The sequence below is a fragment of the Gymnogyps californianus genome, chromosome 2 (assembly GCF_018139145.2).
Source record: "Gymnogyps californianus isolate 813 chromosome 2, ASM1813914v2, whole genome shotgun sequence".
Lineage (NCBI taxonomy): Eukaryota > Metazoa > Chordata > Aves > Accipitriformes > Cathartidae > Gymnogyps > Gymnogyps californianus.
Window position 1 is genome coordinate 117,589,386 of NC_059472.1, and position 68,300 is coordinate 117,657,685.

Genomic DNA, 68,300 nt, shown 5'->3' on the forward strand with positions numbered 1-68,300 from the left:
TTATGTGAGCGTTGCTTGTGCCCAAAGGTCTGAGTGATTAGCGCTAACATGACTGGTATTTTAATTCAGCAGTGCGTTTGGTTATAGTCTCTGTGCACAGATATTTATGCTTCGTGTCATTAATAACCAGAAATTGTGTCTAATAAGGTTACGCTTATATGTACATTATACGGAAAATGGCATTTAAAAAACAAGCTATGCCTTGTCTTAAAGGTCAAAGTTGTGATCAGATTACCTTCTGCATATTAAGAAATGCAAAAAATTAATGTAAAAATGTATGAGATGGATAGTAAAAGCATGTGTTTGAATAATAATGGGAGGCAGTATTAATGAAAACTGGGCCTCTGTGATGAACTACACAGTATCTGAATGGTAATATGATTCACAGAATTGACCATGACCGTGAGAGGGTGTAGGCAGTGTATGACTTTATTACAGACTTTGCAAATGCTAGCATGAGTATTTGTTTAAACTTCAGCAAGCCCATTCTGACGTGCTGCAGGCACAAGTCAACACCTAAGGCCATGGCCCAGCAGCATACCCAGCACGTGGCATCATCATGGTCGCTCACAGGAACCCCACTGAGTTTTCAGCTCTACTGCACCCTTCCAGCTTACCACGGTGCCACAGAAGAGGCACGGTGCCATTGCTGCACTGCTGTGCTGGAGGTCTCTGACTGGCTCACTGCTCCTCTTGCTCCAAAGACTTTTGACCAGCCAAAATGTCAGAGGTTTTCTGGGCCCAACCTGTGGGTCCCAGGCAGTCAAGTCGCAGTTGGTCACGAGCCCCAAGACTGTCCTTGGGGGCTGCTGGGATGCCCTAATGTTGCTTGGCCCGACTCTGGGCTGACGTTATGCTCCAGATTCTTGCTCCTGGTCACTGGTTCAACCTCCTGCTTTTTGGGTCTGCGTGCTGCTTCTGCCTCTGAACCTCTTAGCTTCACCCTGCTTCTCTGTTCTTGCTTGATCTCTGACTGCATCCTTCACTACTGGCTTCCTCGCCATACCATGCCCCTGACCGAACTCTTGGGACTCAAGTTTTTCAGATGGGAGACTTGGAAGATGGAAGGACTTGTTCCTTTAGTGCAGATAGCTTTTCTCTTCTCCACCTCATCATGACTCATGACTCATTTTGGATGTAAGTAATTCACAAAGTTAAAAGGAGCAAACAAAAAGTTTAGGTAGCCACTGCAACTAAAATGAGTGATTTCTCTAAAGTACATCAGAGAAGAATGGGACTGAATATAACCTGCATTCTCAGGGAAGACAGAGACTCACAGACATACAGGTATTCACAAGGCACATCTATGTTTGTTCTATAGAGCTGGGAATTTGCTTTAACAGCAGTGTGATTTATGATGTAATCACACTGTCTAATGATGCTATCAAATACTGGCCTGTGCAATGAGCAAAAGTGACTCACTGGCAAGTTAAATAGCAGAAAGGGAATGAAAATGCGCATTCACCAGCCGTCCCATTAATGCAGAGTGGCATAAAGCACCATTAACATCTCAGTGCATACAGGCTAAACAGACTTACCCAAATCAGGTTTATTACCTCAGTATGTGTGTGCTTTAGCCTGCAAACCAAATCCCGGTGCCAGCTCTTCCCCCACTTCCTGCTTCCCACTCTTCACAGCCGGGCTGTCCACAGCAGCACCCCACAGCCCTTGCGTACCTATCCATGATCACCAGTGGCATCCCGTTTCCAAGACAGCAAGAACAGTTATGCCAATAAGGCGGTTTCCAGGAAGTACCACCTATTTGTCTTTAAAGACCCACTTTTTAACTGTTTATAGTGAATTAGGAAATGATAGATGTTGTCAGTGTGGTAGAGTGCTATTAGCCTACCAGGGAAGATGTTAAAAGTGGCCATAAATAATTTGTTATGCAGTCCCTTAGCCTCTAGAACAATCTGCACCAAACATTTATTTCTTTACTGAAATGTCCTTTCTTCTCTGGCTGACTCTTTGTAACACAGCAAGAATCAGATCCTCTGCATGATCAATAAATAACAAGGAATTGATTCCCTTGTAACCACTCTGGCCATAATGCTGCAACCCCAGTGGTTTCAGCATCGTTTCTCCTGATTTATGCTAGGGAAGATGAGATCAGGATCTTTTTTTCTCTAGCAAGTAAGAGAAAGCTCTTCCAAAGGTAAAACAAAGTGCCCCTGGCTGTCCCTAGCAATTGCTAATAAGCCAGGGGACAAACTGGCCTGGCAGATGGACCTAAGCAGCCTGGGGCTGGCCATGAAATCCAGAGGAGAGAAGGCTGGTGGTGCTCCTGCAGCCAGCTATCTGTTATCCTCCCACCACAGGAGCTGGCTGACAATGAAATCTCCATCCACAGGCTGAAGAAGGACTAGTGACAGTATGAAATTACTCTGAGGTGCAGACAAACCAAGTGACTCCCCACAGCTGAGCTATAAATTAGTCTCTGCAGCCCGCCAGCGTAACCTGCCTGCTGATAGCTTATTTATAAGTCAGCTGTAGAGCAGGGTTAATATTTATCTACATGTCTCAGACGGGTGGCATTCTGAAGATGGAAAGTGTTACAGAAGTGCTAGAGTAAGTCATCATTAAGCCTTTACACTGGCATATTTACTCACCTCTAATGGCTTACAGAGGTGCAGAAATACAATTAAACTAGAAGATATCTATAGCTGCTTGCCTCCTGATAACACCTCATCTTCTCATGTATTGATTTAATGCCTGTGCTGGTGGTGTAACATATGTTTACCATGTTTTACAAGTACCAGTGTGCTGACCTGATTTCTGTGTACTGACCCTACCTGTTTCTTTGTTCCTTTGGTTGTTATTTATTTATTGTATCTGATAAAATACACAGAAGCTTGCCAGAGTCTCAAAGGCAGGGTGGCTTATCCATGGCTCAATGTTCAGAGTGTTTCTGTAAGTAAAATGTGCTGTGGGATTGGACTTTCTGGGCAGTAAAAGTATCCTTCATTACACTTCATCAAGAGATCATTAAAACCAACCTTTAGCCCTTTTGAGTTCTGTGGTTTAGAACAGAGATGGGCAAAGCGCAGTCATTTTCATTTGCTCTGGCTGGAGAGATCTTTTTCTTTCCTCATGATACAGCTGTTGCAATTTGCTTTTTTCTTTAAAGACAATAATAAGGTACCAATGTGCACCCTTGTTACTGTTTGCCATTAGCCCTTACAAGCATCCCTGCATTTTCGTTACAGGCGCTATCAAAGGAAAAGAAACAAGGAGCAGATATGTGTGTGTGTGTGTATGTATGTCAGCTCACTGCAAGGAAGACAATTTTGCTGCTGGCCTTTCACATGGGTAATATTGGAATAAAGAATTACATAAAAAGGAGCGTCTCCAGCACAGAACTCAATATGGTGAAGGGAAGGCGTTATTCTGAGCGATGCAGTAATTTAACTTATTACCCTCTGACAACCTAAGCTATAATTTTGCTTTGATTATATAAAACCTGGTCATCACACACTAATTCTACACATCTCCAAAACCATGATGCTGCACAGATATGTGTGCCACGCCATCAGCTTGGACTGCAAGAGAAAACCTGTCCTTCACCAAGGTGACGTTCCCTCTCCCTTTCTTCCCCTTGTCCTCCTGAAAGGATTCATAGCAAGCACGACCCAGAGCCAATTCCCAGCACATGACAGCAGGAAACAGGGACATTTACATTCTGCATAAACGTGCAGTCTTTCTAACATGGCCATTAGCACTCACAGTGATGTGCTACAACTGCTAAATATGGGCTTGCGATCACATTGCTAATTGGATGTAGCAGTTCAGCCTGCTCCTGGGTCTGCTCTTTATCTTAGCAAACTAGGATAAGCGGGGTTAGCAGCCCCTGGCACCCAGTCCCACGTACACAGCGAATTCACAAACTTTAACATTTAGGACTGTGAGAGCAGGAACCAGTTTGGAAGCGCTAGGTGCAAGAAACAGGTTCGCATTGCTGTGGATGAAAAGCACGAGGTGTTGTGAAAGCACTATTTTAGATGTCTATTTTAGGATGAGATGATCTGTGCTCTGTGACTATTTCCACTGTTATGGATGAAGCCTAGATGGGTATTAACCTGGTAGATGTCTACATTTGCTTAGATGAACCTCACCGCTGAAGCCAAATCTAAAGTCCACCATGTGTAATTTAAACCCATTACTCCTTGTCCTTCTCACCACACCACCACCCCCAACCAAATAGTCCCTTCCTGCTTATAGCTGCCCTTGAAGTATTCAAAGATCCTTCTTATGTCACTCCTCCATGCTCTTTTTGGCTAAACAACCACACATCCTTCCATTTCTCCTTCCATGTCTTATTTTCTCAACTTTCAAATCTGTGTCATTGGGGATCTCTTCAGCAGGCTGGCCTTCCCGAGGCAGTCCATCCTTGGGCATAACATACCTACACAACTTGCATTTAGCAGACCTCTGCCTCTGTAGGCTTCCTGCAGGGCTGCAGTCACCTTGGTACAACAGATGATCTGTTCCTACCTCGTAGCCACTGGTGGTTTTGGAGTACCCGAGCAAATCTCTCAATCTTGACTGCCAAAGGCCTCCTCTCTCTCTCTTCATGCTATTTAATATACTTCTATGAAGAACAGAATAGGAATAGACTATAACAGCAATTATATTCTATGAAGACTAAATCAGCTGCTATAAACTCCAGATGGAGTTCAGAAGCAATCTCCATGGAAATATGTCTTTTGACAATGAGAGTAGGTTCATCATCAAACCCCTAAAGATGCAGAATGTTCTGTTTTCTCAGCGTCTAACAAAAGTGATGAACTCCATCTTGAAAGTCCAAATCATATCTTTTCTGTTCTAAAATAGCCTGCAGCAAAGCAATAGAAAATAATTGATTTGGTAGGTCCAGTTTCATGCTATACTCAATTCTAACATTTTCTGAAGAGTCTTCAACTAGTAGTATCTTAAATTTATACTGATTACTTAAAAAGGAAGGAGCTGGGAACAATGGATGTCCTATCTGAGTGAAGTCAGGCAAACATCTAATTACTGGACTGTGGATTTTCAGATAGCTGTTGTTTGACCCATGAAGACATTGAAAAGTCATCTCCTCCTCTAACAAACTTCACTGGTAGAGGCAGGAGCCTTGTGTGAACCTTGGAAATAGCACATACAACACCTTTGTTAAACTAGTTTCCATGGTAACAATTTCATGTCATTGAACGTCATTAAAGACTATAAGAAATACGAACTATTCAGTTAGCTTGCCTTTAGGGTTTTATTGACCTCCCTTTCTGAGTAACTGTTCTGCTGGGAGAAAAGCCTCAGGGCAAAACAAGGGATGCAGGAGGTGTACTGCTTTGCTGTCGCGTTATTAGCAACCCTTTCCTTTGATTTTTCAGCTCAGGATTTCAGAACAAACTCTGTAAATATGAGTAGGCATGGAAACGTGGCACAGATATTTCTGTCTCTAACACAAAAATAAGGCAGCTAAAGATGACTGCAGTTAAGTGGCTTGTCCAGAGGGGAAAAAAAGGGAAGCATGAAGAACCTGAGTGAGAAATTACGTGCTGTGATGACTTGACTCCCCCATTTAGCATCCTTGCCAGAATGCTATTGTTCCGCTTCATGTTAAAGCTGGATAAAACCACTGTCAGGCTCCTTTGCCACCTGCCCCTCTGGCACAGCAGAAAAATTGAAAACCCTGGCAAATCTCCACATATGTGAGTAGCTTAACTCTTCTTGCAGGAAGCTCTAGCAGTAAAAGGGAGTGAGATGCAGTAGCAGGAACATTCAGCAGTTGCCTGGGATTTTCTCTGTGCAGAGAACTCTGGGGGGTTTTTTTAGCTTACATAATTAACATTTGTTTTCTTACCCAACGATTTTTCGTGTACTACAGTCTCCTCTCATGGGCAACGTTTGTCACTTCTCCTGCTAGGGCAGGATTGCAGCCCCAGAAATGGGAGCAAACCATGTCTTGACTCTGGCTCTGAAATCACACTGGCTTCTATGTAAGGCTTTTCCAGCAGCCTGAAGGTCTCCTATGGCATGTCAACTGTAGGGACTCTCACAGCGCTGAGGAAAGACCCTTGAAAACTACTGCAGAGAAAGGAAGTCAGTCAGAAGTACCCTGTGGCAACGCTGCTGTGGTTTTCCAGACACTGGGCCTGGTTGAAAGAATTCGTGAATGCCTTCTCTACGTGACAGCTGCAGCAAGCTGAGAAAGGTCCTTCAGAGGGGGAGGAGGACTGGGGTAAAAATCTCTGTTCTTTTTATGGGTCAGAACCAAGCCCACAGATCCAAATACTTTGCATTTTGATATGCAGATCTGATATTTGCAGATATGACTGCAGGCAGCCCCTGTTACTCCAGTGTGTTAGGCTGGGGTGTCAACTATATCCAGAAGGTGCAGACCGTAGATTTCAAAAGACAAATGGTTCACCAGCTGAGATATGCATTCAGGATGCTACCATCGTACGACAAATAGCTAATTGCCTGCTATCGCCAGCAGGATGCCTGCACAGAAATGAAAGGAAGGATAAGGGTTTCATTTTTTCCTGGTGGAAAGCTGTCTGAGCGGGGAATGAAATAATGCACTGTATTACTATAGGATTATAATACAATAAAGAGATATCCCTTTTGGACTCATCCCAAAATCAAGCATTGTTTTTCACACCAAAAGAAAAGGCTGAGAAACTGTGTTTCAAGTTAAATGAAAAAATTTGTAAAGCATTTCACAGAGGCCTTTGGCAGCTTCTGCTGCAGCCTGAGCTGGAGGAGGTGGAACACAGCTGGGAGGGAGCAAGAGGAAAGGTGACATTCCTGTTTCTTTAAAAAGTTCCAAAATTATTTATATCCAGGTACAGCATCACATTGTTTGTTCTGGATACTGAAGACTGACATGGTCATGATATTTCTTCCCCCTTCCCACAGAAGCCTAGCATTTGGGGGATACACCCTAGATGTGGGAGGACAAAGTTGGACTTCCTCGTCTCTGAGGTGAATGCTGTAGCTCCGAAATACATTTCTATAAAAATACACTAAAATACTTGAAATTACCCTGAGCCAGCAACTCCATAACCTGGTGGTGACAGGCTTAGTGGGTGAAGGGCAGGTGGGTTCTAGTTTCCAATTCACTGAGTAGTAAGATGTGGATTTTTCCACACCGCTGCCCAATCTAATGAAGGAATTGACACCACCAAGTGTTTTCTTCTGTTTTCTTTAGCTTTACAATGCTGCAGCAGAATGAAACACCAAAAATTCAAAGTAAAATGATCTGACATTTTCTAAATATTTGTTTCTGCCCGAATTATTCAATAAATTAAACATGAAACTTGAATAAGCATAGTGGCTCCTAAACTGTCTCTCACTGACAAAAAAATTATTTGCTACAAAAATTAGTTTAGGTACCCACTAGGATTGAATGAGGCATGAAAAGTTTGTTACATTAACATTCTGGATTTGGAATATCTCAAAAAAAAAAAGAAATTTAAAAAATAATTTAGCATTATATGTTGTGGGTTTTTTTAAATAAAATTCTGCCTGCTGGGCTGAACAGAAATCCAGGGGCTCTGAAATGAGGAAAACCTCAACCACAATCCCACTTCCAGCTTTTTTAGCTGAGCCCTGGGTATTTCCCCAATCCCAGGGCATGCAGTCCCCCAGGTTATTGAACTGTTTTGGCCAGTCCAAGGCTCCTTCCCTGGCTGTGTCTGCCTGATGGAGCTGCATGCAGCAGGGGTCCAGGGGGTCCAGGCTCTGAGACAGGCTCCTTTACAAGCTGCAATGCTGCTTGCCCAGAAGCTGGTTGGCTGAGCTGACAGAAACACAGGATGAAATAATACGCACAAAACTTTGGATTTCAATTATCAAAACATTTTTCATCTATCTTTTTTCCAATGACTTTTTAAAATTAATTCAGCCTTCTTGGCACATTTATTATCAGTGAGAAAACATCCTTACCTTTAAGCCTACCCATGATCTTTTCCCTCCCTTTTTTGCTTTCTCTGCTTCACTCTCTCTTTCAAACCTTAGCAGCCCTCCTATCTTTCTCCTTCTCTTGTGGTCAATCCCAAATCTGAACAGAAATGTGCCTCATTCCACTGGTACAACTAGGGACTCTACCATTTACATGGGCATGAACTACAGTGTCACTCAACATTGACACTCATTTCAGATGAAAAAGTGATGCAAAGGAGGAGGGGGCGGGCAGACCTTTCTGTGTTGCTATTTCAAATTATGTACATTATGTTGGATGCATTTTCTTTCTCTTTAAAAATTCAGTGTCCTTGCTTAGTCCCAAAAATAACTGTCCAAACCTCCTTTCTACTTTGAGGAAATTAAAAGCTGTGACTAAGGCTTGTCTCTATCAACATCTCAAATCATTCTTTAATGAAGAGAACAAGGATCTTGTCTCTTTGTTTTCACACAGGCTTCAGTTCAGAGCAGCTTGCTTGAGGATAGCATTTAATTGAACTCAGTGATGGAGCACGTGCAGGATACCTCTTGCCTAGCAACAACTGCCAGGTAGGGAAGCTTTGATAACTGCTGGGATTTAGAAACCAGAGAATGCTATTGTGCAGCAGTAGTGGCTTCTGAGCAGCCCAAAAGTGAGCCATCAGTGCAGGCTGGCTCCCCTAATACAACCTTAGACCAGGGAGGCTGGCTTGTAGGTCATGAGCCCTTGCATTTCGCTGGCTACCCAAGCACAGCTCTGCTCCCAGGCCCTAGCAGCAGGGTGGTCCCCATGCAGGGGGGCATTGCTGGCTGTGTGAAGGAAGATTGCTGCAAACAACAAGAAGTTGCCCCTGGATCTAATGGCATGCCCAACCCTGCTCTGTCCTGCAAGCTGCAGGGATACACGCAAGGATAAGGTAGTTATCCTTCACATGTGAGCCGCTGCCGGGGCTCCTTGGCTCTCTGAGGGATGTGGTACAGGTGTTGTGGCTTTCAGCTTTGCACAGATAGCTTGTAGGTCAGGCTGGCTACTTTACCCACGTGGCTTGCAGAGAAGTATGTGGAAGCTTGAAATTTCAGGTGGTAACCAGAACTGTACCTCTTTGGTAAACAAGCAACTGTTACCTGGCCAGGGTTCATTTTATGCTGTAATGTGTGTGTTGTGGTTTAACCCCAGCCGGCAACTAAGCACCATGCAGCCGCTCGCTCACTCCCCCCACCCAGTGGGATGGGGGAGAGAATAAAAAAAAAAACAAAAACCTCGTGGGTTGAGATAAAGACAGTTTAACAGGACAGAAAGGAAGAAAATAATAATAATAATAATAATAATAATAATAATAATATGACATTAATACTACTAAAAGAATTAGAATATACAAAACAAGTGATACACAATGCAATTGCTTACCACTTAGTTACATGCCCACTTAGTTCCCAATCAGCAATCTGCCCCTCCTGGCCAACTCCCCCCAGTTTATATACTGGGCATGACATTCTGTGGTATGGAATATCCCTTTGGCTAGTTTGGGTCAGCTGTCCTGGCTGTGTCCCCTCCCAACTTCTTGTGCCCCTCCAGCCTTCTTGCTGGCTGGGCATAAGAAGCTGAAAAATCCTTGACTTAGTATAAACACTACTTAGCAACAACAAAAAACATCAATGTGTTATCAACGTTATTCTCATACTAAATCCAAAATGTAACACTATACCAACTACTAGGAAGAAAATGAACTCTATCGCAGCTGAAACCAGGACGGTATGTTAAGTGACAGACCAACCAAAGCAAAAAGCATGGAAAAAAAGGACTGGCAGTCAAATTAAGTGTATCCAAACCATTTTGACAGAGGGCTTTTCTCTGCATCTTCAGTTCCTAACAAAAGAGAGAATTTCCAAAGCCAGCTAGCAGACAGGGTCTTCATCCTACTAAGCCAATGTTGGGGTCGAGTCCTTTGTCTTTTAAATATAGGGCACTTTGGGAAATGAAGCTGACAAAGAGCATATAAGAGAACAGTCGATATTTCCATTTATCCCTATTCCAGATACAGGTTTATTTTTGGGGTTTGCGAAGAACTGTGCTGCGAAGAGTCTGTGTGTACTAATAACTAAGCATTTCCTACATTTGTCTCCCTGCTTTCAGAAATGCCCTTCTGCTAATTTTCAGTAGTCTTTTATTACTCATTTTTGACTGCTGGGGATTTTTACATTATACATACGTGTGTGTGCTTGTGTCTGTATGTGTATATAGCTCATACACCATTCTGATGGACTTTGCAGTCTAATCCCCCTTCTACACTTTCTTCCCCCAAATCCATTGCTTTTCTTGGTGTATATCCTCAAACCAGCCATGATACCTAACACCATAACTAGAGACAAGAAGGAAATCTGATAGTTACTGTTGTACTCCTAGTCCTCCTCTCTCCTCCTCTTCTCCTGAGCATCAGCATCCACAGCCGCACAAGGGGACGCCACGTGAGAGATGAATAGAGCCAAGCCTTGCTAGCTGCTGCTGCTGCTCGAGAGGAGGGGATGCAGATCCACAGCCGCAAGGGCTGAAATGATCTTTTGGGAAGGGCTAAACAGGGGAAAACAGGATTATTTGAACAGAGAGTGATAAAACCAGAGAGTTCCCCCCAAGTGCTGAAGTATCTCACTTGGACTCTGTTAGCCTCCCTTGCTCTTTTCCAGCTTGTGCCTTGCTGCAAAATCTGTTTAGGCGAGGAATCTGCCCATTTCTTCCCTGCCGCCATCAAAGTCTTGGACTATAAATGTCTCAGGCCCAAGGCTTGCTTCATGTTGTTAGTCAAGCACCGTTCATGCCTGCAGTATCGTACCAGCAAAATAACCACACTGGGTATCTGCGTTAGCGTTGAAGCCGCCAGCCCCAAGAATAGGGAGGCATGCCACAAACTGGCCTTGTATGTGGAGGAGTCCTATCCCATGGCTCGCTGAACCTGTCTGGTCTTGGTCAGTGGGGCCTCGTTAAGCCCCAGCACAGTTTGTTTCGTGGTGTCCTAGATCAGGATAATCCTGTGGGGAAAAATGAAACCCTGAGTCCCTACTCTCTTGCTCTATGGCTGTATCCCGATCCATGCAACGCTAGCAGAAGGTATCAGTCTTCTGGTCTGCACTCATGTGCTGGTTTTGGCTGGGGTAGAATTAATTTTTTCCATAGTAGCTTGTATGGGGCTATGTTTTGGATTTGGGCTGGAAACAGTGCTGATAATAGAGGGACGTTTTCCTTATTGCTGAGCAGTGCTTACACAGAGTCAAGGCCTTTTCTGCTTCTCACACCACCCCACCAGCGAGGAGGCTGGGGGTGCACAAGAAGTTGGCAAGGGACACAGCTGGGACAGCTGACCCCAGCTGACCAAAGGGATATTCCATACCACATGACGTCATGCTCAGCATATAAAGCTGGGGGAAGAAGGAAGGGGGGGACTTTTGGAGTGATGGCGTTTTGTCTTCCCAAGTAACCATTACATGTGATGGAGCCCTGCTTTCCTGGAGATGGCTGAACACCTGCCTGCCCATGGGAAGCAGTGAATGAACTTCTTGTTTTGCTTTGCTTGCGTGCACGGCCTTTGCTTTACCTGTTAAACTGTCTTTATCTCAACCCACGAGTTTTCTCACTTCTACCCTTCCGATTCTCTCCCCCATCCCACTGGGGGGAGTGAGCAAGTGGCTGTGTGGTGCTTAGTTGCTGGCTGGGGTTAAACCATGACAACTCATTCGGTCAATGTCCTCTGGTGGAGCCATGCTTTGGTGTTGGTAACAACCTGAAAGGGAGAAGGCAGAGACTGCTGTACACGTCTTACTCTCTGGGGTGCAGGAAAAGTTTCCCAGCTTCTTCTGCTTTTCTTTCCTGTGCTTTTGTCCAGGAATGTATCTCTGCGGGCTTTTGCATCCTCACGCAACTGGGCTCAGCCCACGCTCTAAGAGTCAGCTCTGAGGTGGAAGACGGAGAGCTGCAATCTGCGTGGAGCCGAGTCCAGTACAGAAGCACCGTCCTACGAGGGGCTGTAGCTAGTGCAGGTCTAACACTGCCCTAACCTGGCTGTATTATTTCTGCCTGGCTCAGAGCACTACCAAGGCAACCTAACATTTCCGTGCAAAAAAAACATGTAATCTTATCGCTGGTTTGTTAGTCCAAGCCTTTTATAGAAACATGGTTTTCAGACATGTCTAGCTCAAATCTGGAGTAGCTGCCCATGAGATTTCAGGGGAAATTACAAGTTCTTGGAAGCATGCTCCTTTTGGCTTTACTCTGAGGCAAAAACAGAGGAGTGGATTTTGTTCTCTGCTGCCTGAGAGGGAGTTTGCAGCGACATTATGGACAGCAGCTGGGTTAAACTCCGTTTATACCAGCTGAGAGATGAATCTGGCCTGCAGTCAAGCCAGTAGATCTTGTGGGATCTTATCTACACTGTTTTTAAAACCTATTTCTTAAGGAAAACAAAGGCAGTTCCCTTAATCTGAAGTTCATAATGTTTGCAGTAATCCAGCTACCCAAAAACAACTCCCCCCCAAGTAAAACTCTATTAAAAAGGCAGCAAACAAGAGTCTTTTCCTGGTGCCTTGCTACTCTGTGAGAAGGACCGGCCCTATTTTCTTCAGGAGAGGGCACAGAGGCTACAGTGCATGTATACCTCACCAAGAAGAGATGGCTGAAAGGAAGGCTGGACTTGGGCTGAGGCGATTCAATCCCTGCTCTCGCATGGGCTGCCTGGTCGAACTCGAGCATTGCTTTGCTTCCGTTCCTCATCTGTCAGATAGGATTATCGCTCTGCTCAGGCACTACAGGGATGGGGGCCGGGCAAGAGCCTGTAGCAAGATGAAGGCTCTCTGATCTTGCAGCTTCTGACATCTGTGCCTACGCTGGTAACAAAAAGGCCACTGGCGTAGGTGGCTTTTTGATGTGGAAACTGCAATGAGACCTGAAACAAACTGAGACCACCTGCTTCTTTGTCTTAACGAAAGCAACTGAACAGAGAGTAGAGCCTTTTTATTTCTAACAGGTTTGATCTGTGAACAGGAATCCTAGTTCTCTGGGGGATTATAATTTCCCATTAATGTTCATGCTGCTCCACAATAATACCTTCCCTTGTCTTTTGCTTGTCTCCTTTCCTCCCCTTCCCCCTCAATTCCCTATTTCTCTTCCACTACTCCTGCTTTTCTTCCATCCTTCAGTTCTCAGAGTTTTTTCAAAGCAAGGCTAACCGTTAAAATCACAGCCTTCTTTCAGAAACCGTGACTCCTGCTCTGCTCACATTTTAACCCAAATGTATTTTTCCTGTCCCACCTCTAGGTGGTTGAAATAAGCAGAATGCCTGAACACGCTGAGGAGCACGTTTCTAATGGGTAAGGAAGGGAGATTAAGGAAAATCAATAGCCCTGAGACTCCCAGGGGTACTGGGAGCGGCTACTGCTCCTTTCCTCCAGCGCTGCAGGTACCAAGCTGCCTGCTCTCTAATCCAGCAACTGGGCTTACACTGATGTGATGGTGGCTATATTCACACTGTAATCAACATCCACCTCCTGGCTATATTTTAAATTGGATTAGGGTGTGAGTTTCCTTCTCACTTTGCAATCAACATGAGCAAATGCTTTGTTTATCAAAGCAATCTGAGCAATGCATAATGGAAAGCACTGGATCTATCCGGAACAATTATAACCATGGAATAGGTGCATTACAATAACGGGAAATCTATTCTGCTAAAAGCTTCCTTCAGGATTGTGATCGAGAGACCTGCTAACCCTGTGATTGTTCCCTCAGCACAAGCACCCTCTTCATAAGAAAATAAAGACCATAGCAGTCTGCTTCTGAGTACGAACAGCCCGGCTTGCTGGTACTCTGATGCATGCAGCTCCCCATGTGAATGCAATGCTTCCCTTCCCCAGATGAGAAAATGTAGACTGAGTGCTTTGCACGAGGATTTCCTTACTAGTGCAAATCCTTCTTGTTTAAAAACATCACAGGAAAGAGTACCTCTGTGTCCAATAGCCTCCTTGATTTCTTTTTAACTAAACGGAAGAGTTTTATCTAAATCAATCCCAAATGTATGTTTCCAAAGAGTGAGAGACTGATCTCTGTGTATAAATCTAGGATATCCACTTGTACAAAGCGGAATATTTGCTGTGATATTTTAATAAAATTGTTAAAAAAAAGTTGCTTGCTTTCTTCTCAAGGTTATTTACTCATTTTATACATGGGCAAGAAATATCTCTGGTATTTTGAGTGAATTTTTCCTGAGCTCATCAAATGATTCCCCTGTAACGACTTTCATAATGTTTATAACTTTTTTTTATTCATCTGACTAATCTTGATATTTAGAGAATAATTTATGTCAACATACTTTATCCTCAAACTTCTTCACAAACTTTTTGCTATGGCTGTTGTCACGTGCATGGTAAAACAGACTCATTCAGCCAGGGAGCGGACATGGCTTGGTATGAGCAGGGGAGGGACTGAGCCCTAGCTTTTTCTCCAGCTGGTCGGAGACTCTGCCTTGGGCTCAGCCTGCCTAGGTTACCACAGAGGTCACTCCTGGTCTGTCTCGGCTACCAAGTGGACCGTTAAAACAATCGATACCTGAATATTATCACAGAAACCTCCTTTAGTTTATCTACTTAAACAAGCATTAAGACTTTCTCGACAGACCTTTGGCACTCACAACAGCACATGCAAAAATAATAATGAGCCACAATGCAAAAAAATTGACAAATATCAGCAGGACAGTCCTGCTTATCTGCCATGATTAATCCCAGGAGGCACCTCAGTTAAATTGGATACCCTTGGAAAGGCAGCACGTAGTGAATAACAGTTGGAGGAGGTGGAATCAGTGGGGAAATGCTTCATCAAGCGGGTATTTGAGTGTGTTAGCAATAGAAGGGAAAACAAAGGCTGGGCAGGTAAGTAATATCTGTGGCAAAGCAAAAATCTGCAGAGAATGAAAGATAGGGATGAAGCCAGGAGAGAGCTCTGCACTGGTGGGGAAGGAGAAGCTGAAGTCAGGGTGAGAGCTCAGCATCCCACTGCCCTTGCTTAAAATCCTGGCTTGAACACAAAGTGCCTGCATGCCACTGAGCTGGTCATTTTGGGCAGTGGATTGCACTAACCATGGCAACCCACGAATAGGAGCTAAAATCATCACTCTTTACATGTCTGCCTGCCGGTGTAGCACCTCCTGGTGTATTGCTCCTCCGCTAGAACCTGTTCCAGCTGTCCTCAAGCCTACACCTGTAAATCAATGAAATTAAAACAATTTTGTAGCTGTCCTGGCTCTTTCACAGTAGCAAAGCCTCCCACCACATCAGTATTACCCGGTGTTCACAACAGGACGATGTGTGGCATTGCTATGGGCATGCTTTTGTGGAGATACTCCTCTGGCAAAGAGGTTTTCAGCATGTGGACGGAGGGCGTTCCCCATCCACAGTACCTGTAGATATCACACCAAAATAGTTTTTTGGTGGTATAGTTTTTGGGTTATGTTATATTATATTATATTGGTTGTATTATTATTGTGTTATTGTATTGTATTGGGTTTTATACATTTTTTTTTGTAACATTAAGCATCTAACTGATTTAAAATCACACTTTAAATCCTCACAAAGAACAAGAGTTGATGGTAATAATTATACTTCAGCTTTTAGGAAACCCTAACTCTTAGGTTTCGAGGCACTGTTACTGCTATGACATTCCCAGGAGCTTTGGGCCATGATGAGAAGGGATTTCACTGAGAACTGATACAACACTAAAAAGCTACCGTCTCTTGAAGACAGCAGAGACTTTGGGAAGGTAGGTACACTTCTCCCTCTGATAAAGGCTGCACACTGCTGCTAAAGAAATGCTGATTTTCCGAGCAAAGTAACCATCTGCTAAAAGGAGCCAGGACTAGATCCATCTGTCACTGAAGTCAAAAGAAAAGCTTGCATTAAAGCAGGTCATTGTGGTCTGGCCACACAGCATCAGGGAAGTAATTTTTATTTCTCATTACTGCTGTGGACTGGCTAAAGAAGCTCTTAAATGCCTATCAGCAGTACAAAAGGATGCTGTTTATCTGCTGAGAATGCGTTAGAGAAAGGAAGATGCCAGAATTTGGAGGGAATAATGTCTTTTATATAGCAGTCTGATGCAGAGGCCTGCATGCATCAGCTGCACTTGAAGGACTGGAAAAAGATGTACAAATAAACAAACCACAAGCCAATATCCATTCAAATTTTAAATACATTCACTCTACATGTGCTGTCACACTTTTTGTGTTCATTTGCTTGCAGATATGGGGGAAATCACGGTTTCCAAGTTCAATTAAACTCAGAAGAGAATTTTCAAGGTTTGTATGCCTGCCTATTCAAAAAAATAAGCATTGCATTCATGTTTATGAATGTTTGTACTGGAAGTGACTGCAGATTTATTCAGCCAGGGAATAAAGATGACATCACTTGATTTATTTGACCAGCCACTAGAAAACAATGTGCATATTAACAAATGTGAATAATTACTTAAAATTAACATTCAATCTACAGAGCAGTAGGATCATGAAGATGTATCAAATAAACTTAACTAAGGAATAAATTCATAAGAAATCTGTGATCCTCTGGCAGTTATTATATAAATGGGAGAAAAGGCTGCATTAATTGTATAAATTATTCATTTTTAATTATTTGCTCAGCTGCGGTAAGTATTAATAATAACTTTCTGTCTCAGGGAGGGAAGAATAATGACAAATTTTGCTTATTCTCCTTACAATGGCAAAGTAAACAAAACTGGGGAACAAACTGAAAAGTCTGGGAGCGTTTCTAAGTGCATTGGGGAGATCTTGTTGTTCATTGTTTTTTCTTTTCTCTGCCCTTCTACACAGCACTAGTGAGCCTTTCTAACAAACAGACATGTTTTTTGACAATTTGACTTGGTTGGAAGAAGAATTCCACAAAATAAAGCAAGCTTTGATCCATGGAAAGGTTAGATGATAAATGGCAAATATACTCTCTACAGAAGGTGCATGTATGCGTGGCTGCAAATAAAACTTGCAGCAGCCTGGTGAGCCGTTTTGACCCTCCGCAATGTGCTTTGGGGATCCACGAGTGTGCAGTAAAAATAAATTAAGATTCTTCTATTTCTCAACGTGTAACCTGCAGGTTTCGATAGCTGCTGGTACGCAGCGGTGGTCCCCAAGCTCCTGAGACCTCTTTCCTGGAGCAGGTGTTGAACGCGGAGGGCAGCAGGGGTGGTGCTCGTGTAAGTGCCAGCACATCATCCTCATGCTTTCTCCCCACCGGGATGGGCAAAGCTGCGTATCTTCCTCACTGGGGACTATTCTGAAGACAGAACTGTAGATCTCCTCCTGGGATTTTCTCTGGTATTTGCTTTGGGATCTGGTTGGATGAAGTTTTCAGGTAAGACAAACTTTTGTCAAAAATGTCGGTTCCAGTGCTTTAGCCTGAGAGACCGTTAGGAACATCTTACCTTGACTTACGACAGCGCTGCCCCGTCTCCTCCCTTGTTCCCTTTCTCACGTCACCTCTAGAGCTTGTTGCCATAGGCTTGTTGGCTCAGCAAACTGGGACACCTGAAAACTACACAGGATCAGCAACAGAAGCCAAGGAGCTTTCAGACTGCTGGAAATCTTGGAAAGCCCCAGACAGACACACACTATTTCTAGTTCTTGCTCCAAAGTATGTGAACAGCAGAGCTTTTTGGAAAAAAATTGCTCACCATATTTTTTTACAGGTAATAAAATGATGAGTTTATTCAATCAGTTAGATCAGTTTGGCTAGAATGTACTCAAAGAATTCAGGTTGAAGTAAATAGTTGGCATGAAAAATTTCAGTACAAAGAGTATGATAAGCTTACAAACAATCAAAAACAATTTGAGAGAGGGAAGCATCAGACAGTCTTAACCAGAGGTGCCATTCCCAATCTATAACGGGTGAATATCACGTATTCCATTAAATACCACGTATCATATTATGGGTATCTCCTAGGGTACAGAGCTGTTTCCTTGAATGAAGATGATGATGATGATGATGATGATGATGATGATGATGATGATTTCCTTGCTGTACAGTTATATTTTCAAATATTCAGCAGGGACTTTTATTAAAGAAGCACTGTTCCTCTGTGCAAGAAGTATGCCCTTGGCAGATCCAGCATTAGTTTATACTACCTGTATAAGACTTTAGACTTCTGCAAAGGAATATATGTCCCAGTGAACTGTTGGGCACTAATGATTTTTTCTACTTGCAGCTGTTGTCTAGTGAGAAATGAGAAACTGGCTTTCCATTTAGCATAGTCTCCCTCCAAAGTGAACTAGCGATCACTTTATGTAAGTTATCGCTCTGCTGAAATAACCTGAGGGACACTCAGCCTCCACACAGTCAATGTGGCGTTCGGCAGAGCAATCAGTCTGAATCACCCCGACAGTCTCTGTTCCCTTCCAGGAAACCTTCTGGCCTCACCAATTTCCCCGGGGGCAGTGTATAAGGAATCACTGCATGATCAGGAGGTACTGCTGACATAAAAGGATGCTGTAAGCTGTGACATCTTGTGTAGCTCACAAAAAAAAAGCCATCTGACAGCACAAAGATATTCAAGAATATTTCAGGAGGCAATTAGCATCTGTGTACTGAATGCTCCCGAGTGGCTAAGCTTTAGGAACACTCACTAGGATTTTCAGCTGAGTTTGCATCCCAGCTCTAAACTTAGGGAGTTTTTTTACATTTGCTGCATACTGCCAGGAAGGAGGGGACAGCAAAGGTGTCTCACCTCCTTGTTTGTCCCCACTAACCTGCACTGAAGGCCTCTCCTGAACTGATGTGAATGTAGCTGGCTACCCCGTTGTTCTCTCTGGGGACTCAAGGATGCAACAGTTCCTTGTGCTACTCTTAGTACAGAACCTGGTGACTCTTAGCCATGTTAGCTCCGCAGGCCATCAGCCGTAACCTCTGTTTTGAATGTGGTGCAGAATCAAATGTGCAGAATTTGAAGTCAAGCAAGTTTAAGTACCTAAGCAGGGGGTAGGTATAAATATCATGCCAGGATCTGCCCCTGCTCTCTTCCATGAATGTGAAATTCCCTGACGTAAAAAGCTGACAGAGGGCTTGAGGTTCCAGCAGGGGATAGATTTGTGCGTGATCTCTCTGCAGCGGTGACATTTGCGTTCAGCTGACTCTACCTGTGTAGAACAGCAGGAATATTTGACAGCACAAAGGAAAAGTCAAATGAAATCAAGCACGGAAAAGAATCTAATTTAAAGCATACACCAAGGGCTTACGCTATGTCCTGTTACAGAATTAAATGGAGACATTCTGCACCTACTTTTCTCAAAGTATTTCTCTGAGATGGAAGATGTGAATTCATGTTTTGCTAGATGTAGAGTGAGAGCCAACTGATTTTTACAATTAATTCATGGTACAGATGCAGTGTCCTAGAGAATATGCTCTGTCTCCTCCTGTTTTATGTACATCTTTGCTAGGAGGAAGGTGGCAGGCTCAGTCTTGTAAGGGCTCATTTGAGAGGGCTCGGCACTGTCTGCTGAGCTTGAATGCACAGGCAGTGATCAGAAAAGAAAAAGATATTGAGCCTTTTCAGGCAGAAGGATCTTACATTGCCTGCCATCACCAGCGCCTTCTCCTTGTCCAATAAATTGTACATTTGTAAAGTAATTTTACACCTAGACTGTGTTTCTCCTAGGGATTTGATAAGCCTTTTTAGTATAAAGTCAGGTTTTCTGATGTCCAGCTCTAAAATCCTAGGGGAGAAGTTCTCTTTACTGGAAACATTTGCTCTTGGAAAAGCTGGCATCTGTGCCAGGTAAATGCATTCTGATTTGCAGATCCCACGGTATTTTTATAAACACCATAGGCAATGTGTGGCAATTATCTTCTGAGAAATGCTGATTTTCTACTAATGACCGCTACCATGCCTTTCACCTGAGTTTTGGTCTTTAACGTACAAGCCTGGGGATTTGTGAATTTATCATCTGTGTGGCAGAAGTACAGCAGCATGTATTATGAAGTTAGTACCCAAAAGAGCAGCGGATGATCTGTGGACACAAAAACAGCTAGACCTCGCCCCAGGACTGTATGTTCTCGGTATTAACAGGTTCTACAGACAGTTTCTGCTGATTCGTGCCCTTTCAGCATCCAGGCTATCTGTCTTCTGGGGGGGGGGTTCAGCTCTTCCGAAACCCGACTACTCTCCCCAGAGGGCAAAGCAGCCTCTTCTCCAGCTGCTTTTGAAAACAAGAGAGCTACCGAAGTCTGTAACTTCAACCAACAGTAAAATTTCTCACACTTATACAATCTCCATTGCCACAGCATCAGAGAGCACCCCACCACGCCCAGTTTTGAATGTATTTAATCACCAATGAAAAAGGTGTTGCTGTTTTTCCTTGTTATGCATTTGGCAACTGAGGCACAGAAAGGCTAAGACTACATCTGCACAACGCAACACAGCTCTTAACCAGCAGGATCTAAAGAGGGTGACACAAAACCCAGTACAGCCCAGTAAGTTCTCTGCCCAGTTAACTCACCCCACTGGGAAGCTTGGCGAAGCAGGGCTGTAGAGGTGCACAGCGAGGGTGGGTGGGAAATGATGGGCAGATGTCTTGTTACTGCCAAGTGTAAGGACTGACTGTTGTGCTCCCATTCCTGAGCAGGCTTTTAAATATCACACTCTGTTCCTACAAACCTGAGTTAGGATGCTGGACCTACACGCCACAGATTCCTAGAAAGCTGAATTCAAATCTAGACTACAGCTTCTTAGCTTAGCGCCCTGTAGCCTGCAGAAATCGTTACAGAAATCGGGAGCTGCTTGAACAATCAAAGCGTAAATGCAACATCGTCGGAGCATCACGTCCAACTCTCCAAGGCTTCGGTGACAACTGGATCTAACTGCAAACTTTTCAGTTAAAACAAAAAAAGCTTTAACACTTCACATTATCCTGTTGGACAGAATTTCACTTTTTTGATACATTCTGTATAACTTAAAATAGCTTCAGCATATGCTCACTTCTTCCTCGTTAAACATTTCCAGGAAACTCTTAGCAGTTTTACAAGTGGAATAAGAACTTTAGCTTCAGTTTCCTGGACAACCTGCTGCAACTGCACCTAGAACATCACCCAAAATCTCATTAAATTTCACAATTGTCTTTAATCACTGACGTAGTCCTTTTTTACCTTGCCCACCTGAGATGGCAAATATTTTGCCAGAATGAGACCGGGTATGAGTGACAACAGAAAATCCTGGGATGCAATCCCCCTGCCTGGGAGCTTTATAAATCCATGATGGAAAGACTGTCAGTGCCAGGCACAATTGGTGTCTGTGTGAATTGGATCATTTCAGTAGCTAACACAACCTGTTTAAAGGCAGAATATGATGCAGTAGGCACCTGATTCACTTTCCTAATAAAGCTGTAGACCTTTACGAAGGCATGGGAATGTTAGACCATGTGCGCAACTCAAGGAGGAAACCTCAATGTCTCAAGCTCTTTCCAACTTTACTATGTTTTTATCAGAATAGCTAATAGTGCAGGCACATCACTAATAGCTCCCATATATAAAGGACCCATTATGTATGTGCCAGCATGAGAGCCATGGGGAAGTGCTGGTCTTCCCATGGAGTCCCTTATGTGACTCATGCTGTCTCTGCTAAGTATACATATAGGCGTATGTGTTATTTGGTAGTGGTATTCTATTCTACAAGTTGTTTACCACACGTACTATTTATATCTTGTTATCAGAGCTTGAACATCTGTACCAGAGATGTCTGTATAAACTAACAAAGAGATACATACAGTATGCAATAAATAACCAATCCTTATGCGTCGAGGAATGTTCCTGCTGTTAAGCTGGTTTGTTATGATTTCACTTAGCGACAGATAAAGATGATGGAACACGACTTCTCCCTGACAAAAAACTGGGTTTCTTCCCAGAGGCTCAGAAATGCCTGAGCCTCGAGACTCTCTGTGCTGTCTCCTTTGCCTGTCTGTGTGATATATGATGAGCACTCCCTCCCTATGAAAGCAGGTTACTCCTTTCAGGCCACGATGTCTCATGTGGTAAGGCAATACATTTTATGCTGAACCACGCCTGACCACCATTTGGGAGCAGATGGATACAAACCAGCCAAATAGCCACTCTGGCTTGCTGATACGTTTTTTCCTTCCCCTGCATTTTGCATAGCACAAAGCAGAAGTGGGGCAGGCAGCCCCTCATAAAGTCCTGCTTCTATTTCTTTTCCTGGGTAGACTCCCTTTAAAATGCGAGCAAGAAGAAAACGGTAACTTTACAGCAAAGACAAATGAAACGTACCCGGGGGCAGCAAATTCTCTCCCATGCTACTGTAACAGCACCACATTCTTCACACCCAGTTTCGCAGGAAAATTGCAAGCTATCTGTTTATTGAAGCAGGCTCGGGGATAAATCCTGCGCATCTTCTTTATGTGAATGAGTAACCCTTATTTCAATGAGCAGTTTGGCCAGGGGCAGAGTTACCATGCAGTTTGTGACCCACCTCCTCCTTTGCTCAGGGCGCAGCTTTTCGCATCCCCTCTCCGCTTTGCCGCTCCATCCAGCCCCGCTTGTGAAGTCTCAGGCAAAAGGGCAAAAGATCGCAGGGTAAGACCTTGCACACGTAACTTGCAATCTTTAAGGAAGCCTGATTGCCTAATCATTTTCTTATCACTGCCATGATGAGAAAAAAGCCCTATGCTAACTATTTGACTGAAGGGTAACCAGTCAGCTCGGGAGCTGTTTGTTTTGTGGCATAAAATCATTGAACAAGCTGTAACAAATGTTTCTGCACTTGCTGTGCAGTGTACCTGCCAAGTCAAATCAGAGATATCAACAAGAACATTTTAAATGTTTTGGCGAGAGAAAACTTTCTTTAAGCTATTGGGGTGCTTTGTGGGTGTATTTTCAGGTAACAAGCCTTGGCTCAAAGCCCTGCATTCAAGCATCGCTGAATCTCGCTCATATTCAAAAACTAATCAGAATCTGTATTCAAGTGCTGTAAGCAGTCCCTGTGCTTCCTACAATTCATCTAACCACCATGAATAACTTGGAAATAATTAAGCTTTTGACCAAAATTATGTGCTGCGTGACTTCAGTCTATGGAAGACTGATTTGTTGACTCCAGAATATTCCATAGATCATTATTATAGCTGGGCCTAATTCTTTCCTCTTTTTTTTTTTTTGATCAGTAATGTATATATTATGACTGATCATGCGGAGCTGTATTGTTTATTTAGCATCATACGTATCCTTGTTAAACACTGTAATAGGGTAGCTCCCAAATACAGCAAACAGGTGTTTTGCAGCACAGATACACTTCAACTCAGGAAACTCTTATTTCAAGAACAGCCTTAAGCAAGTGCCTAACTTGAAAGCAATGGAATTTAAGTACCTGCAAATAATTCTATTTTATTGCAGGAAATTCTGTTCTATCCTGCAGTGATGGACTTAATCCTGTGTCCAGAGGATTGAGTGGACTAGAGCCAGTGTCAGTATGACATTGATCATGCTGATTACAAAATTATCTAAGTACATACCTACATTTATCAGAAGGGCCCTGACTTTAACGCACCTTGGCATTTATGTTCGCTCCCTTCCCTTGCTCCTCCTGAGTCACCTGCTTCCCCCGAGGAGTCACTCACCAGACCTGGTCAGGGGCGCTGGGGCAGACTTTCCCTGTGGAATCAGTTTAGTAGAAGAATTTCTTTAGTAGAAGAATTGCTTTAAGAAGTTATCAAAGGAATGGAAATGTGCTCACATTTTCACAAATACGCAGAAGACCGTGTGGGGCTGTACGCCCGGCAGGCAATAAAAATCCCATCTCCTTCCATATTTGTTGAGGTAGTCATGAGACTCCAACTCCTTCTTCTCCATGCAGCTGCCACAAACAGCAGAGAGGCGTCGCGTCCCATGAGTGCCATGACGGATGTGCTGTATTACTATAGCTGGATGTTCGTGCTAGGATTGAGGCAGAGGTAACAGTGACTTTGGTTCTCTTGAACAGAGACAAGGGAACATAGAAACTTCTTGGGTCTTTCCTTGATATTAACCTGCTCTGTCTTAATTAGTCTGCTAGGATGATGCAACTACTGTAGAAGGGAAATAGATCACTTTCATAAAGCACGGTAAGTAAAACAGCTTAAAAAATAAATATGATATTACATATTTCCATGCCTACCTCTGTCAGGAGGTAGCACATTCACTATATTCCAGTAATAAGCTTCAGATAGTGAAAAAAATACACCTGGAATTTGCTAGGGTTGAAAAATGTGGTATTTCCTGTGCTCTTGCAAGAGATACTGTACTTCTTACCATTCTCCTACCATACTGAGCTGAGCTTCCAGCACGGGGAAGCAGATGCTGTGCATCATTGCTGTTCTCAACTGCAGCAGAACTGGAGAGCCAGCGCATAGCAATTACCCTGGTACATCAGATCCCAGTGAAGTGTAGCTGCACTCACCCCCGTCCAGTGTGTACAGACACTAACAGCCCCGGGTTCTTCTCCCTCTAACATGTCCTCTTGTCTGTTACGGGCTTCTGCCACCTTTTGCTTATGTATTTGCAAGCTCTGTGGAGCAAAGCTTGCTCTCAGTGTTTGCACGGTGCCTAGGGTGAAGCTGTCCGTGTTAGGTATGGTCTTTAGGCATAACCACAGTATATAGTCATAAAGCAGCTGCTAGATCTGATCTCTTTAATAACAGAGGAGATGAAATACTTGGAAATTCAGCTAGAATACCCCGTGAGTGCCCTACTTCTCACCAGCACAGGGTACTCTTCTGGTGCTCTTCGGGCAGCTGGATGAGTGTTGGGCAGCTGGCTGAAAGCTGCTTTGGTTTACACAGCGAAAGCAAATGCTATCTCATACAGCAGCTGTGTTTCAAGCACGACGAACTGCATCTTGATCACTCTCTTTGAGGCTGCATCAGCTCTTCTACCACCTGCCTTATGGACATCTGCACTAAATACCCACCCCGTCGTTTCAGGATTCGCTGAGCTTGTTTTGCTGTTGAGAGTCAGAGCATGGTAGAAACCACCAACCTAAAAATTACATGAGTGAACTTTCTCTCATTAGGACAAAGAGCACACTTACGTGTGTCTCTCTCAGTGTGAGGTTATTGGATATTTTCTCAGCAGAATTTTCCCTGGGCTGACCATGGGGGTCTGTGCTCATGTGCCTGTATGGTTATTACTTTAACGATTTCATTCTATGTGAAAAAAAGTAGGGAGCGGAATCTCTTATTGACAACTATTGGTAGGAACAACACTGGCTCAGTCTTTGATGTGTTCATTTAGCTATGTTACACACACTGAATGTGGGGATAAGGAAGCTGAAGTAGGAGATTTGCTCCTCAAAAATAGTATGGTTTAGAATTCATGTGCTTCCATTTATAGCTTTTCAGTGTTTTCTTGTAACTTGCTCTGTGTAATTTATAGGGCATTTCCAGGCAAAGGATATGATTCCCATAGACAAAGGAGAGAAATATTTTTTACTAACCAGCACATACATGTTTTTTCTCATTTTATCCTATTATTATCTCTTCCCTAGATTCCCTTGCTAAACTCACATTTCCAAGATGATTAGTCCCAGCTCTTCCTCAGAAGTGTATCGACATTACTCTGGTCAGCCAGTCAGTAAAGCTCATGACTGAACAATGAATGATACATGGCCCATGTGAAATGGCTGCTACAAAGCACTTCAAGACTTGCGGAAGAAGAATACTGTAAAAACGACAAATAATGTTAACAAGGATTAAACCCTCTGATTTTCTACACCATTTCCAGCTGGACCAGGGCACTGTGCATTAAGCTAATGAGAGGTGAAAGCCAAATTAGCCGGTTTTGATGGAGCTTTCATTGTGTGTGGGCACACTCTGACTGCAGACGCAATTATTTCTCAGTCTGTGGGAGCTTCAATCCATAGACTTGCTTACCACATTAAGCTGATCCAGTAAGGCTGGCCCCCAAATCTGACCCAGCTGACTCCTGTTCTTTTCTGAGGAAATGACTGTAGAGCAGGGAGGAGGAATGTAAAACAATACACGCTGCTCTTGCTCGCCTCCAGGCTGAGATGGTAGGTCTGCTTACAAACACATTCACATTTAACCCACATTAGGACCAAATCAGGATCCTTCCCATCACTGTCAATATATAAGCATAACCAAGAAGAGAGGAAAACCAGAAATGTCTTAAGCACGCAAAGAATGAAGATGGAATAATTAAAAAAAAATTCTTTGTCTTCAATAAAAAGACTGACTTAGGGGATTGTTCATCAGCTGCATCAGCCAAAATAGACACGTGGACAAATTGACAGTATCACAAGAGTATTCACCTTCTTAAGAAAATACACTGAAGTGAAAGTCAATAGCTATTTCAAAGGAAATTTTGGTAAAAAGATGTGTGAAAGGAGGAGGGCCTCTTACTCTTCCTCCAGTTTTCCTTCTTTCTTCATTTTAAAAACAAAGTTGAAGCAATTAAAGTCATAGCAAAGCAGATTAAGTTACTTTTATGCTTAGCAGATCAACTCTTGTCCCTAGAGTGACAATTCTTCACCTCTGGTCCTCACTCTTTGCAGAGGAGAAAAGTCTGATTTTAGCAGAGTACCTATTTAACAGCATTCAACTTCAGAGCATGCTTTCTTACCTCCTAGATGCTGGAGCATCACCACGGAGAGTGGTACATCTCCATTTGCACTGTACTCTGAGGGTCAGAGTGTTTTGGGGTAGACACATGGAGGAACTCTTTAATTTTAACCCTGCGAACCCCCAGGACTCCGCTATAGCATCCTGGCATGTCTAGACAAAAAGTGTTGATGGAGGTTGACTCCTTCACTGTAGCTGATGATACTACAGCAACCAGGATTGCTACCGCTGTAGGGAAGTGCATTAGCTGTGCAAGCCTTAATGAAGTCAATGGAAAATGCCTTCACTTTGTGTTGGTGGTTTTTTCCCCATAGAGTTATGTGTACAGACAGTCAATGTTTTTTGACTTGAAGTAGTCGTTTCTGCGTGCTTTCCCACGCCAAATATTTTAAGCATCTTAATCCAGCTATCTACACTGTTTATGCAACAGTAGATGTCCAAATCCACTAGGAAGTGACTCTCATAACTAGCCACTCCGTCACTACACAGCCCTCTCAGACCTACAGAGGAGCACTCGCTCTCCTGTCACACTGAGGAAGTCGTACGAACTGTCTGTCCCTCGGTCCATCATCTCCAAATCAGAGGGAAGTGAACTTAGGTGTCTCACAGAGGTGGTGTTAGCCTGGCTAGCTAATGTTTATAGAGCTTACAAAGGGAATTAGATGATGATGTGCTCGTTTGGAAATGCTGGCGACCAGAGGAGCGACGGAGGAGAACGTAAGAGCAGCCAGATGGCAGGCGATTTCTGGTTCTGTGTTCCTACATCAGAATTAGAAATGACAGAATAGTGTTAAGAATTATAATGGACATAAACCCACATTCATTTTAGGAAGTCTACCATGCTTTTTCCATGTATTGATCTGGAAAAAAGAAAAAAGGAACTGTAAGGTAATACAAAGCTGACATAAGAACTACATTCAGTGGGAAAGTACTGAACTTGATGAAGATGTGAAACTTCGTAAGACACAACTAATGTAAACTAAAAGCTGTGAGTTGGCCAAAAGCCTTCCTATTTCTCCAGTAGGAGAAAATAAAAACCCCAGCACTTCCTTATTTTCTTATGTTAATGGAGCAGCATCAGAACTGATTTGAGCCCCTAAGAAATCATTCTGTTCCTCCTCATATGGCTGTAAAACTCCTATCTGTTCATTTCTCTGCAGTCACATAACCAGTTCATTTCTTATTAACCGTGTCTGTTTCTAAAGACTGATTTTTTTTTTGCCATATACATTTTCCTTTAATTGCATTTTCTTCATTAAGATGAGTAAAAAGCCATACTATGCAGAAGACCACTGAACAATAGATTTATTTATAAAAGAGGTGTAAAGATCTCCGAGGAGAGCTGAGTATCCTCATTGCCAGCTGAAATCAGCAAGAGCAAAGGGTCTTCAGTCTTCTCTAAAGCTTGGTCTTAAATCTGTAAAAGGTCTTGAACTTCTGACATCATTTTGACTTTTCTCCTTCTTTGAACATGAATATTCCTGTGTACATTTCTGTAATAGCCAGGTGCTGTTGTGGGCTAGTATAAATGCATTGTTTTTTTGTAATGATATTGCCAAAGAAACAAATGCTCCAAAGCAACCGCATGGAATTACTAGAAGATGAGCTGTCTGACGTTAGTAAGGTATTTACTCACCGGGCAAACATCTACTCCTGACTACGTCATGATGGTTTCTGCTCAGAGTTTTTCATTGCAAAGTCCCCAAACATTTAGTAAGCAGGATACAAACCGCTGTTCACTGGGAGGAACCTACTTCTGTGTGAAATGTGGCACTTCCAAACATAGAATCATAGAATGGTTTGGGTTGGAAGGGACCTTTAAAGGTCATCTTGTCCAACTCCCCCTGCAATGAGCATGGACATCTTCAACTAGATCAGGTTGCTCAGAGCCCCATCCAACCTGACCTTGAATGTTTCCAGGGATGGGGCATCTACCACCTCTCTGGGCAACCTGTTCCAGTGTTTCACCACCCTCATCGTAAAAAAATTCTTCCTTATATCTAGTCTGAATCTACCCTCCTTTAGTTTAAAAACATTACCCCTTGTTCTACCGCAAGAGGCCCTACTAAAAAGTCTGTCCCCATCTTTCTTAGAAGCCCCCTTTAAGTATTGAAAGGCCACAATAAGGTCTCCCCACCACCTATGCATCGCTAGCTGAGACAGCACATCTGTTCAGAGACGCTTCAGTATGCAAGGTGCGCTTTACCCGACGTCGGTAACAGATCGGGCACCCAACAAGGGTGCGAGGGGAGCTTGCCGAACAAACATTCAAAACTCTTTTGGTAGGAGTTAATCATGTCGGAAATGGGCAGGGGGAAGCGTTAGAGTAAGGTGTAACAGCAGAAACAACACTCTGCAGCTGCAGCTGCTGCAGCAGCAGCAGCAGCAGCATCTCTCCCATTGACTGCGACCCGCACCTCCGGCGCTCCCGCCAAGCCGGCTCCACCCCGCCGCACCGGGGCCGGGGCCGGGGCCGGGGCCGGGGCCGGGGCCGGGGCCGGGGCCGGGGCCGGGGCGGAGGCAGCTCCCGGAGCCGCCCCGAGCCCGTCCCGTCCCGTCCCGTCCCCGCCGCCCAGGAGGAAGAGGAGGGACTTCACCTGCCCCGTCCTGCCCCGTCCCGCCCCTCCAGGTGCCAGGTGGAGCAGGAAGCGGCGGCGGCGCCGGAGGGGACCCGCGCCCGCCTCGGCGCCGGGCTCATGCGGGGAGATGGCGGCGGGCCGGGCGCTGGCCGCGCTCCTGGCCGCGCTCCTCGCCGCCTCGGCGCAGCTCCTCCAGCGGGAAGGTAGGGACAGGGACGGCGGCGGGGCGGCGGGGCGGCTCCCCCTCACCCCCGGGCTCGCCCGATGGGGCTGCCCGGGCGGGGGGGGGGACGACGACCTGCCCGGTGTGCGGCTGAGCCCTGCCTTGTTTTTCTTGGCCGCACCGTAGGCGAGAGACCGGGGACTCTGTGTTTATCTCCGTGTGCTGCTGCTCATTTAATAAGTATTAGTTATTAAAGGGCGGCGGGGGGGAGGGGGGAGGGAATAGGGTAGAATCGCATCCGTAGTGTTCATACGGTGCCTTATGGCAGCCCTAGCCCCCCGGGAGGAGCGTGTGCGGGTCGACTTTCTCCTGTGTCGGCAGGCGGGGGTGAGCCCCGGGGTTGGCATGTGCGGTAGTCGGTCTCCTTCCCGGAGTGAAAGTTCACTGCGGCTCTGCCTGGCTCCTCGTCCCGGGGGGAGGGAGGAGGCGTCCTGCAGAGGCGTCCTGCTGTGCCGGGGTGCTCGGACATCGCTTAAAAACAATGTGGAAATAGGGACATCCAGTTTCAGCACCCATCGTCTGAACTTTCCTTTTTCTTTCTCTATGAAAGAAACACTAACAAGATAAATTATTTGATCTTTACATCCTCGCTTGCTAGAGTATCGATTATGCAAGTAACTTCACAAAGTCCTTTTCCCTGGATGCCAGAGAGGCAGATGAATTATCTATAAGGAGCAGGAGCTTGCAAGATCGTGCTCTATGTTGGACCATGCGGTTGTGTAACCTTCTAAGCAAAGAGATTGATATTATTTATATAGAGCAATGGATGAACTGTACGTGCAGGGAAACAGAATGGCTTGTATGCCCAGCTGGGTCAGATAGTTTAATGGGAGGCTGCTGCTCACTAGCAACTCTGCGTCTCTTGAAATTCCTAGGTGCTTGATGCAATCCCGTGTATATAACCCATGAATAATTTTCTGAAATCCTGTCTATGACCCCAGAAGAACTCCAGTTATGAACACAGAGACAGTGTGTGGGGTTTTCCTCAATTTCCAAAGCTGCTTGATTGCAAAAAATGCCCATCCTCAAATCTAAACAGCCTGTTTTATAGCTATTAGTCCTGTTAAAGACTCTTGAAGTATGAGTCCTTCTATACAAAGTAAATGTGGAGTTATTTGCAGTGACTATGAATAACCTAAAGAGTCTGATGTGAAATTCGTGCCTTTTTAACATTTCTATTACCTTTAACTGCGCTGGTTATGTTGAAGTGTGGCTCGTGGCCATTGTTATTATGAACAATACAGTCTATACATTGACTGTGAAATTGGACAGCACTGATGTTTAAGTTTCAAGCTATGTAGTCTTTTAAATAAAATATTTGCATTTAATGTATTGCCTCTGAGTTGAGTGAATGACAGCTATTTGCCTCTCTAAGCCTCTTCAAAGGAAAAAGAAAGAATATTATACTGTGGTTAATTGTGTGTTGTTTTCAAAGAAAACCAACTTTTAAAACCTTAGATGGGTCAGTGCTAGAAGGAGAGGAGCTAGACTTTCCAAAGATCTTGTATTGCTGAAGTAGCAAATGAAAAAATTCTCAGTTGCATCTTTTTTCATACATAGGTCTAGACCTTCCCTGGGAGATGCAGCAGCCTATTAATCGTACATTCACACATTATTCTTCACCCTCTGGTCAAACTGTGTTATCAAAATCCTTTGTTCCTTTTATTTCCCCCCCCATAAATCTTCTTGATGCCTCACATTAAATTTCATGGGCTTGCTTTTGAGGCACAGTACAGCTCTTTTTGAGTCAATGTCTTTGATTTTTACTTATTGTCATCATCTGCTCCAGCTTCTTCCCTTCTCTCTTGTTTAAAACATCCAAACGAATTATGCATTCGCGTTGGCATTAGAAAAAAAAAATGTTTATACCTGCATTATGCAAGGTTGAGTCCACACCATTAGTTTGGTTGGGTGTAGTAGTGAGCAGGATGCGACCAGCTGTGTGGTGGGTACAGGCTGTGTCCCTGGAGAGCCGAGCAAGTCTCCTTTGTGTGTGATTGTAATAGCTCTTGTTGGGAAGGTGGCAAAACCAAATCAGATGGGAAGGGGCAGGAAATGGAAGAAAGATGGCAAGTCTGACAAAGAATGTCTAGTCTATCCTTATTGTGCAAACCTTCCCTACAAACAAGATGTTTGTGTGGTCTGGGACTTTCTTAGCTTAATCAAGAGGAACTAGGGAGAGAGATCTCCCCAACCACTGACCTTGCCCTCGGGCAAACTGTGAAGTTGCTCTGTAAAGCAAAGGTAGTAACAGTGAAGTTGCACAAAACATCACTGGTAGACCCAGTGGTTTGCTGCCACTGATGGTGGTCCCTCTTCCTACCTCCTTCAACCCTTTCCTTTCCAACTGCATGCTTCTGCCTGCTTGTCCCTCTCCTGCACAAGCACCACCGCTCCTGTGTGCCAGGTCCTCTGTCATCCTGTCAAATTCTTTAACTCGGTGCCTTCTGCCTCTTTGTGGACCCCCAGCGCCCCACCCCCCCCACCCCCCAACCCAAGAGGTGGCTCAGTCTCAGCTGCATTAGTGGCATGGGTTGGCAGGCTGAAGGTCACAGTGGTGTGAGCGGGACCAGAGAGGGGAACGGTGCCTTCCCAGGTTTTTTGGCAGATCTCGTGTGCCTGGTGTGTCCTTCATCCCAGTGGGAGTTGCTTTTGTTATTGCACAACCAAAACTGTAGTTGGAACATTTACTGAGCAAAGGTTTGTCCTGAAAACCCAAGATAGTTCAGGTTAAGATTTTCCTCCACACCCCTACATAGTTTGTAATTTTTAAGGAGTTTCCTTTGCCCTGGTGCCGACGTTGGTACCGGCTCTGCTGTTGCTGCGTTTTGGCTGCAAGTTGCAGCAATCTCCCTTTCAGCGAGGCCAGGTTTAGGCTGGGTGTGCAGAATAACGCACGAGGTGGGTATGAGGCACGCGTGCCTCTTCTCAGGGACTGGTGATGCTCTGGTGGGATGGCTACAAATCTTGGTTCGCCTATCTCTAAAGCTGTCTCTTGTCATCCTTGATGAAGTCCTTTCTTCTCTCGCTTTCTCCCTCCACCCTTTCCCAGCAGGTACAGTATTATGGTGTTGTTCTTACTCTTCTGTAGGAATGTGTGGGTCAAGTATGGCTGGTCACATTGTCTTCAGAGGAGCTTGTGGGTTTTCTTCAGATGCAACTTTATGCATAACATAAATTATCAAATGAAACATTGGTTAACTTATAGGTGGAAAACTACAGAAAGAAGTATTTGGTGTGATAGCTGGGCATAGACGTGGGAGTGTGAACGGAGTATCGCATATCTGACCTTTGAAAATGTGTTTTCCAACTAAAGACATGTTTCTTTGAAGCACTAATAATGAAGTTAATCAGACTTTTATAACATCTATGAAACATAAATATTTCAGATTTAAAATATCCTTACGTGATAAAATCTGCGTATGTATTTTGGGGTTTGTCTTTAAAATGTCATTGTTATAATAACTGAATTTGCAGATAATGCTGCGTTGTTTCTTGCTCTACCCTCCAGTTAACTTTTTCTTGGCAACTGACTGATTTGAGTCTCACGTCAGTCTTAACATTTAAAGCTGCTTCTTTTAATAAAATAAAAAACCCCAAGCTGTTAGCAGGGTCTTTCTGCTGTTCTGACAGAATATAAATAAACGGCCTGTTTGTGCTCCTCTGAAAGTCAGTGGAAGCTGGATTATTTCCATTCTGAATCACTGTTTGCTGACTCGATCGAGACCTCTCCTTTTAAGACCACAACTAATGTGCATGAGTGTTTGGTTGTACCTTTTTTTTTTTTTTTTTTTTTTGCTTGCCTTATGCCATTGTCAGCCTGGAGTGCTTAGTTTTTACACTCTAGAAAATAACGCGTGTATAGCAAATTACTTATTTGTATGTCTCAGTTCTGGTGCTACTACCTTAAATTTTCCACCAGAAAATACACTTAATTTTTTTTCTCAATTCCAGATTTTTGTGGGTTTGAGGTGTTTGTTTTTAACAGGTGAGCCTTGTCTGTGTGTGTTTTTCATTTGTTTGTCTTTTTTAAGTCTGACAGGGTGTAGAGGTAATGTGAAGGCCCAAGTGGGAATGTGAGGTGGTGGGAACATGAAAATATTTGAGGATTAATACACTGAATTGAACTTGTCCATAGCAGCACAAACGACCACCAATTTGAGTGCCCCTACCTAACTGAGGATCTCTGGTCGTGGTCTCTGGAGTCATGTGTGAATGAAGTTTCTCCAACAGCCATCCTCTTGATCGTGGGGTTACTCATACGCAAAACTGAAAACACCAACAAATAGCAGCCATTTGGCTAAGAAGTGGCCCAGGAGAGAAGAAATGTGATGCGGTGGGCCAGCTCCTGAGCCTGGCTCCTTCGGTGGCTGGCGAGTCTTTTGTGCCTGGGGTTGTCATTTGATGAGCTGCAGTGGCTCATCAGCCAAAAAATAATTAAGGGGGAGCAGGCTGAAAAGGATTATTTTTTGGCATTGGCTCAAGGCATGGGCTCAAAGGACTGGCCAGGGAAGAAACGAGATGGAAGGGTTGGAGGCTGCTGAAGATCATGTCCAGAGTACCACCATGGACCTGTGGCATAGAGGAAATTATTCTTTAGCTAGAAGATTGCCCTCCTCTCATTTTTGTTCTGACTTGTGCGCGTTGTCTTGCTACACCGTAACAGGAATTTCTAGACAGAAATCAGGGCTTGCTTTATGAAATAAGGGAAGAACCTTTCCCCTACCTGATATCAGGTATCCTTTGGGCCAGTTGTGTTCAGGCTTGTTAATTACTTAAATGAATTAATCCTATCTATAAATAATATTGGAATAGAAAAGAAAGCAGGAGGAAAGCTACTGAAAAAAAAAAGTTTTGATTTCTTGAAATATGTAGCAGCAGTATTTTCCCAAATAAATATTGCTAGGGCTCAGTTTATTGGTTTAGCCCTTACCACCCAGCTTAATTGATATTTATACATGTATATATGTTAAATAAAAAGCTTTGGAATCCACGTCTGCCAAAACCTCAGTCTTAGGTAGAGGCTGAACAACTTTGCACTTAGTTCATCCAGAAATATTTCATATTAGAAATAGCATGAGGAGCCGTCCTTTGCTGAGAACAAAGTCAAGACACTTTTGGCTTTACCTGTGTTGACTGCTACAGCTATGGGTGACAGGGATATGGTGTGTTTGCAAATTAGTGTGGATAATAGGCGAGTAACTCTTTTCCTTCTTCACCAGTTTCTCTGTATTGATTAGATTTTCATTTGCTTTTTGTAATTGCTGATGGCAAAACACGACCTTCTTCAGGTCCTGGGCAGTGATAGACGAACGCAACCTGAGAGCCGTGAATGTGCATGAAGTCGTACCCCTTCGTGTTGTGGCCGGTGCAGGGCTGCTGGTGGTGCTGGGTTATTGCTGGGGCTGTGCAGGGGGAAGCTGGGTGTTGCTCACCGCTGTCACAAGCGGGCTGTTCCACTGAACTGAGCTGACTGGCGATTTTCTTACTGCAGTAAGGTCCTCCCGCTGACTTCTGGGTGCTCCTTTCAGCTCTTCCTTTGGATGCTTTCTGGCCTTGGTCTCCACGCAAGAGCTGCTAGAAAGGCTCAGCTGCAGCAAAGCATGTGTTAGGCTGGAGGATATGGGAAAAATGGGCCTTGGACACCAGTTTTGATCTAACTGGGCTCTTTTTGGGTAACTGTGTATCCTCTTCCCTTGCTTTTCTTAAGTTTCTGTTTAAATCTTTTTAAAATTCTACATCTTTAATAATTTTTATGATTTATAAACCTTTGCCCAACTGGGGGAAAGACTAAAGATGTTACCTTAACAAAGCAATCCCAGCAGTTTCTGGGACATTAGCCGTCTCACTGCTGCTGCTCAGGTATCCCTGTCCTGTCAAACCTCAGCTCTGGTGTGGACAACACAGCTGCTGCAGCACGGGTTGATTTGTTGGAGCCAAACCATTAACCAGTTCCTGTAGAGCACCTGGTGACTTTTGGTGGTCTCTTAGTAGGATTCAGCCGATCACCGTCCCTCATCTTGAAAACTTCTCTCATCTGATGGAGGTGTGACCGTACAGATTCCTCTTGCTCAACATCTGCTTGTGCCACCAGGGTGTGAAGGAAAGGACTTGGGTTGTGCTGTGCTTAGTAAACTGTTGACTGCTGGCTGTAATGTCAGAGCAAAATCTTGTGTTTCTGTATTAGCTGGTGACAGAGGCGAGGGTTTGCTGCCTGTAGCTGAACCTGCCCAGTGTAGATAGTATTGACGGGACCTCCTGGAAGACCTTCAGGAAGAGCCAGCTGAAGAATTGTGCCATAACGTCCAGTAGATCTGCATTTCATGTATGTTAGTAAAGTCTAGTCTGCTTCTGAGTGCCCAGGCTGCCAGTACTGTGGGAAAACAGATTTATTTTTTTACCTATCCCCTGTAATGGGGGGGAAAAGTCTCACCTTTGCCTGTTCCATTGGATACCTTTTAACAACCATCCTCAAGGGTGCCATGGGACAGCGTGTTTTGAGCTGTGCCTTTTGATGTCTTGGGGCACAAAGTGAGCGTGGTTACTCGCTGTCAGAGCAAACTCTTATTTTGAGAGGTACGATCACGCCAGCATTTTGGAGTTGGCCCTGGCTTTTCTGGGTCTGTGGGCGGAGCTGAGAGATTAGCATACACAGACAGCAAGCTGCAAGGGGTGAAAAGGGATGATCTGAAGTTCCTCAGTAGTGAGAGACAAAGAGCTGTTGGCAGGATGTTTGGCATGGGAGGGAACCCTGATTGTGAAATGCGCTTTTCCACCTTTGTTAACCAGAGCCGAGATCGAAGAGCTGCTCAGACATGCTCCAAGGTGCTGTCGTCTCACTGGCTTACATCAAGGTAGGGATAAACTGTGCAAGCAAACACCCCTTTGACCAAGGGAGGCTCCTGCAGCGACTTGGTGGTGTCTTAGTGTTCCTCGTGCCAGTGTGACATTTTGTTGTCAAGTTGTGCAGACCCATGTATCATACATTTTGTGCGTTGTATGCGAGTTGGCAGTCAGCTTGCAGACAGCATTCGCTGAGCTCTGTGTCTCACTTCTACAGAAGCAACAAAACTTCATATCTGTAAAGTAATGATTAAGAAAAGGCAGCTCAGAGTCAACATTCTCCAGCTTGCCAGTTACAGCTAAGCTTGCCAAATCCTAAAGTGTCTTTTTTTCCCACTTTTGGTGAAAAAAGCTTCTTTTAAAGATGTCTTTTACACAAGTTATATGAGTGTCTTAATTATCTTCCAAAAAGGTTCTAGAGAAAGGGGTAGAAGTACTGAAATGTATAATTACTTTTTTTAAGTTATTTTAAATCTGAAGGTACTTTATTCCTGTTAGGCATTACAAATTAATGAATTAGCAACTTTTGAGTGAGCAGCCTTGTTGGCCTTGGGGTACTGACAGACCTTCTCTGGTGAATTGTGCTGGGATGGCTTGTAACATCACTACCCCAGAAGTGTCTACCCTTCCTCCCCGATGAGGTGGAGAATGGGATGTGTGGCATCTCACCTGCTTCTCATTCTCATCCTGGCTATCAGTTCAAACCATCAGTGAAGATTAAGGGGCTGTACTGTGGTGGCAGAGGAATGGATGTTCTCCCCTGGGTGCCCTCTTCTGAGATGTGGGTGGTTACTCTGGCATAATACTCATTGGCAGCATCTATCTGTAAGTGTTTACAAGCTTTGCAGATTTTAAGCTTTCATTTTCTGGGTGATTCCTTGAAAGCAATCCTTTCACAAAATATGGACCTCATAACCCAAGCAAGCGTGGTAGTGGAAGACGGGTCCAAACGTAAGAAGATCATTGAGCAATGTAGAGAGTAGTTGGTTTACATTTTAAATGTAAACAGAAAACCTGTTTGCTTTATAAAGTCCAACAGGATTTCAGCAGCTTGCAGCAAGCAGGGTTGGCTGTAATTTGTGATTGTGTTTGTGATCTCTGTTTGCTGCTCACAGCACCGTTTAGTAGGTGAGAAGAGTATAAACGGTGTATAGGTCCCTGACTAACTGCTAAGGGCTTGAAGAATGTGAAGGCAATTACCTGGATGGGCATTGCAGGTGGAATTGGAGAAGTGGATGATGCTTGGGCAATTGGGTACTGTAGTTAAACTGGAGAGTTGGACTCAAATTGACAAAGAAAGATTCAATAAGGCAGGTAAAAAAATGTTTCAGTCAGCAAAGCAGGGAGATGTTTACTCTTTTAAATATTCTTTGGCCTGGTTTTGGCAAATTTGAGTCAACTGTGCAGTGAATTGTCTTGGAGGTGATGGGGAAATGGATGATCAGGTGCGGCTGTTGGTGCATCTCTTAGCTGAGGCATTGGGGCGTTTGCTCGGGATGTGGGAGCTGGAGCCTGTGGTCCCTATCACGCAGCCTTGAGGTCCCCTCACTAGGCGAAGGGTGTTTTGGATGGATTGCTCTGAACATGTCCTGCTGATGCTGCTGTCGAGGCCGTCCATTAGATCAGGGAGAGTGAGTTCATACGGCTTGAAACTGAAATCATTCAGCTTATGACTGGGTTACGGTGTTATTGAGTCATATCCCTTGCTTCCCACTGTCTTGCCATGACACTTGCAGTATATTATGTGTAGTGGAACAACCTCAGCAGGCTACGAGCATGCCTGTGGGCCAGCATCCCTGCAAGGGCTCAGAAGAGGTGGCGAGCTTTCCAGGAGAGCCTGCTGAGCTGTAGAGGCAAACAGCGCCGCGGTGCTATCCCTGTCCCGAGGCGGTGGCACAAAGCACTGCGGTGGACAAGCCCGTTCCCTGGAGAGGTGTGTTGGTTGTGTGGGTTCAGATCCCCCTCGGGCAGAACAGGGGTTTGGATCCAGGTACTTCATATCCGGAGTGAGTGTTGCCACTACTCGTCTTCTGCGGCAGCCCGTCTCCTCCAGCTGCTGCCGGCTTGTGAATGGTGTCTGAGTCAGCCCCATCCAACTGCTTTTTATTAAAAATGGCTGTAGTGGAACAAGCCCACGATTTAACCAGAAAGAGCAAACTAAGTTTTTATATGTTATTTTGGAATAAATTAGCATCTGGGATTTTTTTGTTGGTGTCTCTTGCGGGCTTTGGTTTCTTGGTCTGTCTGGGGTTTTTTTGATTGTTTTAATCCACCCAGTGAAGTCACGTGAAACAATCCATAGATCCTTATGGATAAATTGCTGCAATAAAATGCAGCCCTCTAGCCAAAACTAGTTGGACTCTGTTCTAACTCCTGCTTTGTTTAGCAAGGCACTGTACATAGCCATAAAAACTGCTGTCCTGCCAAGTCCTTTCCTTGTACGTACATATGCACACTCTCTGTGAGTGCCACTGGCTCTACTACTCTCCAGCTGTCTTCTACATTGCACCCCCCTCTTGTACAGGAAAAATGTCCCTTTGACATTTATATATACATATTAAAAAATACTAGGAGATTAGTGTCAGGTGCAACCACAGTAGATAAATTCAGGCTAAACTCTGTGGAGTAATCTGACTTGTTTTACACTATGCAGTTTGTTTCTAACTCAAGTTGGAGAGCTCTGAGCAATAAAATTGATGAAAGGTTTGGAAAAATCATACTGTTGAGAAAAAGCTAGCCAAGGTGTGTTTGTGCAGAGAGGAACATCAGTGATAAAGGGATGCTGTGATGAGACAACTGTCATGAAGGCACAGTCTTAAACGAGGATGAGCAGTAGCGAAATCCAGTTGCGGCAGGGTAGATGCAGATTGAGGTTAGGGCAGTTGAAGAAATAGCCAAAGGAGGCTGCAAAACTGTAATTGCTTAGAGGAAAAAAATTTAGGGTGACATCAGATGTCTATACGTCAGCCTGTGAACCGGCTCAGGACTGGAGGCTTCACCGCTGACATCCTCTAGCCCAGCAATTTCATTGTTGTGTAGACAGAGACTAGATGCAGCTTGGCAATGCTTCCTCTTGTTGGTTTGGATATCCTGTGTGTCATTCTTCTGCGGCATTAACGAGGCGTGGAATTCCTTCTTTACAAGAAACGTGTACAGTTACTGGTAATCCTAATAAAAAGGCATGCAGTGGGAATCATAGAGACAGATTAGTGTGAGTCATGAAGAGACTCACTCATGTTTATAAAAGCTCTGCAATAAAGGTGCTTTTTGAGTAGTCTCTATTGTGCTGCGTGTGCGTGGCTATACTTTGAGGGTTTTAGCCATTTAGTCATTTATTTTCAGTGACTTTGGGGTCACTGGGTATACTTTCTGCGTGATTCTTTTTTTCCATTTTTCCTATGAAAATGAAAAAAAGGGGTGGGGGGCAAAAAACCCAAGCAGCAGAAGTCAGGTCTTTCAAGGGCTGGGGAAGACGGTACTTTGTTTTGACCCCTGTAGGAAAGCTTTGCTTGTTTCAAAACGCCATTCAGAATGTTGAAAATTTCTGTTCCTTGGTTTCAGCTCAGGGTGTGTATTTGTTTTGTTTTAACGCTAGTCATGTGCTTAAGGTTATGCTTAAACTTAATCCTCATGACTAAAAATGGTCGTAGAGCCATGCACAAGCATTTGGTGCAGAAGTGCTGTCTGTTAGTGACCCTAGTGCGTTTCTCCATCCTGCCAGGTTGGCCATATGGCTGTGCCGTCCCAGGGATGGGAAAAGGAACAGTGATAACTGTTTGACCAGAAGGCGAGGAACAGACTTTTCAGTAATACTTATAAACTGTAGACGAGTGTGACAATTACTGTATGCAAGAAAGAAGTCTTTTTTGTCCGTAGTTATTAATTATTGGTATTATGCTATTAACACTTCATATCTGGATGACATAAACATCAGAAAAATGATGACCATTGTGGTCAAAGGGTATTTTGTGCACTAAGTGTGATAAATAAAAACCCCCAAAGAACCCAAAAAGCGTCCAGTGGTATGGAAAACAAAACTCTGGGCTAGGCTGGAAGTAGCTGTTTCACTTTCTCTTCTGAAAACTGCTTCCTCCCAAAGAACAAGGAGGAGCAGCCCTGGTTGCTGGCTTTGCTTTACTCTTCTTTTCCCAACCCCACAGGCGTTGCCCTTGTAGTTGTCCCCTGTGTGCTTGGAAGGTCATTGCACAAGGCAGTTCCTAGCCTGTATGGTCAGGTTTTTAGTTTGGTTTTTTTTTTCTTTTCCCCCCTCAGGAAAACCCAGATTGAAAACGTCTGCAAAAGCATGTCTAAGGCAGAAGCGCAGATGTTGAGTAGTGCCAGCCGTTGGAAGAGGCAAGGGAATTCAGTGTAGGCTCTCGAGTCAGAGGACTGTCCCGTCACTTAAAAGCTGTAGGAAAGTTACTCAGTGACCAGGTTCTCACTAATGGTATTAGAGAGTTGGTAAACTCGTTACAAGTATGTGCAGAAATTTGGCAAGCCTCGTGGTGTATGAGGTTTTCATTTAAAGCCTTTGATCCTGGAGGCAAATAGGTAAGGCAGTTTCAAGGGCTTGCTAAGTCTTTTGACTCCAAGATTGTGTAGAGAAGCTGTAAAGGCTGGAAAAAGGCTCAAGACCAACAAAACTCAAATAAAAGCACAATGGGGTATCTCTTTGAGTACTCTCTTCTGCCCTGCTCCCCCTAGCAGTGAGATTTTTGATGCCTGGTGTTTGCAAACCTGGAGCTGCAATGTTCCCAGTGGCAGGGAAGCACGATAGACTGTGCTGTCTGCTCAATACCCAGGGCTTTTGCAAACCGTTGCAATGCAAGTCAGGCCCTGCAAAACCATGAGATTGCTGTAAAAATCAGGAGATTTTAAAAGGGAGGTTTAAAAATAGGACAGGTGGGTTTTGTGGGAAATTGAGTCACTAATGCAATACGCTTCTCTCTGCAGCTGCGATGGCTAAAGTTTTGAGTTGGGTGAGTAGGTTGGTTGAGGGTCTCTGTTGTGCTCATCCACCACGAGAGGGCTCTGCCGATCAAGGGTTCCCATGGTGTGCTCAGCCCCGCTCCCCGCAACCCTCACCAGGTGAGCCCACCAGGTCTCTGGGCTTTGGCCAGCGTCCTTACCACCACTGCGGCAATAGCAGCGGGCATGGACCAGGCTGGCTGTTTACGTGCTCAAGGGATGGTGAGCAGTCGGGCAGAGCCCGGGGTGCCCTGCAGAGGTGTGTGTGTGTTTCTGAGCCAGCTGTTCTCCCGCGCCTTCCTGGCACGCTGCCTGGCAATGGGAATGGCTGCAGGGGCTCTCCCGGGGTGCTGCGCTGCTGGGTTTGCTAGGGTGAATCTCTCTTTATTGGGGTTAATGAGCAAGAGGATTCCTAACCTGGTGTATGGGCAGAGCTTTGTCATGCAGCCCTGCGTGATATCCCACTCAAGGAACAGACTTTTTTCAACAGAACTTGGGGTACCCTTATTTCTAGATCTCTTATTTTTTTTAATATACATAATTTTTTTTTTTCCCCCTAAATGCTAAAAGCACGAGTGCTGTAGACTCTGTGATTGTATCTTCCATACACTGAAATAAGGAAGGGAGAGTAGTGCAAACAAATAGCAGAAAACTTACCAACTGACATGTCCTCAGATTTTCACCTGGGGCTGGGATACGGTTGACTTCAATGCAAACTTTACTCACTTCAGCCAGGGCTGGGCTCAGTCTTTGCTAAGCATCAAACTGATGCTAATAACTTTTCTAGTCATCTTGAATGTCCAGTCAGTGCTCCTTGGTGACTTATATTGCGTGTATATTTTTATAAGACAGTCAGGTTTGGTCCATTTGTTGATAAACCGCTACCCATAAAATAAAAGAAGATTATTCAACAAGCAGTTTATTCTTTGGCTCCAGTATTTCCTGTGAGAGCTGCTCCTGCATTCAGTAGTGCTTGAGGGGGTTGAAATCTGTGAAGATTGCAGAGGCTTTTATGTATTCCCCAAAAGCTGTAAGTCTATGATGGTCATGTCAGGGATGGAGAGGAGGTATCCAAGCACGCACGGTCTGCCCCAGGCCACAGATGCCTTCTGTGCTGCTGAGGGGCATTGCATGGATGTCCTGTACCTTCAGGGAATGAGTTGTAAAAGGTGGGGAGGGTGGGAGAGGGCCATGACCACATGTATAAATGTCTGTTGGCATGTGCTTTTGGTACCGCTGAAATACCTCATCTGGTCTGCAGTAATTGTTGAGGCATACCCAGAGATTCACCTGTTACCATCGTGTGCAATTAAAGTTGAGGCTTGCTTTGTTGTTTGGCTGCTGAATAAACTTACGAATTGAGTCACGACTTCATGGGTGCCTTCAGAAATGAAGCAGGCTGTATGATGGGCATAACAGACTGAAAATCAAAATCGGGACAACAGAAATTTGAAAGGAATAGCTGAGCTGCTTTTTAAACGTGAAATAAAAAACACTGGTGAAGTTAAACTGGAGCAGAACTGGTCCTACACAAATTCCATGTATACATCTCTCTGGGCACATGCAGCAAGCAGATTTCTGTGTCGTTTGTGCTAGACTGGAAGCGCCAAGGCATTTTCTGTCAGTCCAACACCAGAGACTTCTGAGAATGTGGCTGCAAATACTCCTTCTGACAATGTGGCATCTGTGGGGATGCATGGAGAGGCTGGTGGTACTCATCCATGCTAGTAACAAAACCTCTATTTTTTTTTTTTCTTTCTCAGCTTCCTTTACGATCTCTCTTCGTACAGTGGACAGCATCACAGTTATGATTAAACTGAGACCTGGTGTTATACCAAGCTGTCAAATTCGTATTAAAAATGTCATCAAGTCTGAACTCAAGATAAAGCCTGGGGAGAACGTGACTTTTGCCTTCACTTGTCATACTCCAGAGAAGTATTTCATCATGGAAATTCAGAAAAATATTGGTAAGATACAAGTTTTTAATTTTTCCCCCAGTGGTAATCTTCCTCCAGTAAAACCACATACCTTTTTTTCCTGTTACTGTATTAAGGTATCCCCTATAATCTTGGGTAAGAAGAAATCTTTGAACACTGATAAATAACCTTGAATTACTGAAACTGTGCAAGTTAAAGAAGTGTGTATTATGGCTGACAGAATTAATGTTAACTTGGCTGTTTCGGAAACAGTTAAATGATAGTTTGTTGCATCAATTCCTTGCTGTCTTCCCTTTTCCCACAGTTTGTAAACCCATCAAAGAATCTTTTTTTCCTGTCAAAAGCCTCTGAGCACTGATAATGGTGTATTACCTACATCATTTGTTGAACAGCTTGATTGTGTCTATAAGGGCAACAGAAACATTGAAGACATGCACGTGTTTCCTTATATTTAATGAACATTATTGAAGTCAAGAAACTGAAAATTTGGAAGTGTTGTAATTAAAGCTTCATTTGCTTTGAATCTTTTCCCTGGTGTATGTATGTTAATATACTCTTTAATGGCATGAGCACGTGCTACTTCTCAACAAGATCCCAAACTTCATTGGGCATTCAGTCTTTGGTAATATCTTTGTTATTTTTGGGGTGGTGTTCAAGGATAGTTCTCTTCACATTTTTGAGTTTTATTCATATGATTCATGCAAATAGTAATGTTCACAATTTTTCGTGATATATTTGTAAGATGCACTTGTGATATTTCTTCTAAGTTGGAGCCTAGACATAGATTAAAGTATGCTTATTTTTAGTGTCCAGCTTGAAATACCAATAATTTGGATTTTTTGGAGAAAAGTTTTCTAAGTTCTCCCCAGAATCCTGCAGTGGCAGTTGTTGTTATTCATCATTTCTGCAAAATCTGGGGCCCAGGTTGTTCATCAGGGCACCAAGGAAACGAAGGTACAGCTCATGGCAAGCAGTGGAAAATTTAAAGATGAGTGATTTGCCAGGAATTCTCTGACTGAGATGGAATAAAATTGGTTCTCTAGATTCATGATTTCCAGCTCTCCTGACATTGCATTTCTCCCTTTTGCCCATTCAGCGCTCTATTCACTAAATACCTTCTAAATTCTTCAGCAAACAAGGCAGGAATACTGGAGACAATGAATCCCTTCTATTAGTCAGCCTGACTAAAGCAGGTTTGTCCTGTCTGCTCATTGGGCTAGGAGTCCTGTTTAGAGACAACATGTGACTGTGTTATAGGAGTGTCTTTTAATGCATGTAGAAGGGAAGTGCAACCTGAAAATTGTGAAAATAGCAATGAAGGGGAAAGTGTCAAATTCCTCATTTACTTGAATGCTTTCCAGAGTGTATCATGGCTGTTCTCTCTCTGCATTTAGACTGTGTGTCAGGCCCATGTCCCTTTGGAGATGTTCATCTTTACCCGCCGGGGCTACCTCGCCTTAACAGGACTTTCATCTGGGACGTGAAGGCGAGTACAAAGGCTGGACTTGAACTGAAATTTTCTACCCCGTGGCTAAGACAGATTGAACCAGGAGAGACGTGCCCAGATTTTGTTAGCTACAACATCAACAGCTGTATTGATATGGCCACAGTCAACATTGGCACCTTCTGCAGGAATGGCTCGGTGTCTCGCGTCAAGCTGCTGGGAGGAGTTGTCATGTCTCTGCACCTCCCGTGGGACTCGCCTCTCACCACCTCGGGCTTCAACATAGCTAACAGGGCTTCCATAAAACGTAAGTACGGAGTAGTGTTTCCTCGCCTGTAATGACCTTGTGCAGATTGCAGCAGAATTATTTAAACCTTTCTTCTCAGGTAACCTTTTAGTTTTGCTGCTGCTGTCCCTAACTCCCTTCCACTTCATCTTTTCTAAAAGCTATTGTTGTATGGTTTTTAGTTTGGTAGCTGGTGCTCTTCTGAGGTCAAAATATCTTAGTTTGATTGGTTAATAATTATGAAAACTGTTGCTGCTTTTGCTGCACATTACTCATTTTCAATCTCTTTAAAGTTCCTAAAACTTAAACATACCTGCTCTGCTGTTTTTGTGTTTTCAGCTAGGTGAGACTAGATAGAATTAGAATGAGCCAAGAGAGTTATTTGCTGGTTGCAGTGTGTAGTTGGGTTTGTTTATTTTTAAATAAGGCTTCCTTAACTTCTGGAGCCTCAAACCAATGCCTCTCTTCAGGACAGGAAGGCGGGAAAAGGGGAAGCAGTGCCTGGAAGGCACGTGAGGCTGCTTAAATACAGCTATCTGTTTCAACCTGCACAGTAACATAAAAAGTTGTGTAATAATCTTCTTAAAATACCTGGAATATTACATAGCAATCAGTGGGTTACTTTGTGATCTCATGACAAACCCTCTTTGGGAGATGTTCTTGCTCTGTACTTGAATTCTGCAGTTGTTGCTATCAGTTATGAAAGAAACCTGGTCCAGGTTCAAGCTTCTAGAACATGAGTTTTTGTAACTCCTGGCACTCCTCGCCATTGCACATTGTCGCTGGAGTCCTAGAGCGGGACCATAATCTCTGTGTACCCAACTTCACACTGCCAAGAGTCATCCAAGCATAAAGAGTCTTACACAGCCTCCATGGTTCACACTCGTGTTTTATCATGCGTATTTGAGGCTCTTTGCTGGCGTGTTCTTGTTAGATCTGGGAGGTTTTTGAATGGAGAGCTCTGTGCTGGTATAAAAGCTCACATCTTTTGTTGCCCAAAACCCAGCAAAGCAGAAGCAGTTGTCAGGTTGCGTATTTGCTCTTGTGAAGCCAGGACCAGAAGGAGGAACTAGGATCTTTCCTTTCCAAAAAATAAAGGCCTCTCTGTCCTCATGCTTGAAAGGTGAACCCACTAAACTGAAAATGCAGCAGTAATATATCCCTTACCTTTTCTGTAATTGAAGGCAAAAGCATCAACTCGAGTATATGTTTTAGTCTGAGGTTGTAAAAACCTAACCTGTAGCTGAAGTGGATGATCTCACTGTCAAAATAAAAATACTCTGCTGCTGGGGTGCTAGATATGCCAGTGTGTCTTCATTAATTGCAACTTGTTTTGTATGGTTTTTTTTCGCCTGCTGTTTTAGGGTTATGCATTATTGAATCCATTTTGAAGGGGGAGTCTTCAGTCACCCTGATGTCCCCAAACTACCCACTGGGCTTTCCAGAAGATGAGCTCATGACGTGGCAGTTTGTGATTCCTTCCAACATGAGAGCAAGCGTGTTTTTCCACAACTACAGCCTCTCCAACTGCGAAAGAAAAGAGGAGAGGGTGGAGTACTACATCCCCGGCTCCCTCAGCAACCCGGAGGTGTTCAAGCTGAGCGACAGCCAGCCTGCCAATATCGCTGGCAGTTTCAACCTGTCCCTTCAGGGCTGCGATCAGGATGCCCAGAACCCAGGCATCCTCCGCTTGCTCTTCCAAGTCGTCGTTCAGCACCCACAGGTCGATGAGAGTAAGTACCTGCCTGCCCCTTCCGTTGCTTTTGCTTACAGACACCTGGGCTGAGCACCACAAGAAAGAGAAATACTGGTTTTTTTTGTCATTTTTCTTGGACCCTCCTTGAGTTTAAGGAGGTGGGTTGCCAAGCAACGCTGAGGCCTGTTTTACCGCCCTGGGTACCACTGGTCATCGTTACGGCAACGCGGACAGCGATGCTAAAATTTGCAATTTTTGATGGAGTACGAAGTTCCATCATAGATTTTACACTGTAGCTTGTAAACAGAGATTCCTTTCCTTTTCCAGCACCTGTATCATGTAACTGAAAAATGCCTTTAACATCTGCAGTATCAGGTCTTGCACAGGAGGAAGCTATTTTATTCACCTTTTGTTTATGCCTTCAAGATCCATAGCTAAAAACAGAAAATTAAGAGTAATAATAGTGTATATATATTTTTTTTATTGTTTTTTAATCTGTCCTTTACAGAATCATAGAATCACAGAATGGTTTGGGTTGGAAGGGACCTTAAATATCATCTAGTTTCAACCCCCCTGCCATGGGCAGGGATACCTTCCACTAGATCACGTTGCTTTCTTTGACATCAGAGACATGTGCCTTGTTAACAGCATAAAGATGCTCTGTAGATCCGATATCTATCTTTGCACATGATAGTTAATCTTTGTGAACTAGGCTACAGCCATAATCTTCCTTTTTTTTTTATCTTTCCTTTCCTCTCCCCCTTCCAGATGTTCTGAGTATTTGCAACTGCCATTAGCTTACGTGGGAGAAGGTGTTTGTCATCCCTGCTTACCCCTGTTGTTCCGACTTGCTGTAGCAAGTCATCTAGGATATCACAGACTTGCAGAATGGCTGAGGTTGGCAGGGACCTCTGGAGATCATCTAGTTCCAACTGTCTTCTCAAGCAGGGTGAAACAGAACAGGTTGCCTAGGACCATGTCCAGCTGGGTTTTGAGTATGTCCAAAGACTTCACAACTTCTCTGGGTAACCTGTTCCAGTGTTTGACCACCTTTGCATTAATTTTTTTATTTTTTATGTTTAAGCAGAATTTCCTGTATTTCAGTTTGTGTCTCTTGCCCTGTCACTGGGCACCATTGAGAAGAGTCTGGCACCATATCATTTACACACACGTGCACACATCCCCCTGAGCCACCTTCTTCAGCTAAACAGTCCCAGCTCTCTCAGTCTCTTCTCCTGTGAGAGATGCTCCAATCCCTTAAGCATCTTTGTGGCTCTTTGGCTTTACACCAATACATCCATGTCTCTCTTGTACCGGAGAGCCCAGAACTTGACCCAGCACTTGCAGATGTCTCACCAGTGCTTTAGCAGAGGGGGAGACTCACCTTGCTCAACCTGCTGTTGATGCTTTCTAGCATAGCCTAGGAAGCTGTTGGCCACCTCTGCTGCAGCGGCACGTTGCTGGCTCATATTCCACTTGGTGTCCACCAGGGCCCCCAGATCTTTCTGCAAAGCTGCTTTCCAGCCCTACTCTTGCAAACTTGAGGGTGCACGCTCTCCCGCTAGTGAAAATGTTAAGCAGTTTTGGCCTCAGTACGTGCCTCCTTAAGCAGATCTTTGAGCTGAATCTCACTATTTGAGAGAGGGTGCCAGGGATGATGGTCACTGTGTGTGCGTGGGCACCTCGGGTCCAGCAAGCTCGGAAGGCATTACAAGGCTTCCCGCAGCAGCTTGTGTGCGGTGGGGTACAGGGAAAGGGGTGGACTGCAAGAGAAGTGGTGGCTAGTGTTGAGGAAGGGGAAGGTGCTCTTTGCTTTTCAAGGTTAACTCTGCCAGCTCTCAGGTTTGCTTTTTACAGCTGGTCAGAAAATATTTCTGGAAGAACGCTTTTGAGCAATTACATGGAAGGGCAGTGTCGTAGTTCGGTCATGCCATTGAAAGAAACCAAGCAGCCTAGCAAGGCATGGTCCTCAGCCTTCCCACCAGCATGGTGACAGACTTTGATAATTTGTGGCATTTTTTTAACTGCCAAACAGAAAAGACTTTTAGGAAGCGTCTTTGAAGGCTCTAGTGACCTTCATAGCAACTGCCAGCACTTCTGCTGAAGTACAGTACTTGGCAGTTTTTTCACTTTTGAACCATATTGGTACTTGCATTTAAATTAGCTTAATCCTTAACTGACTCTAGAAAACCAGATATGCTTAATTACTGACTTTGGACAATTTTCTTCAGCTTGGCTCTGAAAAGCCTAAACCAACAAAAAGTTAGCTGAAATGGAAATCTAGCAATAAATAAGAAATTTGGGAATGGAGAACCTTTTTCTGATCAACTGTTGTGTGATCAGTAGAACTGACTTTAAAAGAAATACAAGAAACCTCTTAGGGAAAACAAATCTAATATAGTTGGCTGAGCTGCTTACATTATAGCCTAACCTGTTCAAAAGGGGCTAGCATACGTCTTACCCTGTTATAGCTGGAAAGTGGTAAGGAAATGGGGTTTGTGTGTGGAAAGGCTCAAACCTCTAAATCAGAAGAGTGGTATGATACTGCCTGAGTTCGTATTGCACTGATGGAAAGAAGTAAATACTGTTTTCTTAGCTAATACAGAAATAGCTATAACAGCTGCTTGTCTAATGGGGTGAGAAGAGACGGAGGAAGTTCTGCTTCACACCATGCTTCTTGCCAGTAATTGCTCTGGGATGTTTTTCATTGCAGATGTCACCCATTTGGTCGACCTGAGCAAGGAGTGGAATATGACTGTAACGATACACTTCGAAGGGTGGCCCAGCCGCGTCCCGCTCATGTCTGAACCGATATGCCTGATCTGTAAGGATCCTCGCACCTGCGACCGCATCTTGACTTTAGTGTCTGGCACTGTCTACAAGATCTCCTTTCTGTGCAAGGACTTGTCCCGTCTGAGGATCACAGCTGAAAAAGGCATAAGTATGACAAAAGTGGCTTAACGTTGTTTCCTAGGGAATGCTTTTGTGTGCTTTTCCTCAGCGGTCAGCCAAACCTTCTTTCTCGCTTGGGCTTTAAATAGGATGTGGTTGGAAACCAGGCGATGGCCAGCTGGGAGATGGGTACAATGAATCTGGAGATGACCTTGTTGTTCCCTACGTCATTATGACTTTAAAAATAGAAACTGCGTAGCTATTCCTAGAAGGGAAAGGACAGAAGGCACATAAGAATCTTCTTGCTGAAAACTGCAAAATAAGGAAACAGAGCAGGAGAGCCATAAATCTGCCCATGAAAATGCAGGACCAAGGTGGCCATCTGGAATGCATCTTGTACTGCTTGCATGTCCACTTTGTGTAGGATTTTCCCAAATGCTTTCAACTACCAGTAGAGAAAGAGGTTTAAAGAATATATCTGGACCTTGGCTAGTCTGCAACTGTGTCCCAGTCAGAAAGTGATACAACAAAAGTAGTATCTTGAGGGAGGTATTTTGAATATGTTTGTATCTGTTAGTTTCTCTGGTGTCCTGCACCCTTTTAAGGAAAGCTCTTTAACTACAAATGATACATGTTTGGGTAAAGGTTACTAGGGAGGATATTTTCTCAGGTAAATGCTTATTTGGGTCTGTAACACAAAACTGACAGTACTCTGTGTGTGTACTTTGGTACACAGGAGAACTTGCTTTTCCTAGATATTTCCTCTGCAAGAAAAATACAACCCTTGGGACTTGTTTTTGTGATTGCAGGCTGTGTCGATCTTCGGTGGTGTCAGAGGAAGATCTATTCCCTTTCAGTGCCCAAAGCTATTACCCAATTGCCGGTTCGACTGCATAAGTTTATTTGGAAGCTCTTGGCTCCTGATCTAATCAACATAGAAATTACATCTCCATCCTTAAAACTTCAGCAACACGTCCCAGAGCAGAGGTGCAACACGAGCTACAGTTACAGCATTGTTAGTGCCACCCCACAGACAGAGTTGAATGTTGGTGTATTCTGTCCTGGTGGATCCATTGAAAAGATTCAGATGAGGAATAATAGCACCATATCCTTAAAAACATTTGGTAAAGGATTCCTCAATGAGTCTAACCACCAGGATCTGAAAATGTCTTTTGTGCCACATATTAAAGGTAAGGTAGTGTTTTGTACTACTTTGTTGTACAGTGTTGGATCTCTCAATATGCTTATTAGAGCAAATATGGATAAGTAGAAATAAGAGTTAAATTCTTTAGAGTCTAGTCCTGGAGCCATTGCTAGGATCAATCTTTATCTGAATCAGTGAGGTGGTTTATTCCTGGAAGAAGGAAGGACCTTTGTACTCCAGGTGGTAGATAGTAGGTTGTGGAAAATTCTGCAGATATGTCTGTGCTAATTCTGATAATTACTGATGTGGAAGGGATGATAGGTGAGTTGTATTGCTGGTACTGAGATGCAGTTGACTGTATAAATTTGCTGGTCACAGGTGTAAGTGATGCTTTTTTATTATGGAGAAGAAAGACCAAATAATTTTATGTGCTGAAAGAGAAACCTTTAAAAAAAAAAAGAAAGTATCAAACCTAAGTTTTCCTTCCTTTATTCTTTTCCTTTACTACAGATGAGTGCACTTTCACCCTGAGTCCGGATCCAAAAGCTAAAGTTTACTTGCAGACTCCCAACTGGCCATATGGTCTACCTCCTTATGTCTCCATATCCTGGTACGTCATCGTGCCCAGCAAGCAAGTTGCCCGCCTGGGGTTCTCCAAGGACCGCATGGGCATTGCTTGTGAGACGGGCCGTGCCTATGTCAACATAAAGGAAGAGGCATTGGGGGCAGAGGAAACCGTGCGCCGTGAGGACGAGCTTCTGCCTGAGCCCCGAAATATGTACCACAACTTCTGGGTAAACGTCTCCAACTGTAAACCCGTGGATAAGACGCAGCTGACCTTGCAGTTCCAGGTGACTTTTGCTGACAAGCAGATAGGTGAGTCCTGTAAGGTTGTGGTGGTTTGCTTTCCGCTTGTTTCCTTGCTTTCCCTTGGGGCAACAGTGATGGATGCTGGTCCACCTTGGGTGCAGGTTTTATGAGATCACTGCCTTCAGAAATAATTGTCCTTCAAAAACCTCTGAGAGTTACAGCTGGGTACTTTTAGAGGCTGAGGAGGAAGGAGGGTTTTTAATGTGGTGGGGGGTTTTTTTTGTGGTTTTAGGGTTTTTTATTTTATGAGACAGGGGATCGCAGGGTTTGGGAGGAGTAAGACTGAATTTTATTTTTTTTATTTAATTTAGCTTTTTAAATTGGAGATCACAGCCAGAAGGTATAAGAAGATCAAGTGATGTTTTTTTCCCTCCCAAGGTCACAGATCTGGTGAACGACTTGGGATTTGATTATGCAAACGTGTTCATCCAAGTAGTCTTTACTTCATGTTAGCAGTTCAATTAGTCTCAGTGTTCACATGAGCAAGAAATCATCCTTGGGGCAGGTCTGACCATTTAGTGGAGAGTACCCTGACTACTAAGAGCAAAATCTGCATTCTTATTGTCTTTCATCTCCCTGAAACACAAATAGTTTAAAAAAAAAAAAAAAGAAAAAAAAAAAAGAGGGTGGGCATTTTTAGGGTAGGCTTTGCTTATGTAAATTTGCTTCACATTTGCACTTCCTCTTCACCTGTGGGAGACTGCTGTCTGCAGAAATATTGGCTACACAGGCTAGAACTGAAACAGTATCAAATTAATTTCTAATTTTTTCCTCTTTTATTCTTTTTTGTAATGTATACTTCTTTTAAAACACGTGGCATTTTTCTTTGCTCATGCATGAACTCCCCTGGAAAATTTTATGACTCCTTGTTGTGGTTTAGCCCCAGCCAGCAACTAAGCACTGCACAGCCCCTCGCTCATTCCTCCCGCCTCCCAGTGGGATGGGGAGGAGAACTGGGGGAAAAAAAAAAAGGTAAAACTCACGGGTTGAGATAAGAACAGTTTAATAACTAAAATAAAATAATAACAATAATAATAATAAAATCTAATAACAATAATAATAATTGTAATGAAAAGTAATATAAGAAAAAGAGAGAAACTAGACCCAAGAAAAGACAAGTGATGTACAATTCTCACCACCTGCTGACCGATGCCTGAGCAGCAATCCACCCCTCCCTGTCAACTCCCCCCCGTTTATATACTGAGCATGACGTTCTATGGTATGGAATACCCCTTTGGCTAGTTGGGGTCAGCTGCCCTGCCGATGCTCCCTCCCAGCTTCTTGTACACCTGCTTGCTGGCAGAGCATGGGAAACTGAAAAATCCTTAACTTAAGAGAAGCGCTACTTAACACACTGATGTTTTAGTTGTTGCTATCAATGTTATTCTCACACTAAATCCAAAACACACTGTTCCAGCTAGTAGGAAGAAAATTAACTCTATCCCAGCCAAAACCCCAGGTCAACACAACTGGTGTATTTCAGAGGAAAGGATGGTATTGAGGGGAAGTTGGTGAAATGTCACTATTTCCTCTGTTGAATCCCTCTCTGTCTCTCTCTGCACTTTCCTCTCTTCCCTGCCTATTCAGCCAGAGGCATGTGAGATGCTGTGGTAAGTTTAGCAGCGCATGAGCTGTATTGAACTCTTGGAGGTGGGGTGGGTTGGTTGGGTCTTTTGGTTGTGCTCCACTGCTAGCAGCAGGAGTTTGTCGTTGCTTGGCCTCCAGCCTCTTGGAAATGGCTTGCGTTGCCCTGCGGTGAGCATGGCTCGGAAACTCCTGCTCTGCAGGCAGCTGGTATGCTTAGAAACTCTTGAGGAGATTCAAACCCAGACAGCTTTTAGTAGAAAGCTGGATCTTTTTTCTCTCTTGCTTAATGTCCCTGTACCTTGTCTGTTTGCAGACCTAGGAGTGATACTTGCTGTGGTGGCCGGGGCTGGAGTTCTTGTGGCTATTGGACTGACTGTGTGCTGTGTTAAGAAGAAGTAAGTTCATAATTCGGCGTGTGTAACTTAGCAGTCCAAGAAGGCATTTTGGGAGAGCTGCTGGGCCCTCTGTTTCATGTGTTGATATAGATCCCTTGAACAAGGGTCTGAAGCATGAGGTAGGCAATGGTGGTGGAAGTCGTGTGACTCCAGGAATGCTGCTTTACTCTAAATTGACTGACTTTAAGAGTAGAGCAGCATTCCTGGAGTCACATTACTTCAACTCCCAGTGCATTGCCTGTCTTGACCTCAGCGCAGGCTTCTGGCTGTACTGTAAGTAAGGTATTGGTTGGACTTCATCAGCAATTCCTGGGAAATGGAATCACAATGAATGTGGCTGCTGCGTGTGTGACTAGACAAGACTTTGTTCAAACAAGCTGTAAACTCACCCAGATATACTAGGAGCTATCTTTCGTCTACACAACCTCCAGCAACTTCTCCTGGAGTTTGCACATCAAGTGGGAGCATTTTTCTATGAGATGAGCCCTTGCGGGAAGAGAACTAGGTTGTGCAAAGCAAACTTGCAGAGCATTACTCATGCAAGCAGAGTCTGAAGTCATCAATAGCTTGGGGTTTCTGATACATGTATGCTCAGTGCTGCCAGGGTGATTGAGTCCTGAAGATGTAGAGCTGGAATGAATTTGTGCAATATGATGACTAGAGCAGTTAGGAGCGCACTTCTCTGCCACACAGGAAAGACTTTACAAGTACAGGATTAAAAATCTTCAGTTCAGCCTTTGGTCTTCCCACTTTGGGAACAAGTCACTCCAGAAGGTGCAACCAAGAAAAGTGCATTCGACTTTCATAGAGGACCCGCTATCTTACTTGTCTTCAGTAACACTCAGCCTTGTTTTGTGAGCATCTGGTGGCCTTTAGGTCCTATTAATGTCTGTGGATGTTGGGAGAGTGTGTACACTGCACAGCTGGGACCACTGTGCTTGGGAGGCCATTGGAGTTATCTTGCAAACTTCAGGGTCAGCAGAGCAGCAGTAGGTAATCAAATAGCGTGAAGTTACTTTCTGCTCTGTTGAAAAAGCATGTCTAGGCTCAAGTTATTTTTCCTAAGATTGCAAGTAAAGCCTTCAGTCCAGGTAGACTGTCTGACACTGGGTGGTTGGCATGGGTAAACAGAAGCTGTCGTTATTGAGTTCAAATGTGCCAGCCGTGTGTTGTTTCTGACCTGTTAACAATTTCAACTCTGTAACAGGAAGAAGAAAAGCCAGAATCCCATGGTGGGAGTGTACAATGCTAACGTGAATACCCAGATGCCTGGAAATCAAGGCTTATTCACAAAAGGGAGGAAAAACAATGAGTCTCATGTCTATGCAGTTATTGATGACGCTATGGTCTATGGGCACTTGCTGAAGGAATCCAATGGCTCAGTTGCTCCAGAAGTTGATGTGTACCGGCCTTTTGATGGACCCATTGGTAGCTTGCCACCTTCTCCACCTCCATTCTCCTTCAGAAAAGACATTAAACACTCTTCTAACACCGAGGAACCTCCACCTCTGATGGACACAGACCATGACACTTACACATTTGCTCATCAGAAATCAGGGCAATTGGAGGACAATGGAGATACAAATGAAAAGAATAATGGAGATACGAGTATGTCCTTGCTCGAAAATAAGGAACAGGATGGTTTAGTGGAGTAATTTTACACCAGGTATAGCAGTTTCCTGTGGAAATACAGGTGTAAGGACACGGGTCTAGGAAAAAAAACTGAAGAGGAGTGTTGTTTTTAAATGTCTTTTGATGTTGTTTTGTTGTGTGTGTGTGTGTGTGTTTTCGGGTTTTTTTGTTTTTTTTTTTTAAACTTCAGCTGTTGATAGCTTTCAGTTTTAGAGTGAACATCTGGCAAACTCAAAACCAGTCGAGACACTCCAGGACTGCATGCACTTCTGGTTGTGAAACAGGTGGCAGAGGTACGCTCCTGCTTTTTATTATAAAGACATCAGGAAAATGAATTCCTAACTGACAGCTTAAAATTGTGGCAATTAATAGAGTGGGGAGAGTGTTTTGTCCAGGATTTCCTCCTCTCACAAGTAATTTGTTCATGAGTGTTGGTTGGTGACTCTTGGAAGACGTAAGCTACATCACCGTCTCAAGGCACCTCCAGGTTGCACAGATGTCTAAGCAATCTGCTAACGTCTGAGCAAAGGAGGGGACACTGTCATTTCCACCACTTGCTGCTTGACTATGTAAGTGTAGTGAAAGACCATGTCTTGGTCTGGAAGAGCTGGAAGAGCTCCGTGTGTGTAAATCAGTGTGAACACTTGAGTGTTCTAGTTCAGAAGTAAAGTTATGTGTTTTCTCTAATTTCCAACTGATGTTATTATACTTGGATAGCACTGTGTGACCCTACACCAAAGACTGTATTTTCTTTGCTTTTTTACAAAAACAGTTTCAAAAGTCTAAAACAATTTGTGCTTCTGTTCAGATGCCTGTAGCATTCACATTTTACTAATATCTTGCGCTTTTGGTTCAAGTAAGAGTAAGGATTCAATGAAGAAATAATGATGTGATCATCCAGCTGTTTACTAATGCTTTTCACTTCACCTGTTAGAGGTGCTTGGTTATTTAATAAGGATTAAAAAAAGGGGTAAAGAAAACGGATTGTTTCCAGCAGGCGGTTTCTCCGAAATGCAAAGAGTGAGAGTGAATCCATAAGGAAAGCCTAGATTTTTTGAGGTTGTTTTTATCAGTCTGAATTTAACAACCATGTTGAAATGATGGTGGGGACAGCTCTTGATTTCTAGCAGGACTTACACTTCAGTTGTCTAGCTGCCTTTGAAAGGCACCTCTTGAAATCAGGTAAATAATAGGTCTCATTTTTAAGTGCTGTAGTTAGCATGCCCCTCAGTTTCTGTGCCTTTTAAAACTTGAGGGTCAGATCTTTGTGCAGAGGACTAGAGGTACATGAATAAAGTTGCCTTATATACACAAACATTTGGCTTGTCCAAGTGTGCAGTTATTGAGTATGTTTGCAATTTTGCGTGCAGCACTAGACTCGACAACTTGAGAATTTCTCTCCAAATGTCTTATCGTGACTGTTTCTTGCCTGGTGATACACAGAGGTGCCATAAAACTTTTAGACAGTGTTGCATGCAATAATGTTAAACGTATAATAATGTCTAAAATTAAAATGTCTTTATTAGAAACCTTACTGTTTACATTAAAAAAAAGTGGATTTCTTCCTGTGTTAACTATGCTGGCATTGCAAATTAACCATTTATATGGTCAAGTGTGTGATTTTAACAGTGTATACCATTATACTGCTTGAACCACTATAAGATTCAGTATAATGTCATATCTGACTCAGTTTTCTGTAGCATATAGCAAAACATGTGCCAGCTAAAAGTGCCTTTAATTGTTGCAGGTATTTTCTTGCTTCTGTTTGTCACTTTTAATATAGAAATGTGTATTCCTAGATCTCTGGCTAGTCACTGGGATCACGTATTTCAAAGTGTACTGGGTCATTTTAATGTCATTTGAGAACTTAAGAAGACTTATGCAACACTGATATCTGTTTTTCTCAGGTAACTGAATTGTCACAATACATTTTTATCAGAGTAGTACAGTTGTGCATTTGTCTGGTCAATGTTTCTCACTTCTCTTTTATTGAAAAGGAATGAGAAGTCTGTAAGAAATTCAAGGCTGTCTCATCCCTCTAGCTTGGTTTCTGCAGTTGCTTAGATGAAATTTTCTAGTTCATGTTCTTTCTAACCAACTGAAGAAAATGTAATGGAGGTCAGGCTTTTGTTCACAACCTCTTGATCTTTGAAGGAAGAATATGATGCTTGTTGACTGGTATTTTTATTTGTTCTATTTTAACTCAGCTTTTGGTATGGCAGTATAAACCTTAGTTTACAGTTGTTTCCAGTCTAAGGTTGACTTTCACTGTGGTTATTTTGGTATGTTTAGAGTAAGAGTTCAGGCACACATTCCAGTTTGCTTTTCATTAAGAGAAAGTTGTGACTTAATTTAAAAAAAAAAAAAAAATAAAATATAACCATACTATCAGCTGGAGTAACTAGTGTGCGTCTTTCTCGTGTATGTGTGTGTGTAAACTCAGCCTTGAATATTTTGATGTCTGACTGTTGGTAGCTATGCCATCACCCTAGATGATAGAAATGGGTTTCTAGAGAATCTAGTTTGCTGGGATAATGTACTGCTGACTGTGCGTGTCCTTTTTCTCACATAGCCAGTGATATGCTATTAATTGCTGGTTTTAAAGTCATGTGTTTAGATCATTGGGGAGGAGGGTTGTAAAATATTTGAAGCTTTCATATAAAAATAAATGGTTCAGCAGCTTCTCGGTAGGGTCGTGATGTTTGTAATTTATTCACGCCCAACTGACACATACAATTGAATTCCAAATTAATTTCTTTTCAGGGATAATAGCATAAAAGTACATTTCATGACTAGTCCTTCAGCCCAGAAGAGACCCTTATGAAAATGTGTGAAGCCCTTTTTTGTTCTAAATTAAAGTGCATGGAATCAGTACATACTGACTGCTTTCTGGTTTTGTTTGTTTGTTTGTTTATTTTGAGGCAAGTTTAACGCACATAGAAAACTGTTTGAAATCCTCACTACTGAGGATCCCAGTAATTGCTAGGAATGGATTAGTCAGATCTACTCTTGGAAGGCACAGGAAACTCAGCAAGGATTGGCCAGTCCCTAGGCCCTCTCCAAAATTGCCACTTAATATGAATGTAAATGAAAGTGCTTATCATTTGGATCTTCACTGAGGTTGTGCCATCCCGGAGTAGTTCCCGTGCAGTGGTCTTTATCTAAAAATGAAAATTTCTAAGTCTGGTTAACCATTAGTTGAAAGGTGGGGGTCCATAGGAGGACAGCAGTTCAGAAACTCCTGGCCCGAATGTAATTTGCTTTTGAAGAGCAAAGAGAAGTGGAGGGTTTTGTTGCCCAGAGCAGCAAAGCTGAAAAGATACTTCTTGCTTCTTAGGCTTGAATCTGTGAGGTTTGGACAATCTTGATCTATCAAAACACTCGGTAATTGCTTTGTATGCTCCCATAAAAGCATGTATGTGAATAGTCTAGTGCAATTTCCAGATAAATCAGGAGCCAAGTTATTAGTCTTTGGATTAGAGTAAAATTTGTAGAGCACCAGTGAGAAATGAAAAAGTTGTTTTTGTTGTTGTTGACACCAGACTAATATTGAGACTTCAACTCCTTGACACTAGGGGAAAAAAAAAAATCATGTTACTCTGAAGAAACTATCCTGGGCTAACTGTGAGTGTGACAGAGAATACATTTAAGTATATGCATGTTGTTGGGGGGCAAGAAGGAAGCAAAATGTTAAATAACCCTCATCCGTGTGCACATCTTCACCAGCCAGCGTCTAATTGCGGGCTGCAGTGTACACAAAGATGGGAGCAAATCTGTCTCCCCAAAAACTCTGAAGCTAGAAACTAAAAAAAAGTTACAGGATTCATTCCTTTAGTATAAATGGCTTTCTACATCCAACTTAGTGATTGGTTTATCTTTCACAAAGTATAGCTTCCCAGCAATTAAGTAAACATGGGCTACCTAATTTTCTTTGAAACTGAGGAATTCTGGTGTGGAAAACTGATCCAGCCTGGAGGAAGAGACAGTCCTTTTACAGGGACTCAGAAACTTCTGGCATGTTGTTCCATCAACCTAAATTAAGCATGGCAAATTGTTTCAATTAGCAACACTCCTAACATATAAAAGGGGTTTTTTGTGGTTTGGGCTGCATCCATCTCTTGAATTAAAGAATTGCTACACTGCTGCACACAAGTCAGGCTTTACGCTTCTGGGCAAGATGAATCTTCAAAAACTGAAGGAACTGCTTTGTTTCTTGCTACATTTGTGTGTGTGTATTTTATATGTATATTTATCCTGGTACAACTGCTACAGTCACTCATAGCTGTAGAAAGAGTGCCATGATGCATCCTGTGAAAGATGCTCTAACAGAGCAATACTCTGTCAGCACACAGCACCTTTTTAGACATGAGACTAGAAAAATGGCCTCACTTTCTGAAAGGTGTTTTCTCAGAAGAAAATGAAGGGGAAAGTTCTGGCAATGTCCTGTCATCTTTGCAGCAAAACTATTTTTTTTTTTTTCTAACTGGAGATGATTTGATTTCAGAAAGTATTATTTAGAAGAAACTAAATGTTTCATGTAAAGTGTGTACTCCCCTTTTTATTTTTTTAGGGTTTTTTTATTTCATTGTCAGCATAAAGCTGAACTTTGATATTGCTCACCAAGGAGAATGTCTGTCCTACACACACGGGTGCAAATCCGTGCCGAAGGGAATGGTGGTCTGCTGGAGGGATGGAGGAGAGTGCCACTTGCCTCTCCTCCCATCAGGGGAGAGAAACAATGAAAGGGAGCGCGGGAGGGACAAAGTTTGCTCTATGTGATTGATTTCAAGGGAGCTGAGCCTTAGTGAGCAAAAGGCATTTACAGGCCTCCTGGTTGTGTTTAATTTCTTCTCGAGGCTTTTTGTTCTGAGGCTTTTTTTTTTTTCCTTCTTTTTATTTTCTTTTTTCAAATGTAGGAGATGAGGGCAAGCTTGTGAGAGGTGCAAAAAGAGTTTCAGGGTACCTCAGGGTCTCTGCAACAACTTCGACCTACCTGCTGCTTTTCCCTGCAAGGGTTAAATATTAGTTTTTACCACAGTACTTGTACAGCCACAGCCCCTCCATGAAAAAAAGAAGCAAGCCGTGCTTGGCTGAATTACACCTAGTTGCTTGACTTTGAAACCGATTTCTCCCTGCAGCATGCTGGGCCTGGCACGTCTCCATCAGCCAGCTAGGGCGTCACCGCTGCTGTTGCGTGTGTCTTTTTTCCCTTCAGAAATGCAGAAGTTTTGAGTGGCCTTAGGCCTCCTGGTAGTAGGGGGTGTTGGAGCTCGCCCACAGGCTTTGCCCCAATATTTACCAAAGGCCTTTGGAGCGACGGGTGCTCATTTCTGAACGTTACTTGAGGCCATCACTGGTGCCTGCTGAGGCCAGAAAGGCTGCGTCCTCCAGTGGGGTGGTTTGGGTAAATACTGGGAGAGGTGAGGGGATGCTTCCATTTCAGGGGGTGCCTCCTCAAATGAAACAGGGGCAGGTTTGGGTGTTCCTCTTTCTCAGGAGCCCTGGGCATGGTTTTGCCTGATGGTGGTATTAGGATATCCTGAACCTTGCCACTGTGGGAAAAGTATCCCTGCCTTTGATCATCATTTTAAGGGCTAAAAAATGATAGACAGAGCCCATACAGACAGCTTCCTCCCTACATGAGATTAATTATGGCAAGGCATCTATTAAGTACATGTGTATAAATCTAGTTTTCTGCACAGAAGAACCTGGCCTTAAATGACATTCACCACTTGGTCTCAGGAGTATGAACTGCAGGCTCCTGAGCCCAATTGTTTTAGCATCTGCTTCAAATTCATCATCGCAAATGCTTTTTATTTAAAAGGATTTTTTTTTAAATTAAAAGAGAAGCGAATTAATGGTGCATTTCTCCTCTCAAAATCTTACTTTTATTTAATTGCTGGATTCTGGAAAAATTAACCTGAAAACAAATATGCATAGATGTTGTTCTGTAACATATGGTTAACTACAAAGGCAAAAAATGACTGCTCTACAGTTTAAGCTGCTAAGTAGAGTTTTGTTCATACTAAACTCCACATTTGCACTTCGGGGCATGATTGCATGAAGCTTTCAACTTCGAAGACCTGCATGTCCACTGGTGCCTTCTCACGTGGTAGAAACTATCAGAGTTGTGCACTTAGAAAAGTAATGCGATTTCTGATATCCTCAGAAGTAAGGGCTTTAAAGATAAATGCTGTGATAAATGTTTTTGTATAAGAATAATCATCTTAGTAGGATGCAAACCCAAAAGCTTGAATCTTTATAGATTTCACATTTCCACAGTAAATTAAAACTGTTCTCCTTTCTGCCAAATCAAACCTGTTTAGGTACTTGGTAATTACTTTCACAGCTTAATGCTTTACCCATTCAAAAGCTTGAAAAGGTTCATATGTTTTCCTGTCATTTGTTTCCTTAAGTTAATGAGAGTTTATTTAATAAGTGGTAAACCCTAAAAAGTAAGCAAAGGCATAATGAAATCTTCTAGTATGGTTGTTCGGTGAACATTTTATAGCTTAGTCTTTCAGAGCAATTAAAAAAAAAAAGGCAGCAAGCCATTAGATCTTCCTCTCTAATTTCTTTTCTTTGAGTTAACAGAGAATGAGTTTCTAAATATCTTAAACTAGCCTAGCAAAGCATATGGGTTCATGCATATGTCTGATATCCCAGAAGACAATTTAATATTTTTCCTTGCTAGTCAAACATCTGAGGCAAACGGGCAATTTACTATATGCTTGTGTATTCTGACATCTGATTTTTGGCTGATCAGTTCTGCAGATCAAACTCCTACACGTTCTCCTTAGGTTTTTGTGGCCACCCATCTGGGTTAAAGGAAGAGATAACAGCTTCAGCTGAAAGGAGATGCTGGATTTCTGTGACAACACTTCCCAATACTACTCGTGGAACACGAGTCTTAAGGAATCTGTGCCCAAGTTATAGCTGGGAAAGTAGCACTGCTAGAAGTAAGACAACTCAACCTGAAGAGGTTGAACCATGTGTCCATGAAGTTGCTCCAAGCACCACTGAAAGGCAAATTTTTTTCATCACCCCCCTTTCTTTTCCTACTGTTGTATTTTCATGTCTTGTCTTCCTTTCTCCCCACACTCCCAATCAGCCAAATTCAAGATGGAAGTCTCCAGAAACCAATTTTTTGGTGAATGTTCTCTATGAGATTTACACCCAGCAGCCAATGCTGGGGTGAAATACTTTTAACCTCTGTCTACAACATATTTTTTCCGCTAGCCACACCTGAACCTGCTTGGATTACAGCAAAGCTGCTGGATGAGGTTTGCTACAGCAAGGTCCCTAGGTTTTGCTGCCACAAAGCTGCTTCAGCGTTGAATGAAGTGGCAGTACTTGAAGCACTTGTTTACATCTCAAATAGCTGGAGAAGTACTTGGGAAAGCGTTAATATATGTAGGAAAAACTCAAATCATTCTGGAAACTATTGCTTCTCCTGACATGAATGACCTCTTGTATGAGTAATACCTAATTAGACACCAAATTAGATGGAAGTGTGCAGAACAATAAGCCAGGTCTATGAACAGTGCAACGAATCATGTCGCTACCAGTAACCTCTTTCCAAGATATGCTTTACAAAATCTGTAATTGCTTCACTAACATTTACCATAGCAAAAATATCTCCACCAATTCACACTTTGCTTTAGGTGATGCAATGGTGATGACTTGGTGGCTTTCTGTCACTGAGAAACAAAACAGAAGAGCCGTTCCCCTTCCTGCTACCTTGAAATAGAAAAAGATGATGAGAATAATGCATCCCTTCATTCTTGAAGGCTCAGGTACCAATTTTAATCATTAAGGTGAAACTTACGGCTTATTCTGAGGGTAGATATTTTTCTGTATGTTTTCTTTTGGGGTAATTTCACCTCATTCTGGTATTTCTTATTGTTAACAATGAATAATGTATGCCAAACTTCGCGTTTTCTCACATCATCATTGTGAGGATGCAGATGCAAGAGGAGGATCCCATTTGCTGTGGCAGGAGCTGTGAATGAAGCTTTCTCCATTCCCGGAAAAGTCACAATTACCTCTCTTTCCTGCCAACGTCCTGGAGGTGCAGCAGGTAGGCAGGCTGTGCTGGGCTTTTGGGGATGACAAGGGCTGAGTGTGCTGCCCCTGGGCGTTCCCGAGCCAGCAGTCGCTTTTCATGGTGTTAGTTGAAGTTAGTACCCCTCTGACTATTGAGTCTCTACTCCTAGCCATGATATTTAGTTAAATCACTATTCTGCACTAACCTTTGCCAGCAGAATATCTTTAGATAACTTTATACAACAGTAGGAACATGAGATATTACCTTTGTCAACATTGATAGCGGACCCTAATTAGGGATCCTAACCCACCTTTTGGGTTTTGGCCAAGAAACTGGTCACATCTGGGTCACAGCTGGGGAAAGCGAGGGATGGAGAAGGAGCTCTCCTGCACAGTGGGAGGGCGTGTTTCTGCCTGGGTGCTTAAGTTTCATCCTTTTCTGCAAAACTACTGCTGTAATAGCATTTGCTGCAGTTAGTGCTGCTGTTATGCTTGCAGTAAATGTACTAACCCTGCTATGAAATTACTGGTACCGCTAATGCATGATGATATAATGGAAGAAGGGTGTTGAATCAAGGTTTCCAGGCGACCTTAATTTTCACATTTTCCTGATTTTTTTTTTTTTTTTTTTTAAGGTCCAGAGCTTTACAGCCTTAATGTCTCTTACTTTATGTGAGTGTGTGTTGTCTTTCATTATGCAGAATTCAAACCTGAAGTCCATAGCTGCAATGTTTGTAATACTCAAGTGCCCTCTGCATCACGATCACAGCCCTAACACAGACGTCTCTGGGCACATGTGACGCCTGGGTACTGGGTGCCCAGGAGCCCTGCCTCGACCTCACCTGTGCTTCTAAACCAGCTGCCACAGCAATGCTCACACAGCCTGGGCACCTTTCCTGATGAATGAAATAGCATTAAGCATCTCTGGAACGTGACCATGGCAAGGGGCTGGAACACAAATGTTATGACCTGGTAGTCTTTTAAATTTTCCTGCTCCTTTGACAAAGCTGGGGTTTCTCTGCAGCTCTGCTAAGAGCAGATGGGGAGCGAGTCGATGGGAACTTGTACATGAGATGAGCAGGGGTGAGAGGGGCTGGCTGCTGTGGTCCCTGCCTGTTTTATCTGCCTGGGAAGGCTTTAATTTAATGGAGAACTGGGTTCCTGGACCAAGCATGGCTTAAGACTCCAGGCACGTGTAATTCCTCGTTGTTCCTGTTAGCTGAAATCCCAGTGCTGCGCTTGGGCACCTCAACACTACACTCAATATCCCGGCTTGCTCCGTGCCGCGGGGATGCAACTGAGGAAGTAGTGGAATTGCTGCAAAACGTGACACGTGCAGATAAGCTCTGACATGCTGCAGTTCCCGTGGATAGATAACTGACACACAGACTGGGCAACTGGCATGTTATGTGGTGGGTTTTCTTTAACAGACAATTTTTATGCAACTTCGAGTCCCTGTGCCTCGAACAACCACCTTTAATCTCCAAGGAGTGTGAATTCAGGGCATTGGGAAAGGCGAGCAGGAAAGGAGTGGTGTCCTTGGCCCTGTGGCTGGCAGACACTGCTGCTCCACCAAGGGGGGGGGGGGGGGGGGGGGAGAGAGGATGGGTGATCACAGGCAGTATCTTGGGACCATGAGCTCTGCCCCCGACCTTTGTATGATCTAGAGCAAGATAGCTGCCACCTTTGTGTCCTTCTCCCCCGAGGGAGGGAAGGAGGTGGGTTGGCTTCCCAGTTTTCCTGTGCCTTGGGGTCATCTGTCTGCTCCAGGGATTTTGGCAATGGCCAGCTTGCTTCATCATGCAAGAACTGGTAAAGGAAGAAACCAAGTGGCAGATGTCCCAGAAAGGCCTGGCAGCTTAGGGACACCTCTCTTGTTCATCCCAAAATAGGAGGGGAGCAAGAAAACCATCTTGCCCCTGATACAGCGAGTTCCTGAGACTCAAGACCCTGATTTTCTATGGACCTCCAGGGTCATCTCTGGGCCCCCTGATTAGCACGTGAATCAAAGGCTGAATCTTTGCTTTTGGATGCATGCACTGCTCACTGCAGTTTGGCCTCCAGGTCTGTCTGCTGTCTTTTTAATGTGCATTTATCACCTCATAAAAGCCATGAGGTGGTTTTATATCTGGCTGTGGACACTACCTACATCTGCAGTTCCAGCAGGCTTAAAAATAGGCTACTCATATAGGCTGGCATAACAATTCCTGTGAATGTTTAAAAGAAGGAAAAATTCTTAGTAATAATTGTTTTTGTTTGTTTTCAAGCTTTCCACATTTTATAGGTAAGGTGGTTTTTTTTTTTTCCCCCAGTACCATGCTTTCAGGTTTGCTTATCTTTCTCCAGCGATACGCTACAATTACTCGCTGTGTTTGCATCCCTTTTTGGTGCATACATTTTAATTTAGGAATAAAAAGCGCTGGTGGTTGTTCTGCTTCATTTTTCAAAGCAAGTTCAGTTTCTGGGCTGTGTCGAAAACTGTCAGTCACTCGCTGTAGGTACATAGCACCACACCCACACAGCTCCTTCCAAGTCCTCGCTCTTCAATGGAGCCAATTGTTTAACTGTGTTTATAACCAGTGCTATTTGTGGAGTGTTTCCTAAAAGTTGACTGTTTGAAGTTCTACCCACTTGAGAGTTTGACTTTCTGCTCTGACATATTATAGAACAAAGTGCAGGAGCCAGCCTCCATGGATGTGTGTTGCTGCACCTCTGTGCTGGTGCACAGGCAGGTGGGACCTGTGGCATTGCCCATCTCCCGGGGTTTGGATCCCCCATGTCAGCGTGGCTCAGTGCTCAGGGGCTTTGGGTTTGGATCCAAGCCTTCCCAGCGATGGAGCAGTGTCCACGTTGCACATGAATCCGGATGAAATTCAAGCTGCCCATGGACCATCCTGCTCTAATAGTAAAGCAAATCTGTCACTGTAGTTGAGCTGATGCACAACTGCATCTACCCACTCATGAATTGTGCATTTGGACTGATCATTTAATATAAAAATACATTTCATTTGCTTTTTGGTGCTTTGGTGGAGTTTTTTCAGTTTCCTTTTAGTTGAATAGCTATATGAAGTTTCAGCTCTTGTCTTCTGATCACATTTGGCAGAGCAGCAAGCCCTACTATCTACAGCTCTGGCAACATTACAGTGTAGAAATCACATCCCATGAGAGATTATTTTATTATATTTCTTGATAACCTTTCTCTGTAGAAAGGCTTTTACATGACAGCTCATCTATCAGGCATCTAAGGTCATCAATCTCCCCCTGAAATGCCTGTTTTTCTGCTGTGACTGTAGAAGAAGAACCAGTTATGGAGGTAGGATCCCTTGATCAGTGTCTGTGTCTGCACAGACTAGCTGAGGTTGGCGGGGACCTCTGGAGATCGCCTGGTTCCACCTCCTGCTCAGAGCAAGGTCCCCTGGAGCAGGTTGTCCAGGCCCGTGTCCAGTCAGGTTTTGAGGTGGAGACTCCACAGCCTCTCTGGGCAACCTGCGCCAGGGTCTGACCACCCTCACAGAGAAAAAGGGTTCTCTTCTGTTTAAGCAGAATTTCCTGTATTTCAGTTTGTGCCCATGGCTCTGTCTTCTCTACCTGCCCCCATCAGGCATTTAAACACACAGATAAGACCCCCCCTGAGCCTCCCTGATCCTTCTCTTCTCCAGGCTGAGCAGTCTCAGCTCTCACTCTCTCCTCACACAACAGCTGCCCCAGTCCCTTCATCTTCCTTGTGGCCCTTCACTGCGCTCACTCCGGTAAGTCCACGTCCCCCCTGTACTGGGGAGCCCAAAACTGGACCTGGCACTCCAGATGTGGCCTCACTGGTCCTGAGAAACACACAAATGGGGTACAATATTGAACATCAGAGACCTTGCTTTTTGGGATCCCTGTTGATGGGTGTGATAGAAATAAGTTACCGTTACTGCAGTGGGAAACTAAGCTGGCCCTGGGGCATTTCTGCAAAGCAGTAGGTGGTGTAGGTTTCATTTCCTATCTTGCATTTTCTTTTATAAGATGTAGTGCTTCCCAAACAGTGTTTTCTAAACATAGCTTCTTGAGACGTGTTGTTCATTGCCGGCCTGCAAGGTTGGCAAGCGGCTTGTGTGTTTTGTTCTCTTCAACGGGCTCAGGGTTAGCTTTCTAACAGGCTGAAGCGAAAGCAAGTATTTTCTGCGATTAGCAGTTGGCCTCACCTCTTGGCAGCTTGGCCATCTGTGGGGTTTTGTTTCCTTCCTGGGGTGAGGCTGGACGCTGAGGGCGCAGCGCTGGTTAGCGAGCACTCGGGCTGCAGGCGCTGGGTGCCTTACGGTCACTGCCAGCACTGATGGCCCGAGCCTCTAGCACAAGCGTGTGTGCGGGAGGTTGCAGGGAGGTGATGCAGCCACCGACTTGTTTGCACAGGGCAGGACAGAGCGGCGAGGCTGCTGGGCGCGAGTCACAGCTAAGATGTTTGTGGTTTTGTTTTTAGCTGTATTTGCAACAGTCCCCAGCTGTTACCTTTGGACTCCCTCTTGGTACTTCCATACTGGAGATAAAGAGGATAAAGCACTATTTTTTCGCTTTGTACACCATGGTCTGATACTCTCTCATCCCCTGCTTTATCTTCTACCCCCAAGGAGATTATTTTTATGCTCTCCATCAGTGTAGTGACGCCCAACTGTTTTACATTTATGCTCCCAGCACTCGTTTGGCTTACCCTTGTTTGCTGATCCTCACGGATCTGTGTTTCTTCCTTGCCTATGGTGGCTTCTGAGTTGGAGAAATGTAATTTCAATTTAGTTTTTTATTTTATTTGCAAAAGGAGAGACTGAGAGGTCAGGTACTGAAGTGAGGTTCAGTGCTTACGTAGGAGCAGGACCGAACAGTAGAGCCTATAGCAATAACAAGGCTCAGTGGTGCAGGGGTGGAGGTGCTCCTTCCCTTTTGAGGTGCATCTTACCGATGGTCTCATCCCACAGCCAGAGGAAGGTGCCTTCCCCTTGTGGCAGGCAGAAGGAGAGGTGTTTGGGGGCTGTTCTTTGCAAAAGATGACAGGGACAGGATACACCTGATGTGGTGAGAGACTCAGGTCTGAGTAACCCCCAGGCTGAGTGGACCGACACAAGGAACAGAGGCATGAGGTTGCTTGTTCTGAGCGTGAATCTTTGCCCTCTCTCTGCTTGGGGTCCTTTTCCCATGTCACCAAACTCTCTTGATC

The 68,300-nt window shown here is 43.8% G+C and overlaps 1 protein-coding gene across 1 annotated transcript; it reads left to right on the top strand.

Annotated features, from left to right (window-relative positions):
* The first annotated feature begins 29,273 nt into the window (after nucleotides 1-29,273).
* Nucleotides 29,274-57,621, top strand: CDCP1 (CUB domain containing protein 1). The gene is made up of 9 exons (XM_050890910.1): nucleotides 29,274-29,349; nucleotides 42,944-43,147; nucleotides 44,512-44,868; nucleotides 46,212-46,580; nucleotides 49,257-49,484; nucleotides 50,245-50,625; nucleotides 51,090-51,455; nucleotides 53,350-53,431; nucleotides 54,639-57,621. Exons 1-9 carry the CDS (start codon nucleotides 29,274-29,276, stop codon nucleotides 55,084-55,086), a joined length of 2,511 nt encoding a protein of 836 aa, XP_050746867.1. The 3' UTR covers nucleotides 55,087-57,621.
* Nucleotides 57,622-68,300: the final 10,679 nt, after the last annotated feature.

What these genes read in the sequence shown, in the direction of transcription:
- CDCP1 (XM_050890910.1), top strand. Translation starts at nt 29,274, where the DNA reads ATGGCGGCGGGCCGGGCGCTGGCCGCGCTCCTGGCCGCGCTCCTCGCC. An exon ending in CACAGCTGAAAAAGGCATAA is followed by an intron (nt 49,485 to 50,244) that starts GTATGACAAAAG and finishes TTGTGATTGCAG; the next exon opens with GCTGTGTCGATCTTCGGTGG. An exon ending in GTGTGCTGTGTTAAGAAGAA is followed by an intron (nt 53,432 to 54,638) that starts GTAAGTTCATAA and finishes ACTCTGTAACAG; the next exon opens with GAAGAAGAAAAGCCAGAATC.